This window comes from Cupressus sempervirens, chromosome 5 (genome assembly GCF_028749045.1).
Source record: "Cupressus sempervirens isolate cs-2001-9-10 chromosome 5, ASM2874904v1, whole genome shotgun sequence".
Taxonomy (NCBI): Eukaryota; Viridiplantae; Streptophyta; class Pinopsida; order Cupressales; family Cupressaceae; genus Cupressus; species Cupressus sempervirens.
The window spans coordinates 198,965,065-199,037,153 of NC_143122.1; the positions used below are offsets into that span (position 1 = coordinate 198,965,065).

At 35.4% G+C, this 72,089-nt stretch overlaps 2 protein-coding genes and 1 pseudogene across 2 annotated transcripts; all 3 read right to left on the minus strand.

The window, feature by feature from the left end:
* Window positions 1–8,122: 8,122 nt before the first annotated feature.
* Window positions 8,123–15,502, minus strand: LOC149555080 (uncharacterized; annotated as a pseudogene).
* A 133-nt stretch (window positions 15,503–15,635) lies between these two features.
* On the minus strand, window positions 15,636–52,115 carry LOC149555081 (putative 12-oxophytodienoate reductase 11). Its single transcript, XM_089829174.1, has 4 exons — window positions 52,046–52,115; window positions 23,005–23,184; window positions 22,492–22,922; window positions 15,636–15,761 (listed from the first exon to the last, which is right to left on the minus strand). The coding sequence occupies exons 1-4, from the start codon at window positions 52,113–52,115 to the stop codon at window positions 15,636–15,638; spliced, it is 807 nt and encodes a 268-aa protein (XP_089685300.1).
* An 8-nt stretch (window positions 52,116–52,123) lies between these two features.
* On the minus strand, window positions 52,124–53,095 carry LOC149555082 (uncharacterized). Its single transcript, XM_089829175.1, has one exon. The coding sequence runs from the start codon at window positions 53,093–53,095 to the stop codon at window positions 52,124–52,126; it is 972 nt and encodes a 323-aa protein (XP_089685301.1).
* Between the last annotated feature and the right edge of the window lie 18,994 nt (window positions 53,096–72,089).

Genomic DNA, 72,089 nt, shown 5'->3' on the forward strand with positions numbered 1-72,089 from the left:
TGGCTCAGTGAAACCTTTGGATTGTCATTTTCCCAATTCTACCCAATGATGATTATTCTCTCATGGAATGTAAGGGGGTTGAATAGCATCCCTAGAAAAAAGACTATTCATAACTTGGTGGTTGATCATAGTCCTGATGTTTTTTGTATCCAAGAGACTAAGCTCTCTGTGGAGTCTATGGTCCAACATGCCTCTAGTATTTGGTCTCGTGGCCAATGCTAGTGTGTTGGGGCAATAGGTAGTGCTGGTGGTTTAGCTATATTTTGGGATCCTCAAAAAATTTCTCCTCTTGGCTGGACGTCTTCTCGCTAAGCTCTCTCTATGGTAGCTTCTGCTCTAGACTCAGGAGAGGTAATCATGGTTACTAATGTGTATGCACCTGTTGATCTTGTGGGAAAGGAGGAACTTTGGGAACATATTCAATATGTTAGAAATTGTCATCCTTATCATCCTTGGGTGTTAGCAAGGGACTTCAATTTAGTTTTAAGTATGGAGGAGAAGCATGGTGGTTTGGCTAGATTGGGGCCTTCTTCTACTCATCTTCGGCAGCACATATCTCTTTTGCATCTCTCTGATGTTAAGCCTTCTAATGGTCTCTATACCTGGAATAATTGTAGGATTGGTGTTGCTGCTATCTCAGAACATCTGAATAGATTTCTTGTTTCTTGCTTTTGGGTTAGTGGCACCCTTACTATCTCTTCAAAAATCCTTGATTGGAGGGGTTCAGATCATTGGCCAATCAAATTTTCCTCTATAGGGGCTTATGTTTTGAAGCATCCTCCTTTTAAGTTCCAGTTGATGTGGCTTTGTGACTCCTCTCTTTATGATTTTGTTTTTTGTTGGTGGAAAGATGGTGCTCTTGCATATGGTACTGCAATGTTCTCATTTTCTAAAAGGCTTCAATATGTTAAAAGGCAGCTCAAGATATGGAATAGGGAATGCTTTGGGAACCTTCACTTTATGAAGAGGCTTGCTCAAGAAGATCTTGATGTCATCACAAGGGAGATTAGAGATCGAGGTTTCTCAGAGGATCTTGGCAAGGCTGAATCCCTTGCTTCTAGAGCTCTAGAAGAATCGGAACTTCAAGAGGAAATTTTTTGGAAGCAAAAGGCTAGAGTCGATTGGCTCCAGGAAGGTGATCGAAACAATGCCTTTTTCCATAAAATAGTGCAATCTCACCGGAATCAGAGCACTATCTCTTCTTTGGTTAATTCTCAAGGTATCCAACTGAATTCCTTGCCATCTTTGTTCCAAGAGGCTATTTGGTACTTCTCTACCCTCTTCTCTGAGGACTCTCCTCCTGCTGATAATGAAGAAAATATTATTTTGTCCTGTATTCCTTCCCTTATCACTCAGGAAATGAATGATTATCTCATGCATCCTATCTCTTTGGAAGAGCTGGAGGAGGTGGTCTTTGGCATGCCTAAGGGGAAGGCTCTTGGTCCTGATGGCTTTCCAGTTGAATTATTTCAAGAATTTTGGGACATCATTAATCATGATTTGTTGGAGGTGGTTAAAGAATCCTATGCTAGCAAGCAGATGCTTTGAGCTTTGAACTCTACATTCTTGACTCTTATTCCTAAGAGAGAGGGTGCTAATCAATTGGAGTTTTTTAGACCAATTGCCTTATGTAATGTGGTTTAAAAAGTTATTACTAAGTTGATTTTTGAGAGAATGAAAAGGTGGCTTCCCATTATTATCTTAGAAGAACAAGGTGGCTTTGTTGCTGGCAGACAAATTTTGGATGGGGTGGTTATTGCTACTGAGGCTATTCACTCTATGGCTACTTCAAGGGAGAGAGCCATGTCTATTAAGCTGGACATGGCTAAGGCCTACGATAGAGTTAAATGGAGCTTCCTAAGGAGTATTCCTGTTTCTTTTGGATTTAGCTCTGACTGGGTGAGTTGGATTATGAGTTGTGTTACTTCTACCTCTTTTTCTGTTCTTATTAATGGTCAACCTTCTCAACTATTTGGTGGTTCTAGAGGCCTCCGCCAAGGTGACCCTCTCTCCCCATATCTATTCATCATCATGGCTGAAGGCTTGGGCAGATTCATTAAGCATCAGGTGTCCCAAAATTCTATTCAAGGGTGGCAGTGGGGTAATGGCTTACCTTCTCTTTCCCATCTTCAATTTGTTGATGATTCTGCTCTTGTCGGTCTTGCTAGGATCAAGGAAGCTGAAGCCTTTCGACATTCTTTGGACATTTATTTGGCAGCTTCAGGCCAGAAAGTTAATGAGCACAAATCTTCCATTTACTTTTTTAACACTCCTGATTCTATTCAGCACAGGATTGTTGGTATCCTATGGTTTCATATAGGATCACTTCCTTTGACTTATCTTGGCATTCCTATTGCTATTTCCAGGCAGCCATGTCTCTTCTGGCAAAATTTGATTACCAAGCTTTAGGATAAGGTAAATCATTGGACTCATAGATGGCTTTCTACTGCTACTCGGGTTACTCTTCTTCAAGCTGTTATCCAAGCTCTTCCTACTTATAGAAGCATGGTTCACGCTGCACCTATTTACTTTCTCAAGGAGTTTGATGCTCTTTCTTGACAATTCCTTTGGAGTGGTAATTTGCATAGTACTAAATGGAGCTTGGTTAATTGGGCAACTGTTTGTAGGCCTAAAAAGGAGGGTGGTCTTGGTCTGCGATCTGCTCTATTGAGTAGTCAAGCTTTGGCTGCTAAAATTTATTGGCGATGGTGCTTTGGACAACATCAACTTTGGGCTCGTATTATCACTCATAAATATTTTCATGGTGTTGATACTTTCTCTATTTCTAGACTTCATCTTGAAGGTTGTGGCTCAATGGTTTGGCATACTTTAAAGACAGGTATGATGTTGGTGAAGAGGGGTCTGTTATGGATATGTAAAGGATGTTCTCAGGCTTTGTTTTGGTCTGATGCTTGGGATGGATTCCCTTCCATTTTATCCATATAACCTCATCTTCAGCCTCTTTGTGACTCTTTTCTTGTCGCTGGATGGGATAAAGTGGTACATTACAAGACTCCTTATCACCTGTTGTTGGTTACAGATGGAAGCATTCTTCTGATTGGCCTCCTGGAGGTACAGACATGGATCGTCAAGAGCTTTCTCAAATTCTGGCCCCTATAGAGTGTTCTTCTTTGCTTGGTCCAGATGTTTTGGCTTGGGCAGTACCTTTTCTGGTAAATATCATGTCTCTGCTCGGTATCAAGAGATAACTAGACAATTATTTGGGGATGCTGAAGTCCCTTGGTGGAAGCAAGTTTGCAATAAAGTTTCTTGGTCCAAATGCAATTTTTTCATGTGGCTAGTGGCTCACAACCATTGTCTTACCTGGGAAAATCTTTGTAAACGTGGATTTTAGGGCCCCTCTTATTGTGTTGTGTGTTGTAATGGAGAGGAGTCTGTCTCCCATCTGTTCTTCCATTGCTCCTATTCTACTCAGATATGGCACCTTTGGTGGAGTGCTTGGGGTTGCTCTTGTCGGCATGCTTCCTCTTTGCCTGAGTTCTGGACCCGCTTGGGTAGTGCTCCCTCCAAGTCTTCTTCTCTCCATGCTGTTTGGATTGTTGGCCCATCTTTCATGCTTTGGCATATCTGATTAGAGAGGAATCATTGCATATTCCAAGATGTTCAGCTTGGTGTTTTGCATCTTTGGTGGAAAATATCACATTCTCTTCAGGAAACTATTCTTGTGAAGTGTGAGCTTGATGGGGGTATGGATCCGGTTGATCTTGCTATCTGTAATCGCCTCAATTTTCATCCTCAGGATGGGGCTGCAGCTCATAGGTTTCCTTCTATGTCCAGGCAACTTCACCATCAGAGGAAGGGTTGGGTTAACTGAGATGGGCACTAGACTCCTCCTCCCTATGGAGTTCTAAAAATTAACACCGATGGTTCTTCCCGTGGGAATCTTGGTTCGACTGGTATTGGTGGAGTGGCTCGTTGTAGTTCTGGGGATGTTAAATTTTTCTTCTCACTTCATAAGGGTGATTATACTAACAATCTCATGGAAGCTCAGGCTATTTTATATGCTATGGAATGGTGTTTCTTGCGGGGATGGAATAAGATTATCTATGAGTCTGATTCCTAGGTGGTGGTGAACATGCTTTCTTCACAAGAGCTTGAGGATGTTAGTTGGCAACTAGCCACTATTGTTAAGCATATTCTTTTGTTCTCTTCCTCTTTTCAGTTCATTAGGTTCACGTATATTCCTCGTGAATTGAATAGAACTGCTGGTTGTTTAGCCAAATGGGCTTCTAGTCATGATCCGAGTTGGAATATTAGGAATAGGAGGCAACTATCCTTTGAGATGGTGCAAGAATTTGATGATCTTGTTGCTCAGGATCGAGCTCCTTGTTGAGCTCTCCTTGTTGTATTCCTTTCTGTCTTAATAAATTTTTACCCCTCTTTTTGCTCAAAACATTACCCTTAGGGCCAATCATCTAGTCTATAGAATTTCTCTCTACTTTCCTAATCACCTCCAATCTATTAATCTTCCTTTAGGCTATTTGCGTTTGAAAAAAAAGCCTCCTAGGTACTACTTTCAATCTATTGTAACAAGAGGACATCTCCATAGAATGGAGGGTTATCATGTCAAAATTAATTATGCCATCTTATTTTTCAAAACTGGACTTGGCGAGGGTTCTCTAGACACTTGGTGATCATTTCGATAGCTTGAATATCTCATCGGGGGTGGGGGGGGGGGGGGGGTGTTGGTGCGTTGTATAAGCTATGGAAAGGAGAGTAAATTTTTTGGACTAATTGTTAGTCCAATAATTTTCAATGGTAGAGGATCCTTTCTTCGATTCATCCAAAATATCCAAGGTTTCATATTTGTTCTTAGGGTTTTCATCTTTTTTGTTCTTGGATTTATGGGGAGGTGGAGACCTCCCTAGAACCAGGGGAATTATTAGGAGTAGTAGGAGTGTGATATTGTCTCATTGTGGAGGAAATGTCCTTGAAAATATGCTTGTTAATCTTAGGGGAAAGGTGAGGAGAGGAATGAAGGGTCATGAACTCATAGAGTCTAATTAAAGGCCCTTAATGTTTTGGCAGGGATCTTTTTACTTTAATGTTTGATCATTTCTTCAAGGCTTTAGTATAACTATCTTCTTTAGTTGTAGCTGTATTAAATAATCAGTTATCTTATCAAAGTATAACTAATCAAGTACCCATTGTAGTTTCTTCTCATAACTCAACCTTTCCTTTAGTTACTATTATTATGTCCAACTCCTAAAATCCTCTTTGTTAATAATCTAGATAAGGCACTCAAATCAGATAGAAAAATCTCTTACTAATAAGGTTTGACATCAATAAAAAGGTACCAATTGTTCTAATTAAAGTTTCCAACAATTACAGAAAATGGACCCCATAAAGAGTAATAATGGCCATATCATTAATGTGCAATTTGAGTGCTATCATGATCGATTGCATTGTATGTCTTGATTGAGATAAACAAAGGGTCATCTCAAATTCTAATCCCTTTCATAAATTTCCCCATTCTCGCCAACCTATCAGTGGCATGATTGCCTTCTCGATATGTGTGTTGAAATGACACCTCTGCCAAGTTTCTTAACAATTGTTTAATTTTAACAATAACATCTATGTCATCCCCCCCTATTCCCGTGACATCTTTTAAAAAGTTGATAATGTTCAAAGTATCTCCTTTGATGATTGCCTTTATCATATTTTGCCTAGTCAATAGTAAGTCCCTGTGGTAAAGGGCTAAGAGTTTGGCCATATAAGCTAAACCCCCAAGTTGATCAAGTAAGTTGCTAGTTTTTTGAGTTCCTCAAAAGGCCACCCCCATTAGCACAACCTAATTTTTTCATAAAGGAACCATCAAACTTCATCTTGATCAAATCTAGGTCGATCGGGAGGCGGGGGGGGAGGGTTGCAATAGTTATTCCTTTTTCTTAATGTGGGTTTTCTATGTTTTCTAGATATTACTACAAATATGTATTAAATTTAATAAATTAATATTACTAAATATTTGAAAACAAAATAGTATCTAGTGAAAGTAGGCAAGTAATTTTGTTATTCAAGAATGTTTTTGCCCAACAAAGTATGAACTCATCTATAGTTACTAAGGGAACTAGTTGATAACCCATTTAACAATTATTTTTCCTTTTTGGTTAAAAATTTAGAATAGGTTTAATGTGATTTTATTTACCATTTAACCTTATAAAAAATGTAAATTTTATTAAATAAAAAATTCAAAATCTACCAGGTAATTTGAATATTCATGTATTTTCCATGGTACTTTTTCAAATGATAACTACAACTACCTCTACGAATTAAAATAAAGGAAAACATTGTACATATGTTTGCAATGTATATTACCACTAGTATAAAGGTCTAAAGTAGTTGTACTTGATCTAAACCCTTTGATAATTATAATGGTAATAGTATATTTGGATATAATCATCGATTATTACAATCATGCTACATTTTTTTGTGAACGTCTTCTATAGACACCTCTCAAAAGTCATTCTAAAATATTATAGAAGTCTAAATATTAGGAGGCATTCCACACTCTTCTTGTAGGCCTTGAACAAATCTCATTTGTTGATGAGACACCTTTTACCTTACTAAAAGATAATACTTTTTCTTTGAAGGCAAGACAAATTTATAACATTATGAAATTACAACTTTTGGATCTAACATATTATACTTGATGAATTTTCTCCTATGAATTGACAATGTGGATAATTTACCATTTTGTAATGATATTTTAGATTATATTAAATATTACAAGATTGAATAGTTTAGTGAAACAAAGGATTATACTATTGGCTCTTTTTTATCACATATTCATCTTATATTTCTCCTAATGAGAAATAGTAAAGACTCGTACATTTATCCTATTGATATAACATAGTAGAACAATTATCATCTTATAAATATAGTTATTTGAGATTCTCATTTATCAAACATGACATCTATATGTAGAGTCTTACATTATATATTTCAAAGATACATTAAAGTTTTCAAACTACAATTTTATTGTATCCATTAGAACCTTAGTATCTTTCTTTGTGAATTATACTTTATCCTATCCTAGTTTCACCTCTTAAATTAATCCAACACAAGGATAGAAAATTAAATTTTAAAACATAGATTTTGGTTTGAGTATCCTACTCATCTACACTATATCTAAATTAAACTTTTACAATTATGAAAAGATCGATAGAGATCAGCAATCATTTTAGTACACGAGTGTCATAGTGAAGGTAATAGAGTGTTGTAGGGGTTCACAAAGACACAAATCCATCACTCGGATATTACACATACCAAAAACTCTTTTATAATGACTACCCATAAGACACAAATAAGTATTATCTTTATTGTACACCAAAATGTGCTATTTTGAAGATTTGGGATATATTATGTATTAAAAATGTTTATGCATATATGATGATGCTTGATAGATGAGATAGGCCATTGAAAATTCTTAATTTAAATACTATAATGGTTGAATTTATCAATTTGAAAAATATGATGTTATTAAACATTTTAGAGAAGGCAATCCATTATATACAACAAATTATTAATGTAAAAAAATATGATCTTATTAAACATTTTACAGAAGACAATCAATTATATACAACAAATGGTGGTTTAATGTACACATATAAAATTATAGATCAATGACTAGCAATAGTTATCATACATTGCTCTTATTACAAAGACATTACAGAACACAAAAATGTGTACTAAATTGAGAAACCTTAACAAAGCATGTCTTAAGTTTGATCCCACCTTTCAAACATGAATTTCGTAGTTGATCATGTAATACGACAGCAGCTAAAATGATATCTCTTACAGATTCTTTTTTTGAAATTAAATTGAATTCACAGCGATATAGAGCAACATCATAAAATAATCTAGTATATGTATATGTAAGCATTGAAATAATTGCAAATGCAACTGTAAAAGAAAACATTAGTGATTATCAAAGACAATGTGAGGAAAATTGTGAGTGTGTTCTATTTTTTCTATATTGCAGAAGAGGTTGAATCCTCGTATCTATGTCGATACACATGTGTTACATACATTTTGGAGGCCCCAGACTATTTAAAAGGCCAATCTGGCTACCTGGTTAATAATTTGTTGGGAATTGAGTAAGTCAGTGAGAAGAAAGCTTGTTCAAGAGTGCAACTCTGGCAGAGATGAGAGAATTGAATAGCTTGTTGATTTTGTGTTCGAGGAGGGAAAGAGAAGTCTCTAATTCATTGAGAGCCAAGGTGGAAGGAGAGAGATGCAATTTGGAGTTGGAGTTGAGAAGATTGTTGAGATTTTCCAGTACAATATCTGCTACCTCTAACTCGTGCAGGGACCTTGATGACCTCTTTCTAATCTCAAATGCCTCCTTGAGCTTGTGATGGAGACAAGTGAAATGGGCAGGAAGAGGAAGAGACGGGGAAGAGCAGTCTCTAATTCATTGAGAGCCAAGCTGGAAGGAGAGAGGTCCAATTTGGAGTTGGAGTTGAGAAGATTGTTGAGATTTGCCAATGCAATATTCACTGCCTCTAACTCGTGTAGGGACCTTGATGACCTCTTTCTCATCTCAAATGCCTCCTTGAGCTTGTGATGGAGACAAGTGAAAAGGGTAGGAAGAGGAAGAGACAACATCCTCATGTGGGATGTCTTGAAGGAAAGAGCAGCGGCGAGGGTAGAGCAGATCACGATGTTGATGGCCTTTGCATGGTTGACGTTGATTGCGAATCCTTCCACTCCTGCTTTATCTTCAATGGTTAGTTTCTTTGCCATTCACCTCAGAATGGACATGCATTTGTCTAGCTGGGTGTGTGTGTCCTTCTTCTTACTCAACCAAAAGGAGAGGGCGGTTTAGGCCCTTTCAAGTGCATAGGAAGAGGGGGAGGGAGAGAGAGCAGGGCCAAGGCCGTGAAGGGCTGCCTGCACAGAGGCATGCTACTTCCAAATATCTACAATGCTATCCCTCAACAAGTTGCACACCTCAAACAGATGGAGTATCTGTTGGAATATAAATTGTAGTTGGTCATTTCTCCATGGAGCCAAATGCCCACCTACCACTCTTGATGGATTGCAGAATAGTCATAAACATTTATCACAGGTAGGTGAGTTTTCAAATTTAGAAATGAGGGGGAAAACATTTTGCAAGTAAGACATAAGGAATGTTTGATTCATTAATTCATGAGACATCAGAGTGAAGGAAAAGAAGAGCAGATCACAGAGTTGTAGAAAGAAGAGAAGTGATCAGCAGATCTAGTCGTCAGAGTGCAAAGAAAAGGAAGTTCATTTCATGCTTGCAGTTGCATGTGTTTCTTCTCTGGTCATTCTATAAGTTTATTATTTGTTCGATTCAACTTGTTGAAGTAGTGATTGCTCCAAGCATTGTAGTATGCAGCTATTAGAGCTATAATTTGAAGTTTTTTTAGTTTGAAGTTTAGGGTTATTTTAGAGTTTTTCTGGTTCAAGCCGAATGCTCCTTGATTTTGTAATGGTTTAATCAAGTTGAATAGTAAAGCAAACATGCATACTTGAATCCACTACTCTTCCCTTTTTTTATTGCATTTGATAATTTTATTGTTGAGTATTTCAAGCTTTGGGTATCTAGTTTTAATGGTGAAAATATTCACGTCATAAGTCTGCACTCGGTATTGTCTTTGGTAGAAGTCATTCTCTGCAGTGGCTACCGAGTTCACTCGGTGCCTTCTTCTACGAAGTTCCACTCTCTTGTGGCTACTGAGCTGCTCTTCTACTGAGCTCACTCAATAGCCTATGGCTACCGAGTTTCTCTTTTACTAAGCTCACTCGACATCCTTTGGCTACCGAGTTGTTTTTCCTTTCATTTATCGAGATCACTCAGTAAACTCTCCTCCCACTGGTTTCTTTGGCTACCGAGAAAATACTCTCACTCGGTAATAGTTGTTGTCGAGCAACTTTTAGGGTTGTGCAAGCAAATTTTAGGGTTGTTGGTGATTGAAATTTCATATTTCTCACATGGTATCAGAGCTTTGAGGCCCCACATCCACAGTGAGTTAGGGCATTTATTTTTTTGGGATATTTATCATGGTAGGAGATGCAAGAAAGATATGGCAGCAGCCACCACCCTTCAATGGACAAAATTATGTTACATGGTCAAAGAAAATGAAGACCATAATGGTTGCAAATGACTTGTGGGAGTTTGTAGTTAATGGATTCAATGATGTGGCTGATCCAACTTAGTATGCTGCTCTCACAAATGCACAAAAGACTCATTTGAAAGAGTTAAGGAGGAAGGATGCTAAGGCATTAAGTCTGATTGAGGCAACAATGATAGAGATAGTATTCTCAAAAATTGTACTAGCAAATTATGCAAAGGAAGCTTGGGATATTCTTGAGGCGAACTTCAAGGGGACTGATAAAGTCTGTACAGTAAAGCTACAAAATATAAGGAGGGAGTTTGAGAACCTTCAGATGAAGGAAAATGAATCAGTTGCAGATTTCAGTACAAGGACCTACAATGTGATTAACCAACTGAAATCAAATGGAGAAGACTATCAAGAGAAGAGGATAGTGGAAAAAATGTTGAGGAGTTTACCTCATAAATATGACAATTTGGTCATGACCATAGAAGAGGCAAAAGACCTCACTGTTTTGATAATGGATGAGTTGATGGGTACACTTCAAACCCATGAGCATAGGATCAACAGATCTACATCTTCTTCTTTCCAAGAGAAAGCATTCAAGGCTCGGTCAAATCTAAGAGGAAGGGGGAGAGGAAGGAATGGCTCAAGCAGAAACTCCAGAGGCAGAGGCCGAGGTAATGGGGGACAAAAAAAATGTTGTAGCATAAAGCTTAGGAAGAGCAGATGGAGCAAGTAGCTCACAAAATACTTCAAGAGGAGGTAAGAAAAATTAAAAATCAAATAAGAGTAATGTAGAATGCTACTACTATCATAAATATGGACATTATGCAAATGAATGCTAGAAGAAGCAAAATGATTAGTCAGAATAAGCAAATGTGGCTGATGTGAACATGGGAAGTAGAAACAATGCCACTGCCTTCATCATGTGTAATGTTGGTGAAGAAGGAAGCCTTGAGGTTTGGTACCTTGATAGTGGATGTAGCAACCACATGAGTGGTAATGAAACCTTGTTTTCATTCATTGACAGGAGTTTCAAATTTGAGATTAAAATGGGTAACAATGGAACCCTACCAGTTGTGGGCAAAGGATCTATTATGGTCTGCACCAAGAAAGGTGAGAAGAAGGAAATACAAAATGTGTATTTTGCCCCTAGTATGAAGCACAATCTAATGAGCATTGGTCAGCTCATTCAAAATGGATACAAAATGTTGATGGAGAATGATAGGTGTATCATTCAAGAAAAAGATGGGAGCAAGAACTTCCTTGCAACAGTTCAAATGACAAAGAACATAATGTTTCCCTTGAGGTTAGAGACATGTTTCTCATCTCAAGTTGGTGCTGCACCTCCCACACAATCAGCTCTAAGGAGTGTGATTGAAGACCCCTCATGGCTATGGCACCTTAAGTATGGTCATTTTCGCTATACTGGTTTAAATTTATTATCAAATAAAAGAATGGTAGAAGGTTTGCCATGTATAGGAAATTCGTGTGACAAGTGTGAGGCTTGTATTTTGGGTAAGCAACATAGGCTTCCCTTTAATTCTGAAAATTATAGGAGGGCTAGATATCCATTAGAGTTAGTGCATACTGACCTAGTCGGTCCTATGCAAGTTACTTTCATTGGAGGGAGTACTTATTTTATGACATTTATAGATGATTTTAGTCATAGGACATGGGTGTATTTCTTAAAGAATAAATTTGAAGCATTTGATAAATTTGTAGAATTTAAAGCCCAAGCTGAAAGAGAATGTGGACACTATATCAAGGTCCTCAGATTGGATAGAGGAGTGGAGTATACCTCCAATTTTTTTATAAATTTTTGCAAGAAACATGGCATAAAGAAAGAGCTCACAGCTAGCTATACACCACAACAGAATGGAGTGGCTGAAAGAAAGAATAGGACCATTGTTGAAATGGCAAGGAGCATGATGAAAGAGAAAAGTCTCCCAACAGAATTTTGGGGAGAGGCTGTGGCAACAACAGTTTACCTAATTAATAAGTGTCCTACAAAGGCAATCTATGATAGAATTCCAATGGAAGCATGGTCATGAGGAAGATGTATAGTTGAACACCTAAGGGTGTTTGGATGTGTTGCATATGCACATGTGCCTAAAGAGAAAAGGCAGAAATTGGATGACAAAGGTGTGAAGTGCATCTTCATAGGGTACATCTCAGAATCAAAGGCATACAGATTGTATGACCCATTGAACAACAAGATGACTCTTTCAAGAGATGTGAAATTTCTTGAAAATTAATCTTGGTATGGTCAAACTGATGAGTCACTGAGCACTTCAAGTAAAGTGCCAATTATAAGTGAAGAGGATGTTGATGAACAGCAAGAAGAAGGAGTAGATAGAAGAAAAGGCAAGCAGCCTCAGTCATTACCGAGCTCCTCTAGGCATGACCGAGGGTCAGTGCCAAGCAGTAGCAGTAAAAATTTTGATCCCACACTCTCTTCTATATTACCAAGAAAGACCAAGAGTCTTAGGGAGATATACCAAGATGAAAGGTATGAAGATTATGATGAGAGTGTAAATTTTGCATTATTTTCTCATAGTGATCCAATATATTTTGAAGAAGCTATTATAGAGAAGAAATGGTGTAAGGCCATGGATGAGGAAATAGATGCTATAGAAAGAAATGAGACATGGGAGCTAACTAAATTGCCTCCCACAAAAAATGTGATTGGAGTGAGATGGGTCTATAAGACCAAATGCAATGTTGAAGGCAAGATTGATAGGCATAAGGCAACGCTGGTAGTAAAGGGCTACAAACAACAGTATGGTAGAGATTATGATGAGACATATGCCCCGGTTGCCAAAATGGAAACTGTGTGTGCTGTCATAGCAATTGCAACTTAACACAACTGGAAGGTATTTTAAATGGATGTGAAGTCCACCTTCCTAAATGGTTTATTGAAAGAAGAAGTATATGTGGAGCAGTCACTTGGTTATGAAGTTGTAGGTCAAGAAAATAAAGTATATAGATTGAAGAGAGCTCTTTATGGGCTCAAGCACGCTCCAAGGGCATGGTATAGTAGGACTGACTCATATTTGATGAGCAATGGCTTTAGCAAAAGAAATGGTGAGCCCACTCTTTACATCAAGGCAGTAGATGGTAATGTATTGATTGTTGTCTTGTATGTAGATGACTTAATTTTTATTGGAAATGACAAGGCTTTAATTGGCGAGTTTAAAGAGGTCATGAAAATTGAATTTGAGATGATAGATCTAGGTCTCTTGCGATACTTTCTAGGCATAGAAGTAAAACAAATACATGGTGGCATCTTCATCTCTCAAGAAAAATATGCAAGGCAGATCTTGGAGAGATTTAAAATGCAGAACAGTAAGGAAGCCCCAGCACCAATAGTAGTAGGCCTGAAGTTGAGCAAGGAAGACTCTAGCAAGAGAGTGGATCCAACATTATACAAGAGTATGGTTGGAAGTTTAATGTACTTAACTGCAACTCGGCTAGACCTAATGCATGCAGTAAGTTTGATTTCTAAATTTATGGAAACACCAAAGGATTCCCATTGGCAAGTGGGAAAGAGGATCTTGAGGTATGTGAAAGGTACTAAGGGATTTGAGATTTTGTATACTACAGCAAATGAATTCAAATTGGTTGGTTACATGGATAGTGATTGAGTTGGAAGTTTAGATGATAGGAAGAGCACTTTCGGATATATATTCCATATAGGATCCGGTGAAATTTCATGGGCATCCAAGAAGCAACCTATTGTTACTCAATCTACAGCAGAGGCTGAATATATAGCAGCAAATGCAATAGCATGTCAAGCTATTTGGTTAAGGAAGATCTTGACAGATTTGAATGAAAGGCAAGAGGATGGAACCACAATTTAGTGTGACAACATTTCATCTATTGCATTGTCCAAGAATCTAGTCTTCCATGGGAGAAACAAGCATATTGAAATTAGATATCACTTCATTAGAGAGTTGGTGGAGAATGAGGATATCAAAATGAAATTTTGTAAGTTTGAGCAGTAGCTAGCAGACATTTTTACCAAGCCATTAGGAATTGGACCTTTTGTACACCTAAGAGAGTGTCTTGGTGCAGTTGATCTAGATCAGTAGTGATCCTTGTTTGTTTGGCTCAGGATAAAGAGGGAGTTTTGGAATATTAATTGCAGTTGGTCATTTCTCCTTGGAGCCAAATGCCCACCTACCACCCCTAACAGATTGCATAACAGTCATAAACATTTATCACAGGTAGGTGAGTTTTCAAATTCAAAAGGGGGAAAACATTTTGCAAGTAAGACAAAAGGAATGTTTGATTCATTAATTCATGAGACATCAGATTGAAGGAAAAGAAGAGTAGATTAGAGAGTTGCAGAAAGAAGAGAAGTGATCAATAGATCTAGTTGTCAGAGTGCAGAGAAAAAGAAGTTTATTTCATGCTTGCAGTTGCATGTGTTTCTTCTCTGGTTATTCTATAAGTTTATTATTTGTTTTATTTGACTTGTTGAAGTAGTGATTGCTCTCCAAGCATTGTAGTATGCAGCCATTAGAGCTATAAGTTTGAAATTTTTTCAGTTTGAAGTTTAGGGTTTTTCTGGTTGAAGTCAAATGCTCCCAAATTTTGTAATGCTTTAATCAAGTTGAATAGTAAAGCAAATAGGCATACTTGAATCCATTACTCTTCCCTTTGTTTATTGCATTTGATAAGTTTATTGTTGAGTATTTCAAGCTTTGGGTCTCTTGTTTTAATGGTGAAAATATTCACGTCATAAATCTGCACTCGGTATTGTCTTTGGTAGAAGTCATTCTTTGCAGTGGCTACCGAGTTCACTCGATGCCTTCTTCTACCAAGTTCCACTCTCCTGTGGCTATCGAATTGCTCTTCTACCGAGCTCACTCGGTATCCTATGGCTACCGAGTCTTTCCTTTACCGAGCTCACTCGACATCCTTTGGCTACCGAGTTGTTTTTCCTTTCATTTACCGAGATCACTCGGTAAACTCTCTTGCCACTTGGTTTCTTTGGCTATCGAGCAAATACTGTCACTCAGTAATAGTTGTTGCCGAGCAACTTTTAGGGTTGTGAAAGCAAATTTTAGGGTTGTCGGTGATTGAAATTTCATATTTTTCACAGTATCTCATCCAGATGTGCATTCATCCAGATTGGAATAGCAACTCACCAACACCTCCAATGCTTGGGTGAGCCAATCCATTCTGAAACATGAGGAAGAAGAAGAACAGGACTCCTCCAATCTTTCAAACTCCTCTGTAAGAATTGGATGCCCAGTATGCAGTTGCAGGGTGGAGGGCATGCTCTTTGACCGGCTATGGAAATGACGCTTGCGAGGAGAGCGCATGGCCATGGCCGCCCCAAGAGAGGAGAGACGAGACAGAGAAGGCATTGTAATGGAGATGCTCATTCTCATGTGCTTTGTTTCCTTTGATTATAGAAGATGACTCTGATTGTGGTGTTGTTCTGCCTGGGTATTAACATGATCTATACAATTCACCATGACAGGTAGACACAAGGAGAGAATCTTGGCCACAAGCATCTTATCTCTCAAAAAGTGGGTATGATAAAAGCATCTCCTGTCCCCTGCCACGGTTCGCTTCCTCTGCTTGCCCACGCTTTCCATGTGCCGTAGCTTTCAATCTACCAAGGTGCCCGTCCCGTTGTTTCTAACCCTAGAAACATCACAGCTACATATCATGTGGCCAACCATTTTAGGTTACAAAATTTAAGTTTAATCAACATTTTAAATTGCAATCGCCTGCAATTTTCAGATAACATCTTTCCTGTCGAAACGTGCATAAGCTGTTTGTTTAATTGATCGTGTTGGAATCAACTGGTCCATCAAAACTTTAGGGCGCACGGGGATATATTTATATTTCTTATCGAGGGAGATCGGCCTTGTGGCAAGGCTTTAGATTGTGCCAATCATGAAGTCTGTCTCCTTCGAGTATTTATTTCTTCGCATCTTATCTTTCTCCAAGAATAGAACCCTTAAGCTTGTGCTTTTCTGTCTACGGTGTTAAAAATTCCTGCCTGGAAACAGAAATCATCATCAACAAGGTTGAACAAATCTATTTTAATTAATAATAGTAAACTATTCTATTTGCGAAAAAAGGATCGAATGAATGCTGTGCAAATACAATAGTAAACTTAGTCTACATTTGAAGAATGCTCAAACTGTTACAAATATGCCCACTCAAACTGTTATAAATATACATACAATTCGTAAGACGACCCTATCTAACATGTTTTTGTTGGACTCATCGAAGATTTTGTTTGATTTAGCTAGATCTTTTATCTAAGATGGGTAGATTCACTGTCAATGTTTTAATCAAAGGGTCAAACTTATTCCCTTGTTATGAATTTAGGTTTGAATTTTGGTACTGCCCAATCCAAGGAGCTACATATCACACATAGGATGGACAGCCGAGCTAAGTTCATTGCAATTTATTTCATGCTCGCAATCCTTACATTGGGGCAAATGGGAAGACCATTTTATTAGATCTTATTACGTCCTCTCTACCTTTTTCTTAAGTCATACTTTTTCCGGGTATCGAGTTATAGGACTAGCTATATATACCTCCTTATATTAAACTATATTTTTAATCTATATTAAACTCCTTATATTAAATTTTTAAAAATATTTTGAAGCATAATTTTATACTAACTTTACAACTCTAATTAAAAATTAATTAACAATTTTATAGTAACCTTATCAAAATAAAAAATAAAAAGTAAATATTTTTCCTATTGCGCCGCGACTGCCACTAGCTATATATACCTCTATATATATTACGCTGAGATTAATCGTTCTCGAGGCGCCTATTTTTATTTAATCCCAAAGTTATTTTAATCGAAGTTGGGATTAATGAAAATAAAAATAGGCGCCTCGAGAACGATTAATCTCAGCGTAATATATATAGAGGTATATATAGCTAGTGGCAGTCGCGGCGCAATAGGAAAAATATTTACTTTTTATTTTTTATTTTGATAAGGTTACTATAAAATTGTTAATTAATTTTTAATTAGAGTTGTAAAGTTAGTATAAAATTATGCTTCAAAATATTTTTAAAAATTTAATATAAGGAGTTTAATATAGATTAAAAATATATTTTTTATTTTTGGGATATTGTAATGTAAAATGTTATAGTCATACATAGATATATGGTTAGGGACAAAGTTACCATTATAGTTAATGTTAACCTTAGGGATAGAATTAGGGTTAGGGTTAGCATTAGAGTTAGGGTTGGAGTTAGGGTTAGGGTTTGAGCTATGGTTAAGGTTAGGGATAGAGTTATGGTTATGGTTATTGCTAGAGTTATGGTTATGGTTTAGATTAGAGTTATGTTTATGCTTAAGGTTAGGGTTAATGTTATGGTCATGGTTAAGGTTAGGGTTAGAGTTATGGTTATGATTAGGGTTAGTGTTAGGGTTATAGTAAGGCTAACGTTAGGGTTACGGTTAAGGTTTGAGTCAAGGTTAAGGTTAGAGTTTAAAGGGTTAGGGTTTGAGTTAGGATCAAAATTAAGGTTAGGGTTAAGGTTAGAGTCCAATTATGGTAGAGTCAAATCCAAAGTTAGAGTTATGCTCATGGTTAAGGCTAGGGTTAGACTTATGCTTATAGTTAGGGTTAGGGATAGGGTTAGAATCCAATTATGGTAGAGTTAGAATTAGGGTTAGAGTTAGGGGTAGAGTTATGCTTATGGTTAATGTTAGGTTTAGAGTAATGCTCATGGTTAAGGTTAGGGTTAGAGTCATCATTATGGTTATGGTTAGGGTTATAGTGGGGATAGGGTTAGGGATAGGGTTTGAGTCAAATATATCTTTTAATTTAATATAAGGAATTTAATTTAGATAATTTTTTTTTTTTTTTGGGATATTGTAATGTAAAATGTTATAGTCATATGTAGATATATGGTTAGGGACAAAGTTAACATTATAGTTAATGTTAACCTTAGGGATAGAATTAGGGTTAGGGTTAGCATTAGGGTTAGGGTTGGAGTTAGGGTTAGGGTTTGAGCTATGGTTAAGGTCAAGGATAGAATTATGGTTATGGTTATCATTAGAGTTATGGTTAAGGTTCAGATTAGAGTTATGTTTATGGTTAAGGTTAGGGTTAGAGTTATGGCCATGGTTAAGGTTAGGGTTAGAGTTATGGTTATGGTTATGATTAGGGTTAGGGTTATAGTAAGGCCAGGGTTAGGGTTAGGGTTAAGGTTTGAATCAAGGTTAAGTTTAGAGTTAGGGTTAGGGTTTGAGTTAGGATCAAAATTAAGGTTAGGGTTAGGGTTAGTGTCCAATTATGGTAGAGTTAGATCTAGAGTTAGAGTTATGCTCATGGTTAAGGCTAGGGTTATGCTCATGGTTAAGGCTAGAGTTAGAGGAAGGGTTATATTTAGAAGTTTTCTTATGGTCACAGTTATATTTAGGAGGGGAGTAAGGGTTGGGATTTTAGATTATATTTATTATTATATAAGGTGCCCTATATAATAATATGTATATTCCCATGCTCATGGATAAGGTTAGGGAAAGAAGTAGGACCATGGTTATTAGTGTTACATTTAGAATTTCATTTAGGAGGGCATTATGTGCTATTTTTTCCCCCTATTCAACCCATCACTGATGTCTGATCTGAGAGACCTTAAATGGGATAGGTTCTTTGCAGAGGGTTAACATCGCTAAATTTGGCGGCTAACATTTTGTGTTGGCTCGATTTCTTCATTGACCACACTCGATCATTTTTTCTTGGTTGGGTTGATTCATGCTGCGAGATTCGATAACTCTTATTTCTTCGCGAGCTATCTTCCCATCTTCCCAACAGTGCAAGATGTTGCCATGCATTCCCATTCTAACTTTTCTTTATACGCTAGTGTCTTCGAAACACTCTAAAGCCTAGAATTGCACAAGATGCTGCCATGCATCTCCATTCTGATGCATCGTCATGCTACATTGTTTCTTCAATTCTCTGAAGCCCAAAATTGCATCATGCTACCACGCATTGCCTTTCCAACATTTCCTCACTCCACAATTCTTTCATGAGTCTTTGAGACCCAAAATTGTGCCACATGGAGGGGGTTCACACCTTTTGTGCTATCTTCTTCATTTGTTGAGAGGAATCTCTTCACTACATCTTAATCATCCAATGGAAATAAAGCCAATCTTGATCGACGAATGTGACTTAATCCTTCATTGGGAGGAGTTTCCTTGTTGCATCTCAGTCATCCTTTTTGAGGGGAGAATCTACATCGACGGTTGCAATTTAATCCTTCATTCGTGAGGATTCACGATGCATCTATGCCATCTATTTCGAGAGGAAGACCTTCATCGATGACCATCATTCATTTTTGGGGAAACCAAATTCCCCCTTGGGATCAACCTTGCATTTTTTGTGGGAGGTTAAGACATCATGTTATCTCTTTTCATAGTTTTTTGCTAGCAACATGAATGTCTTTCCTCTTCTTTCCATGAGTCTCCATTCTAGCGCCTCCTTATGCTGCATTGTTTCTGCAATGCTCTAAAGCCCAAAATTGCGTCATGCTACTACATGTCACCTTTCTGACATTTCCTCACTCTGTAGTGCTTTCGCGAGGCTCCAAGACCCAGAATTGTGCCATGTAGTGGGGGTCCCCACCTTTTGTGCTATGGTTACAATTTAGATTTTAGGGTTATGGTTAGAATCAAGGTCAATTCTAGAGTTTATAGAATATTTAGAGTTAAGATTAGGGATTAAATATACATGAGGGTTAGCATTGGATTGTATGATAATTAAAGTTAGGATTATAGTTAGATATATCATTTAGATTAGGTTTTAGTCAGGGTTTAATTAGACTTAAGATTAGGGTGAGGATCAAGGTGAAGTCTATATTAGGGTTCATATCATGGTAGGATTGAAACTAATGTTAGGGTTAACATTGAAATTATGATTAGGGGTAAGGTGAAGATTTATATTTGGTCATGATTGTGGTTTGTGCTAGGATTAGGGTCTAAGCTATTATTAATTTTATGATTGTACCTTTAGGGTTAGGGTTTTGTTTAAGTTTATGATTATGGTTACAACTATGGTTTATGGTTCAAGTTTAAAGTTGGGAATGTGATTAGGATCAGGGATTAGTAAATTTTTTAAGAGTTCGGTTATAGGTTTACACCATGGTTAGGACCTTGGGACTGGATTTAGAGTTTAATATCATGGTTATCCATATAGGTAGGTTTAGGATTTTGATCAATATTTTGGAGTTTGTTTTTACATTATGGTTAAGGGTTAGATTTTAGGGTTAGGACTATAACCAATATTAGTGTGTAGGTTTTTGGTTTAGATTATGGTTTGGACTAAGATTTTCGTTATGATTAGAGTTTAGAATATCAATAGGGATATGTTTTAGTGCTATAATTATAGTTTAATGTTGGATTATAGTTATATTGTACATCATTGTTGGGGCTAGGGCTAAGGTAGGGGTTGTTGTTAGGGTTAACTAAGGATGACAATTAGGATGGTTTATCTTTTCAAGTAGAAAAAAAAAATCATATTGATTCAAAAACAAAGAAATTATACTTCGAAAATATTTTTCTATGTCATAATAGATTCATTTATTTTAATTATTGTATTAGTTAATTAGTTTTTTGATGTTTCAAAGTAAACATGGCTTATTTTATTTAAATTTAAATAATATTATTGTTTTGAATTGAATTTAGCTTAATTGTTAATGATCATATTTATATTTCTAATATTAACTCCAATTTGATCAAAGACCAAATATATTTTTGGTATTTTTGTATACAAACTTGCTTAACACTTCCCTATTTCAAAGTTAATAAAATATCATTTCTATTGTCTTAGATTTGAGAGTAAGTATATTAAATAAGTAATAATAAATGAACATTATGATTAATATATTTCTAAAATAAAAATATATTACTTAAAAACTTGTTTACTTTAAATGAATAAAGTACTCATTTACTTGTAAATTTTAAAAATAGAAATTAATCTACATATATATAAAATATTTATTCTTTTTCCTATTTGCATACAAATTAATTAAAATCTAAACTTTAAACTACATAAATATTTTTAAAATATATATCCATCAATAAATAGTTTAGAATAAAGTCAAATCTAAAAATTAGACACATATAGAATCTTTTTAATTTCTATATACATGTTTTTCTAATTTATTTCTACAAACATGCAACTGATATTTCTATTATCCATTTTTTTCCATTTAAAAAAAATCTAGATGTAAATAGAATTTTTTTAGATGCATGAAATCTTTCTAATTTTTTCTACATACATATATTAACATTTCTATTTTATATTTTGTTTTTACATTATGGTTATTTCAATCAAAATATGTAGATGTAAATAGAATTCTTTTCAAAAAGATTTATTTAAATTTAAATAATATTATTGTTTTGAACTGAATTTAGCTTAATTGTTAATGATCATATTTATATTTCTAATATTAACTCCAATTTGATCAAAGACCAAATATATTTTTGGTATTTTTGTAAATGAACTTGCTTAACACTTCCCTATTTCAAAGTTAATAAAATATCATTTCTATTGTCTTAGATTTGAGAGTAAGTATATTAAATAAGTAATAATAAATGAACATTATGATTAATATATTTCTAAAATAAAAATATATTACTTAAAAACTTGTTTACTTTAAATGAATAAAGTACTCATTTACTTGTAAATTTTAAAAATAGAAATTAATCTACATATATATAAAATATTTATTCTTTTTTCCTATTTGCATACAAATTAATTAAAATCTAAACTTTAAACTACATAAATATTTTTAAAATATATTTCCATCAATAATTAATTTAGAATAAAGTAAAATCTAAAAATTAGACACATATAGAATCTTTTTAATTTCTAGATACATGTTTTTCTAATTTATTTCTACAAACATGCAACTGATATTTCTATTATCCATTTTTTTCCATTCTAAAAAAATCTAGATGTAAATAGAATTTTTTTAGATGCATGCAATCTTTCTAATTTTTTCTACATACATATATTAACATTTCTATTTTATATTTTGTTTTTACATTATGGTTATTTCAATCAAAATATCTAGATGTAAATAGAATTCTTTTCAAAAAATCTAGATGTATATAGAATTCTTTTAATTTTTTACATTCATAAAATCTTTCTAATTTTTTTCTACATACATAAAAGAATAATTTCTATTTTCTATTTTTTATTTTCTATTTTTAAAAAAAAGTGATCATAAAGATTGATAAAAAAATTGATTGCATATGCATTCTTTATTTTGTGCACTAAATGCACAAAATAAACTGTATAGATTAAAACTTCCCGTGCTGGGCATGAGAATATACAATAGAAATATCAGTTACCAAGAATAGTCGGCCATAAGCAATCAAATCTACCTTGCCACTGGAAATAGCTTCGTTACCATCATCCCGATCATAACCCCCTGTAGCCAAAAATGTTCCCTTGAATGCTGTTCTTATGGGAATCAGGCTCTTTTCACTCGCTATTGTCGTCTGCAAATTATCAATCTTGGGCTCAAAGAAATGAGCGTACAATATCTTATATTTATTCAGAGCCTCCGCCATGTGAAGTCCCAGTGCCTCTGGATTTGAGTCATACGCTTCTGCATGATCCGAAAATGGAGAAAGCCGAATTCCCACATGCTCTGCTCTGATTTCCTCCACCATTGCTTCCACAACTTCAAGTGCAAATCTGCAACGATTCTTCAATGTTTCGCCATAGCCATCTGTTCGATCATTCACGCTATCCTTCATGAACTGGTCCACAAGGTACCCATGCGCCCCATGGATCTCAACACCATCAAACCCTGTTTGTAAAAGGACTAATTATGTCAACAAAAGGAACATTCTCTTCTTCAAACCAAGATAGATCAGAATAAAAAAACATACCTGCATCTATTGCATTCCTGGCAGCATTTCGAAAATCAGCAACTATATTGGGAATTTCCTCTGTTTTCAGAGGCCAGGGAGGAAATAAATCTGCCACATCCTTTCGGTTCGGAAGAGGGATCTTTCCAAAGATTGGTTTGCTTGTGGAGGAAATTGGAGATTGGCCATTAGGCTGATAATCTACATTCCAATGCACCCATTAAATACACAATACACTGTTTGTTGTGGAGGAGAGCCAACCAAATTGAAATTAATTAAAATTGAAATCTAAATCAAAGTAGAATATTATAACTAATTTTGAATTTCAATTTACATCTACATCTAAATCTAAATGAAAATGTAAATAAAAAATAGAAATCTCACCTGCAAAAATGTTACTCCAAAACTTCAATTTACTCCTATTCAAAAACTCCAATCTAATCCTCCAATAACCTCCACCTCTTCCTTCCTGCAAAAATATAAAATGAAAATGAAATGAGGAGACTTGGTTTTATAACTTCTGAGAGGCTCCTCATATCCCCCAACAGATGTCTCTTCACATTCCACGAATTTGTTTCAAATTCCCCCACTCCCCGCAAAATATAAGCATGAATGTGCATGCAAAATTATATTTAACAAAAAAGAAAATCATATTGAGATTATTTCCCCCCTATTTTTTCGGGCCCTATTTTTTTGGGTCCTACTTTTTCGGGCCCTACTTTTTCGGGCCTATTATTTCGGCCTCCATTTGGCTTCCTATTATTTCGGCCAGCTATTATTTCGAAAATTCTTTTTTAATATTTAATTTGGAAGTTTGTAACTGCTCCCAATTCTTTTTTATTGACAAGGAATCTTGGCATATTCCCGTGCTGGGCATTTGTGCTGCCATTGTATAGAATGCCTCTCGGCGTAACTAGGACACATACCATTGATCTAGTTATATCCTCATCTAGTACAACATCCTAGTCTTCATAATGGGATTTGATTATAGACCGTAGCCACGATCTCATATTTCCATCTAAGAAAACTCAAGGTTCATAGAAAATTATCCTCTTCTCTCATGTGAGATATAAATCAACATATCTCTTGGATACATAATATGATGGTTTGATTAAACATGAACCTTTAGGTGCTTTGACTGTCTAATGATTACCTTCAACAGGATATTAGACCTCCCAATACATAGCTGTTTAATGCAAATTAATAGTTTATATCTGTAAAAATAAACAACAAAAGTGCATCCAAAAGGTGTTATAGCTGTTAAATCAGTTATCAAAATGATGAAATAGGGACACTAATATCAAGGTTTTATGCGAGTCTAAAAACCCTCCAATTTGGTTTCATGTGATTTTATATGTTTCTTTACACATCTTGGTATGCAAACCATATGGACACCATCAATATAATGTTTTAGATAAAAAAAATTTTGAATATGATATGGTTTCAAGCATTTATTTATTGGCAATTAATATTTTTTTGTATCATGGTTAACAATTTGTTGACTTATTTTTAATTCATATGCTGATATTTATATTTTAAAATTTGAACTAATTTGCCAAGGTTTGAATAATATAATGAAGAAAATAATTTGGGGTCGGAGCTCAGATCATCGTATAATCATATAAATACAATTAGACATGATTTTGATTTCTTATGCTTGACTTAATGTATAAGCCAAGATGCAATTACTCATCTAACCCATGTTGATGTGGTAGAACCAACATCATAACATTGCTCATTCTAGTTTCCCTAAATTGGTCATTGAATTTATCACCATCTCTCAAGTTGGTCATTTACAAAGAGAGTAACAACTCTCATTCCTCAAGTGTCTTAAGAAAGTTTTCTTCAATACTCTTCAACCTTGAACCTTGACACACATAATGACTACCAAGGTCTGTGGCATGGAACAAATTATTTATGAATAAATATTGGTGTCAAACATTTTAATATGTGAACAACCTCTTGATTCTCCAACATGGTTTTACAATGATCAAATTATCTAGCTCAAGTAAAATTTTCTTAAATAGGTGTTAGTGTTTCAATAGGTTTGTATACTTACAAAATTACTAAAAGAAAATACAAAATGTGATGACAGAGACAATGAATAACTTTTAGATGTTATGTGTCATGAGTGAAACTAACTAGCTTTTAGATATTATATGTCTCGGGAGTCCATAGGTTATTTAATAGTGAAAATGGTTAAAAGGTTCACCATTCTATTAAAAGTGAGAAAAGGTTCAGAAAAGATATCAAGATATTATATAATAGGTGAATAATAAAAGTAATGTTTTATATGTTGTAGGAAAAAAATATCTAACAAATAGTAGTCAACTTGTAAAATACAAAAAAATGTCTACCATTTATGAAGGATCTAACCATTTTAAAATACTTGACACTAATAATAAGTGAAATAAAAAACACAATAATCTTCTCCATTCAACAATCATTTATTACTCTCAAAACTATTTTGTTGCCACAATGAGAAGAAACACTAATTTAAGAACCTAAAACCCCCTTCAAAAAACTTTCACAAAATATATATGTTTGCCATTTTTGGCAATTTCTAAAACTCCTTAGAGGGATACAATTTTTTTAAAATTATGTAGAGATAACTTGGTTGACATTATCATTTAGTTTCTAAGAAACTATGTGAATACAAATAAAGGTAATAAAAAGGAAAAAAAAAAAAAGAACTAGAAAATCTTGTACAAAATAGTCAAAGATGATTTTGAGGCCCTATATAGCAGAATTATACCCCATAAATGTGTCAAGATTTGGTCTAGTTGAATTTTTTTTATGTACATCTTTTAGGAATCTAGTAGACACATTTTCCTTTAAAATCTTATCCCAAAAAAACATTGAAATCTAAAAGCTATGACTATCAAAAGTTTGTGCATAAAAGAAGTCTAAAAATGTTATTGATGTGTCAATTGATAGAGTGAAAAGTTTAATTTAATTTAATTTATTAAATTACCTTTACTCCCTTCTTAAGATTTTCCTTTATGAACTTGCATTTCTATTTATTAATTAATGAATAGTTATTAAATATCATTTTCCTCTTAGGGTTTCCCTTTTAGGCTTTTGATCTCCTTCATAAGGATTGATTAGTTGTAAATTTATTCATTCTATTTTGCATAAGTAAATACAATCTTCTTGTTTATTGAGAAACCCCCCGCCCCCTCTCTCTCTCTCTTCCTTGTCATAGGTTATTTGCATTGAGAATATCTAGGGATCTATGGATTTGTTCATTATAAAATCCAACATAGTATTAGAGCCTTGCCTGTAGCTACTTGTTCTTGTTTGAAGAGAAAGAAGAATGAGTGTTTGACATAATAGATCTCATTTTTTTGAGGTATTTTCTTGGAAAATAGGGGAGTCTCTAATTTTTGGAGCACTTTGAGGCCAAATAGATCTCATATTTGGATTAAAAAGGTGTAAAACCCCCATTTTCATATAAAATTTGTCAATTTTGGACAACGTAGACTAGAGATGATTCTTTTTTTTTTTGTATAACAAGGTCATACAACCTCTACACACACTTTGAGGTAGAAATATCTCCTTGAGCCCTATCTAGATTCTCTAGTATTTTCATCAGTATTTCTCAAAGGTATATGTGATTCTCAAATTGAAGCCTTTTTTCTCTCTTCTTATTTAAGCATTCCTTTTGCAAGCTAGGGTTCAATTTTTTGCATTATGGGGGAGGGCAAGGTGTTTTATTATTATTTTCTATTATAATATCAACATATCAAAAAACTTTAAAACTTCTTAAAACAATGGCCAAGATCTCTTCTTGTCTAGTACTTCTAAACCCCCACAACTATCACACATGGAAGTCTCATATACAACAACTTCTCCATTCAAAGGGTTTGTGGTCTTGTTAAGATACAATAAAGTCAATATTTCAAAGTCATTTTGAGACTTTATAGCACATGAATAAGATGGATGGAGCATGAGTCTAATTTCTTTGAGTTTTTCAAACAACTTACAATTTCATCTTTATGACTGTTCCACACCTCAAAAAATGTGGAACAAGTTCAATGACTTGTTTGGTACTAGAAATGACTTCAAAGCCCTTTAAATTAAGGTAGATCTTACCTCTCCTATACAAAATTTTTTGTCTTCCATTGAGGGCTTCTTGATGAATTCTAAAAAATAGAGATATTTATTATAGTGTTGTGGGAAAACCAAGACTAAAAATGAGTGCATTTACCTGATTCTATCTAAGATTCTTCGAAATTTTTAGCTTTTTGCTTCTACCTTCTATTCAACCAAAGATGCTTTAGGTAATAGATTTACCATGCCATCCTTTGAGGTTTTTTGTGATCATTTGACTCAAGAGAAAGCTAAGCTATCTTAGTTGTATTCTCTCATAGGATCACATACTTATGCATTGGTAGCTTAGCCATCTTCTAGGATGAAGGAGAAGAAATAGAAGTCACATCCTACAAAGTATCAAATCAATTCTATCCATCACCTTACATTAGGCCTACCTCCTCCTAAGTGAGACAAAGCAAAGCTAGAAATATTGAAGTGTGCTTATTGTAATAAGCCCAATCATGATAAGTCACATTACTATAAGAAGAAGTTAGATGGCTATGCCAAATAGGTTTCAGATTTGACAACTCTCCTTCAAAATCGTTGAGCAACATTGGTATTCCTCCTACTTCTCATAGATATTATTCATCATCCTTTATGATTCTAATGCTTGGAAAACCCTACTAGATAACTATGCCAATTTGTCTAGCCATATAAACTTTCATAAAAGAAAACTCTTTTTTTTTTAACACTTTGAAAGATATACAAATAATCATTTCTATAGAAAAATAATTCCAAATCCAACATCTCCTAAATATGTATCTCGGCCTCCCTTTGTCTACAGAAAATCCCAACCATTACTAATAGAATAATGTCATAGATGAATTTCAAAAGAAACTATTTGGATGGAAAGGAAAACTTCTAAGTTTTGGGGGTAAGCTCCTTCTTCTTAAAGCGTTCCTTCAAAGTATTCTGATGTACCTCCTATCTTTTTCCTAAATGGATGTGAAGGTGGCATATATCCTAGAAAAAATCAAAAAGAGATTTGTATGGTCTGGATTTGAAGAAACGAGGAGAATGACCCACATCAACTAGAATCGGGTTTTCAAACCCAAGGTGAATGGTGGCTTGTGTGTCAAAAATCTCAAAAGTATGAATAAAGATCTTTTCTCTAAGATAAGTTGGTTAACTCTAGGAGTTAAAGATTGGATGAAAATATTAAGAGATAAATACTTATCTTGTGAGCTTTCTTGTTCATATCTCAACAAGAACATGGTAGTTCTAATCTATGGAAAAACATTCTAAAAACTAGAAGCCCGAAGAGAAGAGTTAGTCAAACCCAAATAGGAAATGGTAGAAAAAGACTATTCTAGGAAGAAATTTGGTAGAATGAGGTACCTATTAAGGAGGTGGTGAATGGCCAGGGTCTAATTGATTTGTTAAATATTTATGTTGGGGAGATAGTGGCAAACTACTTAGAATGGGAGAATGGTAATGATAGATGCAAGGACCTTATTAACTTGTGGCATGTCCAACAGGAAGCCAGATGAATTAGACATGTCAAAAAAGAGGCAATTATCTCCCTTATGAATGTCTTCCCCGCTACTACTATCTTTAATCAAGACCTAGAGGATAAATCGTTATGGAGATGTAACAAAAATGACATCTTCTCTGTTAGTTTGGCCTACAAAGTGCTTGAATATTCTTTTTGTACTGATAATTTTAGGAAAAGCATGTGGACCTATAATCTACAACCAAATTAATTTTCTTTGGTGGGTTGTGGTTCATGGAAAAATCCTTACTCTCAACAATCTAACTAAACATGGGCTCTAGTTGGCTAACAGATGCACCCTATATGACAAGAATGATGAGTCTATTAATCATATTCTATCACATTACCAGTGCATGATTGAGACTTGGAATTTGGTGCTCAAGGAATGTCATCTTACCATGATTTTCCCAAAAAAAATTAAAAACACAATCTTTAGATGGAAGGTTTCACCCTTTTTCCACCCTATCTTGGCTAATAGTTGGGAAATTATTTCTCCTATGGTTAGCTAGTGTGTCTAGAAAAAAGTAAATAACTGAATCCTTAGAGACAAAAAGAGGGAAGTCTACTCCATTCTCTATATCATCAAAAATATCACCAGAGATAGTATGAATTATGCTCATTCCCCAAAAGCATTATGTTCCCCAACCTTCTTAATCTAAGGTTAAAACAAAACTAGAATATAAAACAAAGCTTGATTGATATCAATTGGCAAAAATCTTGGAAAAGGTAAAAATTCTACTAGATCCTGCCCGAGGAGGGATGGATGAAATGTAATGTGAATGGATTCTACAAAGTAAATATGGTTGAAGTTGGAGAAGGAGGAATTATCAGAGATTAGGAAGGTGATATTATCCTTGGCTATACCAAGTGGCTTGGTATAAGGTCCAATAACTATGCCAAGGCTATAGCTATGTGCTTTGGTATTAAAACTCTACAAGGCCTAAGAGAGGTAAAAGTTGAACTGGAGGGTGATTCATGTTGACCTCCTTTTAAATAAATTTAGGTGCCCATGGAGTATATCACCTATAATGGAAGATTTCAAAAGAAGACTCTCATCTTTTATAAATGTGCTAGTCAAAAATACCCTTAGAGAAGGGAACAAGCCATGGACTAAATGGCTATGTGGGGTTTAAACCATGAAGAATGGAAGATGGTGATTAGTATTGAGGAGAAACAAGAGTCAAATCAATTTTTTTTAAATTATTACAAAAAAAATAATGGTACATAGGAGAAGCTTTAGAAACACAAGGGATGACCAATAAACCTAGTCAGTTGAGTCCTAACCACATGGTAATTAAAGGTAACAATACTTTTGTAATGTCTTTGAATGTGATTTATAATTAGATCACATTAATGAGGAGTTAATACTCATGAAGATAAAATGGATGAGCCATTTTATTTTCATAATAAACTTATATCATGTGAATCTTAACCCATATCTATCATTTTTATTTCCCAAGAAGGTTAATTACTTCTCTGTCTAATATTTAAGGCACTGAGTTGGAAAGTACCCTACTCAACCAATCTGTGCTACATGTCAACTTGATTTACTATATTGATCTCATAAATGGCAAGAAAAGATCTAGGTGTGTGAGAAAGTAGGGAGCTAGGAATGAGAGAAACATTTGTTCAAGATATTTTTAAGTCCTAAGTATCATTATTTTCATCACCTTTACTTGGAAAAACATAAAGTTTCACACTATATTCTAAGTCTCTTTATAACATCCCTATACCTTAGGTTGTGGAGAAAGCATCCATGATGAGCAGGGTTGCAGATAGAGGTGCAGTCAAGCTTATTTTGTGTCCTAAGAAGGATAATTGGTTGTATGAGAAGGAAAACATCATGGGCGACCCTCTAAAATGTGTAGATCCTAGAAACATCAAACAATTGAAGCAGTAGAAGGATATATGGGGTTACTTTGTCAAGGATGGCTTACATTTGTATATCCTAACTATGAAAGGCTACACTATCACCCTCTTTACTAAGTTTTGAACATTGTGGAGCAAGGGTCAAGTGGAGATAGGGAGTATCAATTTTGTGGTGACATTAGAGCTGATTGGTGAAGTGACAGGCATAAATTATAGAAAATAGATTGAAGAAAATTTAAGTTGGTGAAGTGAAGTGATTAGTGTGGTGACACTAGATTATGGAAAATTTAAGCATAAATTCTTTGAAGGAATGGAAGAACCTATTAGAGTTAGTTAGAGCAGAAATGGGAATGATGGAATTTCCCTTCATAGTCCCCTTGGATCTATTTGTAACTAGTTAAATAAGTATTTCACTCTTGAAGTTCAGTATACAACCTACAATGGCTACCATTTCCCCTTGTTTAACATGTCGTGTCATTGGGAAAAAGTGAACATCCCTTTCTTCCTATATTCCTCTCTAGTTAACAACATTTTCCTAGGTGAAAACCCCCCCATCGACCAAGGGCTCATTTTTGTCCTCTACCATTATGTCTATGCTCACCATTCAGGGTTTGGTAGATGTCTCTTGCCCATTGTTAAACCCACTTCTTCTAAAGGGCCTAAGTCCTTGATGGTTATTGAAGAAATAAGGTTAGAAAGACCCCTCTAGAACCGCCCCAAATATTGTAAATCTCTCATTCCTCCAAGCACAAGAAGCCTATGATTTTCATGGAACAATCCCTTTTGGTTGAAGAGCCCAAAAAACATAAGACTGCTTCTACTAAGTCCACCCCTAAAAGTATCTCTAAAAAGGAGAATGGAAGATGATATTATTAGCATCAACAATAATGAAGTGGAGAAATTTTTTGGTTTTGAGGTGGAGGATAGAGCTATGGACTCCAAGAATCAGATTGGTAATACTATTTCTAAGGAAGGAAGATCTACAAGACTTGAAAACAAAAAGGGAAGAACTACAAGGAATAAAGCAAGGATGACTCTTATAATTCTCAAATGGAGGATAAGGCATAATAAATGAAAGTGGAGGAAACACCAGAGAAAGTGGGGGGGTGCTCCTTTGAAGATGTAGAGTTTGAAGCCAAAGTGGAGGATTTTGATGAGGAAAGCCATTCTCCCAAAGAAACCCTAGCCTATTCCAGGGTCTCCAAGTAGGTCTTTCTCTTTACCTATTAGGGTTTTTAGCTACTCTATTCTCCTTAGGATCCTATCTATGAGGGCCTAGTCCATTCAACTGGTGCACACCAATTAGGTAGAACAAACATTTCCTTACTACTTCCTTGACTTTCTTTGACCTTATTGCTTGCTCATCATTAACTCCACAACCAATCCCAACTTGATAACTAATACCCCAAGTGAAGGTATGATCATCTCAAAAGGCACAAGGATACTTTCCAAGACTTTCTACCACAATTGGAATTGAAACCTTAATTGAGTTCCAAGAAACACATAAACTTACACAAAGTTGCTTGCAAAAAGGGTACAGGAAATTAGACCTCCATTTGATGAAAATCTGGTTTAACTTGAAAAAGTCCTTAATAAGGGGGTAAACCAATCATGGATGCAGGCATTCTTTTCAGAGTACTAAAGAATTTTTGAGTTCTTAGGCTCTCAAAACATCTATATAGTATGACCTAAAATAGTGCCTAAAAATTAGGTTTTGCAAAGAAATTGAACCCTTGATGGTATCTAGAAAAGGTGCACATATGCCACTAAAATTCCTAATGAACTTCCTATAAAACTGAGATAGCCCATGAAAATTTCTTACCTCACTAGATATAGTAGGTGGTGACTAGTTGAGAATAACTAGTACCTTCTCTTGATCCATCTTCAAGGACCCCTTTAACACCACAAACCCCAAATACACAAGCCTTTTTTAAAGAAGTCACACTTCTCAAGATTGATTGCAAGCTTCTCCTCATGCAACCTCTACAATACTACTTCCACATGTTTGATTTTCTCATCCTTTATTTTGTTGAATATTAGTATATTATCTAGATACACAACCATAAACCTTATAGTGAAATCCTTAAGCACTTCATTCATGAGCCTCGTGAATGTTCTAGGAGTATTTGAGAGGTCAAAGAGTATTACAAGTCATTCATATAACCCATCTATTATCTTGAATGTTTTCTTCCATTCATCTCCCTCCTTAATCCTAATTTGGTGGTATCCACTCTTCAAGTCCAACTTGGTGAAATACATTTCTCCTCCAAGATAATCCATGAGATCCTCAATCTTAGGTATGGGAAACCTATACCTGATTGTGATCCTATTTATAGCCTCTAAGTCTCTACATAGTCTCCATTTTCCTCCCTTCTTGGATGCTAGTACAATAGGGACTACACATGGGCTTATACATTTTCTTGATCAAGCCTTGATCCAAAAGTTCTTGCTACTTCCAAGTTTTGATTTGGAGTAAGCTTATATGCTATTTTTTTTGGTAGGGATGCACTAGGAAAAAAATCTATTTGGTATCTTATCACCCTTCTTGGAGGTAAGGTGGTAGGAGTTCCATTCACTCACAATGTCTTTGTACTTTTCAAGTAATGGTTGCACCTCTATAGGAAATGGGTGTTTGACTGTCTTGTCTTCTCCCTTGGATTTCAATACAATTGGATAGCTTTGGCTCTCATCATCTTTGAGATCCTTGACAAATTATTTTCCACTACATAGGAGCACACTAGGCACCTTAGACTGTGATTCTTCTCCTTCTGACAAAGATTGGATTTTAAAAGTCCTGCCTCCTTTTTTGAATGATATGGAGTTTTCCTTCCCATCATTTATTGACTCTCTATCAAACTGCTAGGGCCTACATAATAGTAGATGGCAAGCACCCATGGGTAATATGTCACACAATAGCATATCCTTATACCATGCTATGTATAAATTAACCCAAGTCTATTCATGCACTAGTATACTTTGACCCTTGTTGATCGAGGTCACCTTATATGGGTTCACATGGAGTATCTTGGTCAACTTGAGCTTGTCGACGACCTCCTTTGATATTATGTTATCAGTAGATCCTGAATCCATCACTACTTTTTAGACCTTCCCAAGAATCTTGCATCTGATCCTAAACAAGGCCCTCCTATTCTTAGGTTCATTAGAAGCTAGTTTCTTGATCAATACTCTCCTAAACATGAGGTTTTCCCCTTTTTGTGATTCTATGTGATCCACTTCATTTTCCTTGCCACTAGAGTTATCCACTTGACCATGTGCCACTTATTTGTCATGGGTTGAAGAAGAAGGATGTTTAGGGCATCTATATGCTAGATGGCCTAATTAACCATAGTTATAACACTTCATGTTGGAAAAGTAAGAGTTACTTCTTCCTGATACTCTACCTTTGCTAAAACCTCCTTGGTTACCATCTCCTATACCATAACCTCCTCTAGGAATGTTTTCAGTGGGTTTCTTAGTGAGCTTTGTCTCACCTTGGTTCCTGTTCTCATTACCTCTACCTTGATATCCTCCTCTTTTTTCCCTTTGATTTCTTCTCCTGCATCTATCCTTGAAGTTAGAATCCCCCTTATTTCTAGTCTTCTCTTCCACCTGTAGGGCTAGTTGATGGCACCTTTGAATAGTAGTAAGTGTCCACAAGCTTATCTCCTCTTGGATATTCCACTTTAAACCACCCAAATACCTAGTTACTTTTTTTGGATCTTCTTCTTACTTCTTGGACCTGAGACATAACCTCTCAAACTACATTGTATAAGAGGCCACGTCCAAGTCTCTTTTATTCAGTCCTTGTCTCCTCTTGTGAAGATGAATTTTAAAATTCTCTGCTGAAAAATTCTCCTTTAGTTTGGTTACCATGAAATTCCAATTGGCTATACACTTCATGCCCATTCTAATCCTCTCATCTTCAACATATTTCCACCATGTCAATGTTGATCCATTGAGTCTTGACTTGGCTACTTTGATCTTTTATGCCTCTAACACCCCTTCACAGTGAAAGTGATTCTCCATCCTATCTAACCAATTCATTAGTGCATCTATGTCCATCCTCCCACTAAATTAGGGCAGACCTTCCAAAGCCTTACCTCCTAGGGATTTTATGGCTTTCAAGAAAGGCTCTTCATTCAAGATAGGGTCTAGCTCAAGGACAACTTATTCTTCTGTTATCTCCTTACCCCTAACATTTCTTTCTTCTTATTTTCTCTTGGCTATATTAGAAATACAATCCAACTTTATCTTCACCTCTTATAAGGCTTCTTCAAGGACTCTATTCTTCTCCTTTTTCTCATCAGCCTCTTTGGATAGGTCTACATTCGTCACCATGCTTGATGCACCCACTGATTCCCTCGTAGCTATAGACATACACTAACTTCCCAAGTCTTTAACTTTCTCTAATACCACTCTAGCGTAAAACCTAGTTTTTCTCCCACCCTAGCCTCTTCTAGGGTCTCCTTAGGTCTTTCTCTTGACCTATTAGGGTTGCTAGTTACCCTATTCTCCTTAGGGCCCTATCTATGAGGTCCTAGTCCATTCAATTGGTAAACACCAACTAGGTAGAACAAACATTTATTTACTACTTCATAGGCCTTCTTTGACCTTATTGCTTCCTCATCATTAACTCTAAAACCAACCCCAAATTCATAACTAACACCCCAAGTGAAGGTATGAGCATCTTAGAAGGCACTAGAATACTCTCCAATACTTGCTACCATAATTGGAACTAAAACCCCAATCGAGTTCCAAGAAACACATAAAGTTGCAAAAAATTTCTTACAAAAAGGTGACTAGCAATTAACCCTCCATTTGATGAAAAAATTGGTTGAAATTGAACAATTCCTTAATAAGGGGGTAAACCAATCATCATTTTAGACATCCTTTTAAGATTACGAAAGGATTATTGAGGTTTGAGGCTCTCAAAAAATTCATATAATATGACCTACAATAGTGCATAAAAATTAGGGTTTCCAAAGAACTTTACCCTCCATAAAAGCTTCACCAATGCCTCCCATTTGGTTGGGGCTTCAACACACATCCCTCTATCACATTCCAACCTTTTATTGAAGCATTCCATGCATTCAATCTCTCCTACCACCTCTGTATTCAACTATGATCCCTAGCCATGCATCTTTGGCTTCCTTAGGGCATCACCTCAAAAATACGTCTGTTGCTTCCTAGGGCCCCTCCTTCTTTGTACAATATATACAATGAGTCATATTTCTAATCCCAAGGACCCATATAATTTATACAATGGGAAGAAAAACTATGACTCCATTTTGCTTAGTGACCTAATTCAGAACAAAAGGCAAACAAGAAATATTTTTTTTTTAATCTAACCAACCAAAAACCTACAAAATAAAAAATTAATGTCCTAAAAAATCTTAAATTGTATTCCTAGAATACTTTAAACACTAAAAACCCAAGTTTAATCCATGAAAGTGCCAAAATACTTAGAAAGCATAAAATTATAACTAATTCTTGTCGTTCAGTCCGTACATACCAAACTGCTAAAACTTCCAACCCTTTCAAAAGGTTGAGGATGTCCATAAATACACATCTGAAGTTTAATCCTAACTAATTTAGACAATTTCCAAGCTCTAACTACAAAGTTTCTTGAATGCAAAAAATAATTGTCAATGTTGTCAATGACAACATTGACAAATTTTGAGCAACTTTACATCTTTTGGATTTTGGCCCTTAAACTTGTTCCAAAGGTTACCAAAATTTACCAAAAGCCTTAAATTGACTAAAAACATGAAAAGGGGACCTTAAAACACAAATTTGGCTACTCTACCTTCCAAAACAAAAAAATTCCCTATTTGACTTAATCATGCAACTAAGAGCAACTAAGGCCTGATAAGGCTTCCTAACCTTAACATACCTCAACTTAGGACTATGTTAGTACCATTATTATCCCAGTGGTGTGGCTAGCACCACTAAAAGAAAAAATAACCAAGTAGCCCTAGGTCTATCATGAGCCCTACCTAGGTCCCACTACACCAGAAATGAAAGTGGTGGTAGATCTTGGAATCTCTGGTAAAGAAGACTTCAATTCCTCTAATAAAAATGAGGTAGGAGAACAAGATGTCTCCCCTAAATTCATCTAGAGATAACTGGAAGACTGTGAATTTTTTTTTGCTAGTATTAATGACAAGATTGATCTGGTAACACTATTAAATTTAGATCTATTTTTTGATGTGTTCATGGTCAAAATTTTGACACATAAATATCAAAATTCAAGGTCATTAGAATTGCATCAAAAGTTTTATGCATTCTATGACTGTCAATTTATCGATGTGCCAATTCATAAAATATCACCCCCATCTATGTCACATGGTGGGATCAAATAACTAATTCAAAATGTCAAACTATTGATGCCAGCCAGAGATGATTTGACAAAAATTTTATATTATTGACAACAAACCATGTCAAACTATTGATGTCATCCAGATACCATCGATGTCAATTTGCATCAAAATATCAAGGAAATCTTGAGATGATTCGGCAAGCTTGTAATACCATCTATGAAATGTTGTATTGAAATATTAAAAAATGCTAGAGTTTTCATAAAGAAATGAAATAGTCTCATTATATATTAGTCTTATAATAGGCTAACTAGCACTTCCTCAAAAATAGGTGCTGGTATAGCCAATAATAGTTAATCAATTGAGAAATGTTATGGAATATGCATCAAAACTAATGTACAAGACATATGCAACATTTTTGGTGTAAAATTTGTGTGTGTTGATGACAATTACACTTTAGTTTCTATCTCCTATTTTTATTGAAATTCTTGTCTATCATGCCCTCTTTTCCACACCTAGTACAAATTTAGGCTTCTTCTTAGGTGATTGGATTTCCCAATTGGCACCATACCCATGTCATATATCATAATCTCTCAAAGACATTAATTTCATTCTTGTTTTCTTTCCCTATTGCATTCACATTTTCATTTCTTGGTAGGGCAATAGTATTCAACTAACTAGCTTCTATCTATTGAGGGGAGAAGACCAAGATTGGTCTAGTTATGACAGTGATTGTAAACTTGAGTTGGACATTTATGTAGAGATTTTTTGTTTACAAAATGATGAGAGGAAGTGATGGTAACATTGCATGGGAAATCCAACTGCTAGTTTTGATATATTCCATGGTAGCTTGCTTTACTACTTTGATGACCTCAGACTGGATATTATTTGTATACTTTGACAAAGTCATCTTTGGTACCACTTACTTTTCCTACATTATCTAGAGAGATGAAGATCATGACTGTACAAAAGAAATACTCGATGCATGTTGTTTCATTGATTGGGTATATGCTTTCATTAGTATTCCCTAGCCTGATCCTAGCCTAATTTGGCTTGATTCTAGCACCTTGCATTTGTTCAAAAATTTTGATTGCCTCGCTGTCCAACCTATGTAGAGCATAATCCATTATAAAACATTTGTTCTGATCATTTTTTTCAAAAAGCATATGGACATCTACCATACTATGCAACTACATTGGGCATACTTTCTAATAAGAGTGCTACCTATAGAGATATCCTACTCCAATCCCTGTTAATTATTTGAGAATGAAAATTTCTATCTGATTAACAATTGCTAGGTGTGTGCACATCCCTAACACACTGGTGAAATTTTTTTTATTCAAGTCAGTACATGACCACAAGTCTAAAATGTTTCAGAGATTCCTCACCATGTTGACTACATGCATATCCTACAACTATTGTAGTCAATGTTACCATATCAAGCTCTAGAATTTGATTGAATAGATTGTGTTCCCTCTCAATAGCATCATATTTTTCATACTGAGAGTACTTTCTAAAAGAATATTTGATTCATAGTCCATTTTAATGATGTAAGAGTGGACTTCCTTTTCTTATTAGATTCAACCCCTTTCAATTGCATTTACGAGAACATATTTTGGGCTTCAGTACTTTGTCCATTTTGATCATAACCTTCAATCAATGTTGACCACAAAAATTTATTTGATTCAAACATTCTGGAAAACAAGTTGAGGGCATTCTCCACATTTCTACATTTTGAATACATGGCAACAAATGCATACCACATTATGGTGATCCATGCAAAACCAAGATTAATAGCATTAGTATGGACCTTCTTCCCATGTTCTATCATTTCCAAATTTGCAGAAAAATCCTATAAAGCTCAAGGGTTTCCTCCCAATGTCAGTTCTGAGCATATACTAAAATTATTGTTGTCCATGAGACAACATTCTGTTCACATATTAATCAAACAATTGATGTGCATAATCAACAAACCCACATTTCACATACATATTTTTTTGTGTGTTTTCCATAGATATGACCATTGGAAAATCAATTTTAATGCTATAGAGGCACATCTAGAAAGCATATTTATAATTCTTGATTAAAGCATAGTTGGTTTTTCAAATATTAGCAGGTTTATTGAATTTTGAACTCTATTATTTCTTATGTTTAAAGTGATTGGAAGATAGTTTTATTAAGTGACACATAAATTTGATGATCTCAAAACATTAATGATATGATTGTACTTTGGAATCTCAAAAAATTTGAAGAAAAAGTGACTGGTGTGATCAAGTATTCCTCTCATTGTGCTCATATGACTTTCAGATCCTTTATATAATTAGTTTTTCAAGTGATAATCTAGATATGTAGTTTTATCACCTTGAAAAATAGTATTTGATCCTACTAACTGGGAGTAGTTGATTGTTCATTTTATTGTACCTAATCTGATGAAAATTCTACAAGAATTTTTAATCAACCCACCTAATCAGAAACTATACAAATTTAACTAGGTTATGGCTTGGGCATGTGCTATTCCCATTTATCATATGGTTGCAATGTTGGAATCAACATTTTTTATTCAAATGCAGGATATGGAGGAAGAGCAATGGTGTTGGCAAACTAAAAATTTAATAATGCAAAGTTTCCTTGAGGAGCTTGTGTATGCTCTTGGAAAACATGTCATCAAAAATGTTCATTGTGGCCTTTTTTACGTCTACATGTTTTTACATGAAGCCTTCACACACCTAGTGCTCACAAATGTCTACATAAGAATGTATGTGAACCTGCAATGCACTACTATGTGGTGAAATATGTAGAAAATCATATAATCCTTCACCACACAAAGTCTTTCACACAAAGTATTTCACTTGTTGTGCTCATTCATTAAGTTAAGCACCCAAGTTTGCATTTCAAATAATGAATTATCTATTCTGCGCTTAAGAACTAGTACAACAGCCTAGAACATTCATCCTTTAACATTCATTAACAATAGCACATAAACACATAACATTCAATAACATGTGAATTAAGGTATTTAAACATGCCTCAACCAATTATGATTTAATTTTTCATCACCTACCTGATTAATTTAGAATTTTGTTCTCACCCAAAATCATAAAATGTAAGAACAATTGTGCCAAAAAGAGGATAAAAAGATAATTATTGTGCAACAATTATGATTTTTAGCTCCTTTGGAAAAATCATTCTTACAATTTCTTGGCTCAATCTCCGATTGGTCAGTATGTGTTTTTAAAAATTTTTGTTGGACTGTAAGTTAGGAAAAAGAGAAATTTCAAAATTGAAAAAGATGTACATAAATGAAATTAATTTTTAAACTTCAATTTTATAAACTTGCAAAGATAACCATAGGATTATACTTGAAACTATTATGGTTTGTACTATTTGAAAATTCTAGTTACAAGTGAAAAATTTATATACCTTTGATTCAGAGAGTGCAAATAATGGAAATAAAGTATTGCAAAAGTACCAAGCTCCAATTCCCCCATGTGGATGGCACTATTAAGTAGAGAATAGTTACATACATGCATACATAAATACATACATACATACATGGATACATGGTTAAGTGCTACATAACTATGTCCAAGGTGTCTACACACTAGAGACATACTCCACCTACCAAGCTACCTACATATTTGTATCCATGAGATCAAGACCCTTGAACTACTCAATCTAATGAATATGTAGTTCTAGTTTCTAATTATTTTGATTTAGCTATATTCCTATAACTACTAGTGAGCTTTACTCATCTAATACAACTCTTCACCATCATACACCCACTCAGGTGAATCATGTAGTTTTCTATAGCTACAATCTTGTAATACTTTAGTGTAACCTTTCTGTTGTAGTTTATACTTAATGTAAAGTTAACCTATATACATCCTTTAACTCACTCCTTATATAGTTGTGTTTAAAATCTTGTGACAATAATAAATGGGTCTTAATAGACTAGTCAAGTTAATACTAGTTGGGAGCAACTGGTTATTTGTTTTATTATACCTAATATGATGGTAGTTCTACAAGAATTTGTGATCAAACCAACTAATAAACAACTACACCAATTGAACTAGGTTATGGCTTGTCACTTAGCACTGGTTGAGTGAGTTTTATTGTTTTATTATTTGGATGTTGGAATATGTATGCAGCTTCAACAATTTTTCTGTTATGCTAATATGTAATAAGCACCTTAAAAAAGATCTCTTTGTATATATAAAGACTACAAGTTGTAAAATTTTTGATGTATTGAATCTGCATTTGCTTTGCCATTTCTTAAGTTATAAGAGTGCTTCATGGTTGGGAACCACTTCAACATCCTTTGCATGGTTTAGACGTAATGTCATTTTGAGAATGAGAATAACTTCAATGAAGAGTTGAGTGTAAGGAGTTACTACATTGAACGTATGCTACAAATTCTTGGGATCCAAGTGACCCTAAACCTATACTACATTTTCTGGAGACATGCAAGTAGTTACTACTGGCCTAATTACTTCATAAAATTCTAGATCATATAGTAATCAAATTGGAGGAAATCATTGATAAATGAAACATATAATGAAGAGGAAACTTGAAAACTTTAATATTGAAATACAAAAATGAAAGCTATTGAGGATCAAAGACCTATGCTAGAGTTACAACACAATGTGAAGTTGATTTTAGATATTAAAAATAAATAAAAAAATACGACATAAATCATTCCCAATTTTATATTTACAACTCAAATGATCTCCCATGGCCTGAGCTAAAACCTTCATTACTACATCCAAAATTAAGGAATAAAATATTATTATGTCCCCAAGAAAGAATTGAAATACATTTTTTTCAGATTCCACTTAGTACATATTTAGAATGAACATAGATATTTGCAATAATGAAGAAACATATAATCCTCTTATACATAATCAAAATTATGTTAGAGATGAAATCAAGAGATTGGGAAAAATAGGAGGTTCTCAACTAGATATTCTAGCCATCTTGGGTGATTTGGCAAGAGGTTCTACAAGGGAATGAGCCTGATGAGTTAACATATAATGCCTTATAATAGTTAAGTTCTACCTAACTATGTCCAAGGTGTATGCACAGTGGAGGCATACAATACTATGTGTAATACCATGTTGCAACCATTGTGTTGTAGTTTATAGTTAATGTAAGGTTAACCTATATACATCCTAGCTCACTCCTTATATAGTTATGTTTAAAATCTTGTGACAATACTTGTGACAATGCTACCTATTAAGTGAGTTTTATTATTTTTTTGATTTGCCAAGATCTCTCTATTTATATGCATACATACATACATACATACATATACACATATATACATATACATATATATACATGTACATGCATACATACATACACAATGATCACAAGGGCACAAAAAAAAATCCTAGATGTTGACTAATCTCAATAACCCACAAGATCTCTCTCCATATATACATACATACATATATACACATACACACATATATACATTTATCTTCATATGCAATTTTATCACCTTGGAAGGAATTAGAAGGCATTTAATTAGAAATATGGAAAAGTTCAAAAAATTGACAAAAAGTTGTCATGCAACAAATATTGTTGCTGAGCAACTTTTTTTGTAAATTTGGAAGGTCAACAGTTAGATTTTCATTTTGATTGAACAAGTAGGAATGAATATGTAAGGTCAAGATATATATCCTACAAATGAATTTTCTTCAACCTAGGAAAGGGTTGGAGTTGATATTTATGGATTTGAATCAATAAGAAATAAATTTTGGTTGGAAAATATGTCTAGACAACAAGTACAATTTTAAGATCTCCTTGCAATTTTACAGTAGGTACATGCCTATATTATGAAAACTTGTGTTTTTCTTCCTAGAAAAGGTTCTAATTAGTTTGAGGTGTGTAATTTAAGCTTGAAGTACTTTTGATTTATTTTGTGTCTACTAGTTACCCTAATATGTGTTTAGGGTTTTAATTAAAATGGAGTCTCCTTCCTAATCCCCATCATGAAAAACCCTAATTTTTGTTGTGTATAAGGGGTATAGGATGGAGATAAATATTTTACTTTTTTTTTCAGAATACCCACCTTCTTGGAGTACCTAGTTTGAGGGCAAGTAAGTAGAGTTAGTGCAAGAGATGAAGCCACCTAAGATGTCTTAAGATGGTAGCTTTCAAAGACATATAATTCCCTATAGTCAAAATTCTTATGAAAGGATGAATTGAAAAACCCTATTAGTTACAATGATAGATTCCTTATATAACAATTAGAAATAAAACATGTAAAATTGGCCTTCTTAGATCTCTTGTAAGTGTTGTCTTACTTGGCCAATAAACATTTTGACATTCTCCTCTTTTTGTGACCACCCATACACATATTTTAGGTCCTTTTAATATCTTCAACAATGTGATGAACAAAATCATGACCTTTATGCCTTGAGTCCACAATATATATCTTAGGTACACCACTATCAATTTGAGTATGAACATAGGAAGACTCAACCATTTCATTGAGTTCATGTGAAATGGATGCTACCTCATGCTCAAAACTATTTTTACAAAAATCATAATAAATGTCATACCTTGTTTACATGTTTTCAACACCTGTAATGGGATAGGCCATGATTGTAATTTGATCCATTTTTTAATCAATGTGAAGTCTAAATGGTGTACTATGTGCCTCCTCTTGATCCAAGGTTTTTCTTCTTCTTTAGGGATACAACATGATGATTGATTTTCATGAGTTGTAGTTCACAATTTGTGAACAAACGACCCTTTTCCTTTCTTTTTTCTTTCATAATTAATTCTTCACTTCTCCCAATGATTCATTACTATATTTAGATTTTTGTTTACTTTTTACATTTGATTTGATACCCAAAAGTTGTGTGAATGAAATCATGTCTTGTATCTTGTGAGGAAGGGAGTGATACTTATCACAACTAGCCACAATTTCTTTATTTTTTGGTAAGGTTACATGGATTAGCTATTTTCATAGATGGAGATGAAGTATTAGTATGACTAGTTTTCCTTTATTATCCTAGTATCTATTATCCTATATTTACTAGAAGATATAACTTTATAAACCATTTTATTTTTTTGGTTCATAGCATCACATTATCATCCTTCAATACTATTTTGTGGTTGAATTGTTTTATTTAGTGCATACTATGATTAATTTTATTTACATGGCTAGAATGTTTATAAATATTTGTACAACCATGACCAAGTCCTATAGAACATGGGACAAAACCATTAGCGAAACACCATACCATATCCCTACACATGTAACTAAACACATATAAAGACTAACAACTTAGCTAGATGATCTTCACATTACAATTAAGAAAGATCTCACAAAGTTGGAGGTGCAAGGATGATTCAATATTATTATTTAAGCACTAACATAAGAGGCAACTGGTTGACTCAGCTGATCCTAGATGAAGCCTCAAAGTCTTTTGCATAACTTCTATGATACCTCCTTTGCCTCATGGTCCCATACAATTATTGGCCACTTATTTTTCAATCATAAGGTATAACGTTGAATATTGTAAAATGAGAGAGAAATGATAATTTAGGAATTATAATTCATATTGTGGATGAATAGGGACATGCTAGAAATATGTAGCCAGTACTTAATTATTCCATCATTTTTAAACATTTCTCTCTAAATTTTACTTCCATAAATATAGGTGATTTGACATATTTACCTAAAATAAAAGTGTGTACAGATAAGTAGAGAGTCATAAATATCATGGGACCATTAGCATAAAGAAAAGACTCATTCATAATTTAAGCAACATCTTCTTCTTCTTTTTTCTTGCTAGCTAGGGCATTCACTTAGGTTGGTCACCAATGCCCTTGAATTAGCAAGAGCCTAGATTATTCCAAGGTTCAAAAGAGCATATTAACAAAGATAAAATTAATTATGATAGTGGTCAATCCCATAATGATCCCTGTTTATCACCCTAATTTGAGTCTTGAATCTCGAATCTTGTCGGCAAAGTTCCAAACATTCATATAGAGGGCTACATAGAAACCACTAAATACCAATGGAATCTAAGAGAAATTTAATAAGTGGTGAATCCAAAATAGTTAGAGAAAGTGACTCTGCTGATTCATGCTCAAAGATATTTGAAAATTTAAATTTTGTTAAATATTGCATGACGTGGGAGACATTCTTGATTGTGTTGGTTTTTTATTCAACATGGGTTTCACCATTTGAGTTAGCTTTTATTGATGCACCAAGTCGAACCCTACAATACCATATATGAAAGATATGGCTCAGGAAAAAAAAATAGTTCCATTATGCAAGATCAAAGCATTAAAACTATTACTTTGAACATATCTTCATCATGCCTTTGAAGCCTCCTGCCCTCACTTTTCCATGTCCATAAATGAAGTTTTAGTTTTCCTTTTTATTGTTTATATCTCTAACAATGTAAAAATTTGACACTAAACTTAACCAACATTAAAATTTTGACGTTATCAAGATCATATTTAAAAAATAATAATTGACAAGAAAAATTGACCTGCTATCAAAAATTTAGGTTGAAAATGCACTGCAAATGTACTATTGTAAATAATAAGTTCAATATGGCCATCATTGGACTTGAGCTAGGTGTGGTAATTTCCATGATTTGCAAGGTCCAAAAGGAAATGATGAGAAAGGTCATGTTCAGGGTGATAAATGAAAAGAGTAAATTAATAAAGAAAAGCCACACCAAAGAGGAAAAGTGTGATGGGATTAAGAGTGCCACACGGATCGAGAATTGAATGGATTAGATCAAGTACGTCAATAAAGACTAGGAGCACATCACCTAGACCTAGCTACCCTTTTTGTGTTTGGAACTTTTTAGTTCTCAGATAGTTATAGGTTTTTTAAACTTCATTTTTATGTTCTTGATGTTGTCAAGCTGGTCTGTCATTACTATTATCTTTATTAATCCCCACTTTTGTTGGGGTAGCAAGACCTTTTTTTTGTTCAGTAAGTTTAGTGGTTTACAGTTTATATTTATGATTATATTTTGATTTTTTTGGTTTAAAATTTTCAAAGAACATGGTGTGTTTTGATTTTTTTTTAATTATTCAAGTTCTAGGTGGAACTCTGACCGCTGGGGTCAAAGTTTGATTCTCTGTTGTTTGGCTGTAATGACCTAGAGTAGAGATGGTCTTTACTTTATGTTGTTATCTAGGTTTAGGACCCTCTTCCTTCCTTTTTAAATCAACACATATACAATTATTAAATTTTAAGTATTTTCTACTTCTATACATTATTCTAAAAGTTAAGGAATATTATGTTCATATCTTAAATACCCCATTATATAATGCTTAAGTGGATTTATTTACTTAATTAATGTGTTAATTTATGATCAAATCATATGTGGAGAGTTATATAAATAATTGGAAAACTATTTAAATTAGTTCATACTTCTATTCATTAATTGTCAACCTTAAGAAACTCTTGTTATTCTTAAACTTTTATTTAGTCATTTTGGTTTTATTCACTATTGGATTTGATATAAAATACTATATAAGAGTTTTTAGACTTCTCAATTTTTTTTGTAGATTGAGTTAGGTATTTAATGAAAGATGGATAAGTTCATTATTAATGTTTTTGATTGAAGAGGTTAGGAAAAGGGTTTTGAACCTATCAAACAAAAGGAACATAGATCATTTCTACTTTGCTCCATTACAACCAAGCCGTAAAAAAGACAATCTTTAACACAAACTATTAAAGAATTACCACCAAATAAAATTTAATAAAAAACTAGATTTATAAATACTAATGCTAGAGTCTAACTTAGCAATCAAAATGTAGTTGATAATCACAAAAAATAATTGAGTTGTAGAGTATTGTAGATTAACATAAGTTAGTTAAAACATAACAATATTAAAACTATGTCACAAAATTACAAGAAAGATCACAATAAATGGCCTAAGGCTTAAATTTCTCCCTATCTATGAATTTAGAGTTATGGTACCAATTTTATCAGTCAACTAAAATTATCAGGGCCATATAAGTGTCACTTGGTCACACTAAAATTGGAACAATTTAACAATTTAAGTTTTTTAGGCGCAGTGTTTCATTTTGAGTTGAACAAGTACAAAAGGTAGTCAAGTTCCATGATATAGAAATAATAGAACAATACAGTATAGTTGTAAAAAGTCACAATAGAAGGTCATTTATGAGTAGAATTATTCTATGAAAAACTCTTATATTCATTAGATATTGAGATGTGCGAATAGGAAGACCCAAGGTAAGAGTCATGATAGCTAATCTCAAGAAAAAAATATTTCAAAATGAAATCTTTATTCCAACATGATGGTATGTCAAATGGTTGAGAATCCAAGTAACAACTAGGAGGTAAAAATATCATATGCAAAAAAGAAATGATGTTCCCTAGTGCATAGAGTATCAAAGAAAACCCCATTTTTTTCATTTGTCTTTAAATATACTACCAGAAGTAGCGAACATGGTATCTAATAAATAGTTGTGATATACACCCATGTTCACATAATACAAGAAGATTTTCTCTTTCGACCTTAATAGATATGAATAATATCTATTGAAAATTCATGAAGTACCACATATTATTAAGAAATGAAGAACATGCATCATGATCTCAAGATAAACCCTTGTCATCTTCACAAAATCCATGATATTGTGAAGCTCAAAATAAACTAGGATAAAGATTTTTGGTTGCAAAACCATAACATGATGACCATTTTTTAATAGAAAGTGACACTAATTATCTAAAAAATAATAGCAAACATAAGTTTATAGAAGAAACATCTCAAATAAATTATCGTTGAATGGTAACATCCATTTACAAAATTCACATAGTTAAAAAAAAAAAAAAACTAAATTTCAAAGGAAAATGCAACATCTATAATTCTACACTTATAGTCTCATACAAACAAAATGCAGATAAATAAGCCTATGTGAGAAAAGGAAAATCACTTATAAACTCAAAACCCTTATCAAGTTATATCAAGGAATATAAGATAAGTTTATAGAAGAAATCATAGGATACCTATTGATGGATTGAGTCATACAACAATAATTTACACAAATTCTTCCTTGAAAAAGGAATTAAAATTATAAGGACTTCCATGAGTGTCACATTGAAGGAAATGGAGATCAACTTCCATGTTCAGGGAGTACACACATTGGAGCAACACTAAGAGTTCACATTGACACAAATCCATCACTAGAACATCACTTGTACCAAAAACTCTTTTACAGTGACCACCCATACGATGATGATAAGTATTATTTTTATTACATGAAATAATGTGTCTTATTTTTTTGATTTTTGGTATATCATGGAGGAACAAATATTTAGGCATATATGGTCATGCTTGTGTTTATAATTTTCTCAAGTAAATGTCACTTAATTATTTATTAAAAAATAATGTCTCATGATATAATTTGATTGAATGTAAAAACTATCTAAGGGAATTATTACAATGAACATGTTTGTGAAATTAATAAAATTTTGTGATAAAAAAAACTCGTTAAGACGTCTTAATTTAAATACTACAATAGTTGAATTTATTCATGTGAAAAAATATGATCATATTAAACATTCTATAGAAGGTGACCATATAGAAAAAAGGTTATGTAATGTACATAAAATATCAGAGATCAATGTGATCTAGATAAGGTTCTATTGACTAAATTAAATCTTGACCTAACTAATATGGTAAATGGTTTAAAGAACTCTATGATACAAAAATCTATAGTTTAATAATGTACAGAAAAAAGTTAAAAAAAGTTCAAGGTAGCCTAATATGTGACATAAAATAAACATTATATTTTATGTAGAAAGGAAATATAACTATCTAACATAACATAGTTTAATAAGAAAATTGACAAAACATGATTGAGAAAGAAAAATAAACATATATCATAACATCTATTTATGTAAATACTAAAAATAGGTTATAGTGAATATAAAAATAGGATACTTAAGATGAATTTAATAATTTATTATTTATCCTACACAAGGAAAATCAAAATTTACATTGACTTATGTTGAAAAGCTTAGGTTTTGGTCCATTAACCACTATCTATCATCTTTTTGTACAAAGTAATGTAATGAGATATAAGTATTAACTAAAAAATTGCATCCTCAATTTAAAATGTTAGTAAAAAAGTATAAGAGTTGCTAATGTCAGATTTATTCACCTTGTGAATGACTTCAAATATGTTAGTAAAAAAATATAAGAGTTGCTAATGTCAGATTTATTCACCTTGTGAATGACTACAAATAGTTATCATATATTATTATTTTTATGAATAAATTATGGGACATCCATGCCTGCACTAACTTTTGAGATATTATCAAAGCATGTCTTAATTATGATCCCATATTTTAAATATAAATATCATAGTTGATCTCAAATTATGGCATAAAGTTATATCAATCATGAATATATTTTTAAAATATAACCAAATTCAGATCGACATAGAGGTATATCATAACACTAGAGAGTATGAGGCTTCATTACTTGGCCTCTAGGACTTAATAAAAGGAAGGGAATAAAATTGTTGAAGGTCAAATGAGATTCTGATATGATCATGAGATAAGTTAGTAATATTAGATCACTAAGTATTATTAGTAACTATTCAAGATGATGGGTGCCAATGATATAGGTTCTATTTCAATAGTAATTTTCTCACCGTGATGATTGTCAAAGACCTTATAAAATTATTGTCATATTTTAGGTGCAAAATAGAAGACAATCAAATTAAGGAAAATGTCAAGCAACAACCTTAGGTTTTATGATTATTTCTATTGGTTGGAACTTTAATATATGGTTGAGGTGAAAATAATCAATTGACTAAGGCTCATAATTTCTAACTTAATCTTTCATTAAACACAGAGAAAATTATAACTACACACTATTTTAATTTTAACACTTGTGGAGATAAATAAGGCATTAATGTATGAAGATTTGGATAAACAAAAAATACACTCTAAATTTTTAACATGGATGCATGATTCATTTATGAGAGAAAAGAATTTAGAGAGAGAAGAATTCATACATGTAGGTGTTTTGGACTAATTGGGTATTTCAGGACTAAATTCATCTAATGGTTGCTTTAAATATAGAGACCTCAATATTATTATGGTGGCTCAAAAGATGTTTTGATATCAAATTCGTTAATAATCTAATGACCATGCTAGATAATGTGAGGCTCTTGAAGAAAATATCTTTGATGATTAAGATTATAAAGTATCCTTATATATTAAGAGGGAGTCCAACAATTCATTAGAGGAAACCTTGGACAAATAGAAGGAGAAGATAAAACATACACTTCATTCAAAATTTTCTTGATCTTGGTTGTATTTTTCAAAGGGAGTAGACCATGTCGATATAGATTCTCTAGTGATTAGGAAATTTAGAAATTAAAGGACTATGATTCATGGGATAAAGTTTTATGTATGTATGCAAGAAGGCCTTATGCTATTAGGATACCTATCAAACTAGAAAAAAATTATTCAAAGCATGATATTATTGTCCTTATGCCCCTTGCATGCTCCATTATTTTCCTATTCATGTAGCATAAGGCATGATATTATTTGAGGAAATATCATGTATACTTGGAAGTGGAAATCACCAAAAATGGAAATAGAATTTGCCTCCTCAATACAAGATAAAAATTTAAATGGATCATCCCATAGGAGATGAGAAACGAAAGAAATTCCTTAGTCATACCAAGATGATGACAACATTCTCATGAATAAAGACCATATTCAAAAATTACAAGTCTCTCTCCTATTAGGTTATATATATTTTCATCTTTACAAAACAAAAAGGAGATTGATCTCTTGAAAAAGAGGGGAACGAGCCAAATTTCCATAAGATATATCATCTAAGGATTGAAACCCTTTTCTCCTATCAAAGTTCCTTCTAAGAGAACTAGACGTATTGAAATCATATTTGTATATTTTTCATCATAAAGAATACTATTGTTGTTAAAAGTTGTAACTATATATCCTATAGTTATGAATAAGATTAATCATTCAGTTGGCCCTTGGTTTATTGTATGATTTAGTTCACTTTTTGTAGTCTATGTGCCAATTAGCTTAATTTTATCTTTTAAAATTCCTACCTAGGCTACTTCTCTATTCTTGTAGTAATCATCACATTCTTTACTTTATGTTGTCATAGTAATAATTAATGAGCATATTGGTTCCTAGTATAGTTGGTCTAAACATGCCTTGTTATTTCACTTCAAGATCACTTGTGATTCAAAATCTTGGAGTTCCTCAAAATTAGGTGATTCACCTTTCACAATTTCATCTTTTCCATTTTTTCCTCCACCCAAGCACAATGAGCCAACTTCTAAAATCCTAGAGCTTGTACACTAATACATTATCAGATCCCCACCACCAGTGCTACTTTTCATAAACTTGTTATGCCCCACAAGAGGCAACTTTAGGTTAAAGGTAAGTACTTTGGTCAGCACTTTTATTTTTATGGTATGCCCTATCGGACCTAACATTATGCTTCATAATGCAACCGCTGATTTAAGCATCTAGAACATCATTTTGCATTTTTTTTTTCTACTTTTGTAAATCCCTAGTCATGGATTCACCCTACAAAAATATGTCTTCTTTTGTCCCACACTCCAAAATACCTTTGTCACCTTAATATACCCTCAACTAGCCTTAAGTAGGATAAGCAGGCTCCAGTTCATAATGATGGAGTTTAAGTGATAGAGAAAAGAGATTGATAGTGTTAGAATTCTTAGATACTAGAAAGTGGGGTGAATTCATAGAAACATGTAATTTAAAACTTCAACCACTAATATGCTAAACTGAAATATTAACTGGACCAAATAATAAATCATATAAGCTAATATACTATTTTCTAATAATATTATATCGGATATCAAATATATTGAAGCTCTTGAATAGTTTAATGAAACAGAAAAGCATCCTCTTCATTCTTTTTGATCACATATTCATCTTATATTTTTCTTAATGAGAACTAGTAGTTATCGGAGAGCTTCACAAAGCATGTCTTAAGTTTGATCCCACCTTTCAAACATGGATATCTTAGTTGATCACATCATAGGGCAGTTAAAAACTATATCACTTATAGATAAATTTCTCATCACATAATAGGACAGCTAACATTATAGCACAAAGTATATATAACTATTAAAAATATTGCAAATGCAGCTGTGAAGAAGGCAGTAATGATTATCAAACACGATGAGAGGAAAATTGTGAGAGTGTTCTATTTTTCTGTATTGAAGAAGAGGTTGAATCCTCGTAACATATGTTACATGCACTTTTGGAGGCCCCAGACTGTTTAAAAGGCCAATCTGGCTGCCTCGTCAATAATTTGTTGGGCATTGAGTAAGTCACTGAGAAGAAAGCGCGTTCAAGAGCGCAACTCTGGCAGAGATGAGAGACTTGAAGAGCTTGTTGATTTTGTGTTCGAGGAGGGGAAAAGCAGTCTCCAATTCATTGAGAGCCAAGATGGAGGGAGAGAGGTGCAATTTGGAGTTGGAGTTGAGAAGATTGTTGAGATTCGCCAGTGCAATATCTGCTGCCTCTAACTCGTGCAGGGACCTTGATGACCTCTTTCTCCTCTCAAATGCCTCCTTGAGCTTGTGATGCAGACAAGTGAAATGGGAAGGAAGAGGAAGAGACGGCATCCTCATGTGGGATGTCTTGAAGGAAAGAGCAGCGACGAGGGTAGAGCAGATCACGATGGTGATGGCCTTTGCATGGTTGACGTCGATTGCTGCTCCTGATTTATCCTCAACGTTGACCTTCTCTGCCATTCGCCTCAGAATGGTCATGCATTTCTCCAGCTGGGCGTGTGTGTCCTTCTTATTACTCAACCAAACGGACAGGGCGGTTCGTGCCCTTTCAAGGGCATAGCCAGATGGGGAGGGCGAGAGAGCAGGGCCGAGGCCGCGAAGCGCTGCCTGCACACATGCGTGCTGCTTCCTGATTTCTGCAATGGTCTCCCTCAACAAGTTGCACACCTCAAGCAGATGGAGTATGTCATCCAGATGTGCGTTCATCCATTTGCTCCCCAACACGGCCTCCATCTTTGTATTTGACAGATTGGAATGGCAACTCACCAACACGTCCAATGCTTGGATGAGCCAATCAGTTCCGAAATATGAGGAAGAAGAAGAACAGGACTCCTCCAATCTTTCAAACTCCTCTGTGAGAATTGGGTGCCCAGTCTGCAGTTGCAGGGTGGAGGGCATGCTCTTTGACCGACTATGAAAATGATGCTTTCGAGGAGAGTGCATGGCCATGGCCACCCCAAGAGAGGAGAGACGAGACAGAGAAGGCATTGTAATGGAGATGCTCATTCTCTTGTGATTTGCTTCCTTTGATAATAGAAGATAACTCTAATTGTGGTAATGTTCTGCCTGGGTATTAACATGATTTATACAACTCACCATGACAGGTAGACACAATGAGAGAATCTCGGCCACAGGCATCTTATTTCTCAAAAAGTGCGTATGATAAAAAGCATCTCCTGTCCCCTGCTTCCTCTGGTTGCCCACGCTTTCCATGTGCCGTAGCTTCTAATCTACCGAGATGCCCGTCCCGTGGTTTCTAACCCTAGAAACATCACAGCTAGACATCATGTGGCCAACCAATTTATAAGGTCGCGATCATGTTTAAGTTTAATCGACATTTTTAATTGCAATCGCCTGCAATTTCCAGATAACATGTCGCCTGTCCAAACATGCATAAGCTGTTGTTTAATTGATCATCCATCTAAACTTTAGGTCACACGAGGGATATATTTATATTTCTTATCAAGGGAGATCGGCCTTGTGGCAAGGCTATAGATTGTGCCAATCATGAAGTCGCTCTCCTTGAACTCTTAATTTCTTCGCATCTTAGCTTGCTTTCAGGTATAGAACTCTTAATTTTGTTCTTTTCTGTCTACGGTGTTAAAAATTCCTGCCTGGAAACAAAAATCATCATCAACAAGGTTGATTAAATCCATTTTTGAATAAAATAATAGTAGAGATATATAATCTCATTAATTGATCTATCATATTTAACCTTAGAATCAAATATTAATAAAATAGTAGAGATATAATTAAGAAAATGAATAAGAATTTGTAATCATCTAATTAATGTAATAGTTACCATTAGAAATCCTTATACATTCAAGATATCAGAAGATTACCATTTTAGTATAAATTCTGGGAGTACCTATATTAATTAATGTTATATCTTTTAATGTATCTCACATATAGACATTTTATAGGTAGTTCTTATATATTTTTGGGTCAACTATCAAAAAATGCCTTCTTGAAACCATGCATTCTTGTGATCATCATAGATCATGAATTGAATCCCAATTAAATTTTAATACCTATTTTTGACATCATGAAAGTATTCTTATTCACAAGGTAAAAACAAACATAAATGAAATTTGTGCTTATTTAAAATCTCTTTGAGGCCCTGTATAACTATAAATTATGTATCTTCAATTTGGAACCCCTCTGAAATTTAAATGACAAAATTTGCTGATTAGAAATAATATAAAAGAGCAACAACTTTATTTTATTTTAGGGGATAGCAAACCATGTCTACATGATAGAAACCTAGAAAAGTTAATTATATTATTTTCTATAATTCTTTGTAAAATTGTCTATGATGACTAGATTATATTGTGAGTTAGAATTTTTAATAATTTTAAATTAAAATATAACTAAGGTAAAAATCATATTCCTTGACCTAAAACAATCATAAGTTTTCATAGGAATATATAGAGGAGATGTATAACTCAGCAGAAAATGAGGATAAAACATTGATAAATTTTACTTGCCATTGAAAAAGATACCATTCTAAATTTTCATTGAAAATTTTGCCTCACTTTTTATCCCTCTATATTTACATGCTTTCACATCTCCCAATTAAATGGATTGAAGACATCAATATGCATGTGTCATCCTTGGAAATGCTATAGAGTTGATTCATGCCTTCAAATATCATGGGTTTGATTAGATTAATGCATTTCTAGTACATATCAACAAGAATTTGTACAATATACTTTTACCTCACAAATTAGTATTATGTAAATAGACACATGGAAAAATTACATGGATATAAAATAACTATGTGAAAAACTAATGAGGATAACTTACTATGTTATAGAACACAATAACTACTAATGTCTAAGTATAATTATGGTTTTGTAAAATTGGAATAATAGGCCTTCAAAAATTGGAAAGTCATATCCTTTGGGATTGTAAATGATCACTCCATATCCTTCCTTGGGCACCAAACATGTTCTTTCCATAATGAAGGATAATCAAAGTACTTATTGAAATGACAACCCATTTCAAAATTAGTTTTGTCTAACCAACCACAAGGGTTAGTGCCAATACAACCCCGCCACCCACATGCAATAAATTAAAAAATGCCATCATAAAAATAAATGTTTATCTTTTTGCACTAGCAATAAAATCATACTTCATTTCCCATCCCTACCAATTTATGACACCATGCTATGAACCACATGTTTACCTTCATGGTATACATGTTGGATAGTGGCAGAAACAACTCTATTTAGAAAAATATGAGCATCTCTAATTGTCGCCCTAGCATGCCATCTCATCCTTCTTTCCCCTTTAATACCCACAATGACAAGGATATAATCACCCAAAACCACTAATTTTGAAATGCCCAAATTAATAACAGTTTCCAAACCCCAAAGTAGACCCATAGCCTTCACATCATTTCTTAAATCTTACCACACTCACCCGCATACACCCTTACACAATTTCACTAATAATCACAAATGACACCCCCTATAGCCATAGTACCATTCCTCCCAAATTCATTGAACTTCATTTTCAACCAATTTTTTTTTCAAGGGAGGGGGCAAGGCTTTACATCCATTTCATAGTCTTCCTCAAAAGAGCTTTTGTTGGTCTTAAATAGTTTTGACATTTGCGTGTCAACACACTTAATCACTTTTTGTATTGAAGCCGAGTACACTATGTATGCTAAGTCACTGTGTGTGCCAAGCTAGTATTTCAATAGGTGCCGAGCAGTATATAAGTGCCAAGTCACAGTTGATGTCGAGCAAGTTAGAATGCTTCATATGTCGAGTGAGCCAGAATCATATATGTGCCAAGCGAGACAAAGTGTAATAGGTGCCAAGCAATCCAGGATAGTATATGTGATGAGCACTAGCAGTCTAGTATGTGCTGAGTAACACAGAATCAACATATGAGTTTGTGCCCTCACAAACTCATATGTAAACCATTTTTGGAGCCAACATAGAGAGATTTCAAAAGAGGAAAAGGATAAAAATGAATCGTTTACATTCCCTATGCAATCAGCATGTAGCCAATTAGAAAAATGGAGAAGGCATGCAACCAATAAGAAAAATGCAAGGAATGAGTGGGAAACTTGAGATTCAATATGGATTGTAGATCCATACCTAACCCTAAGTCTTTAAAAATTTTAAAAGGAGGTTGAATACTCCACTACATTGGTGGTAGAGAATAGTGTATGGAGAGACTATTATAACAAAATTTAGTGTGAAGAAGGAAAGACTTAGAGGAACAGAGAAGCAATTACACATCCAATTGATCAAAATAGCACAAGGGTTAAGAACAAAGATTAGATCAAGCAAGGGTCACATTAGAGATTAGATCAAGTGCCTGAATCCAACAATTGGAGATTACATACTATCAAGTTCATTGTTCTAATACTCTCTTGCCACTGTATTAGAAGTTAGGAATCCTATATTGATAGGTTGGCTTAATAGCTAGGTAGGAGAATCTTTGGGGAAGGTGATTGAAAATACTATGTAATAGGTGGGTTTAATAGCATATTGTAAATCCTTTAATAGGGTAATGTTGTCACTTAGGTTTGCACCCTTGTCCAAGGCCTATGCATGAGAACAACCTAGTGAAACATGGAAACAACCTCCAAGCTGTAGGACTTGAACTGTGAGGTTGAGTCTTCGGAGAAGGTCAGCTTCCTCTTACTATTAGCATGAACCTAACTACTCTTGGAGAGGAAAAGGGAGAAGGAGAGCATGAAAGAAAATCTACCCAGTTCTAATCTAAGGAGGTGATGCACCAAAATAGAGTGTTCGAACCAATCTCTGCCCATACATGCGCTACTAAACTAGAATGAAACTAAGGATATACACATCCAAACTTGCTTTAATCAAATAACTACATACAGATTAGAAAACCAAGATGAACGACACAAGGAAGAAGTTCACTTATATATCATTCACAGGCTAGCAGAGATACAGTCATGCAGATTACAGATTTCCACAAAACAATGGCACAGGTAGAGAATTCTTGCACTTTAATACCAATGGCTGAAGGAGATAAGTGGAGAATTAGAAAGTTCAGAGGCACAGAGGAATTTACACTAGAATTGCATAGCAATAATAGAGGAAAATCAGAGAGAAGGTCCTCCACTCAAAATTTACAGAATTTGCCTTTATAGGTTCGGCATAACTGAGATTTTTTCTGCTGAAGTGACTTCGCAACAACCTGCCATTAAGACCTGTGGAGAACAATCATGGGGATCTGAAGAAAATATGATCTTCTTTTGCAAAAAGTGTTCTGAGAGGAAAAAAAAATGGTGCCATAACTATGCTCTGACTAGGTAGATGGATCGATTGAGATGGTGGGGTGTTCCTTTTCATTTCACATTCATTTTGGGTAGGTCAGGATCGATCATGAAGATCAGATCGCACAACAAAGTAGATACCTTCATTTTTTGGTTCATGAATCAGTAGGGCTAGCAAGTCAACGTATCCTTGGCACCAAAATGAGCCACATGGACCAATAGTATTTTATCCTTTTTCCACCCTGCTAAGTCTTCCTGTGTTGACCACCCTTTATCAAACTAACTATGCCACCCTCGAACTGTTATCATTAACTGTGATGATCACACAAACCTGACCGTGACACTAACTGCCAGTCGCTAACCATCAACCTTGGCCGGGCCAGCAAGACACGTGTCAGCAAGGTGCTATGTGACCATGGTAAAGATTGCACAACTTCACCATAGTGAGATGGCGCCTTTCGTTGATCTGACTTAATCTGACGATTGTGAAGACTCGTTATACTTCGCACTTTGCTCCTCTGCTTCTAGGCCCATGAAACACTGTCAGCACACTGGCATCACCCCTAAGATTTATGAGATAACACGGCCCCACCTGACATGTGTCACTGAGGCACTATGTCACCATGGTAAAGACCACGCAACTTCAGCATAGCGAGATGGCGCCTATTGTTGATCTGAACTGATCTGACGGTGAGCAAGATAGATCATCCCCCTTAGTGCATCAATGAATAGGAACTAGCCATGTACTAATTGACTGATGAATCCTCACTGACATCTGATGGAGCACATCTGAGACTCACCAGACATGTGGCAAAAGGGAGCTATTTCGCCATCATATCCGTTGTGCAACTTTCAAAAAGTGACATAACACCAACCGTCGATCTACGTCGATCCAAGCATGAAGAAAGCTGTGTGAAACATCAAAAAATGGTAGGTCCAACCCTATCGATGTCAAGGTCCACCGAGTTAGCGATGCATCAAAACTTCAATGCGACCACCCCTCCACATAACCCATGGTTCCACCATGTCTTTGGCTGGCCGGGCGCTATGTTGCTATCAAAAAACCCATGAGTTTTTCGATGGCGACATGGCGCCCCACCGACATTTCTCGTCTCCGGCTCGTGAAACTGACCGCCTGTCGTGAAACTTTTCTGACCTGCCAAAGAACCTTGGATGACCTGTGAACTAGACCCACCAGACACGTGTTGATAGGGCACTATGTCGCCATCATATTCACTGTGCAACTTTCAATGGCAAGATAGCGCCAACTGTCGATCTTCCTTAGATCTAACGATCGTGAACCTACGGGCTGCAGAAACCAAGTTATAAGGCTTGATCGCTTAGGCATTAAAATAATATTATCTCTGGGAATTAGCCATTGAATGGGATGGACGTTTGAAATTTGAATCTTGGCGGGGCGAACAAATGATAACATTTTTGGCGACTCACAGGGGACACAAGCCTGCTATGTGTATGACCAGTGGCCTCATGTATCCATTGGGCTATGGAGTCAAAAAATGGGTCTGTACATACTATGAAACCCTAACCCTACCTATGAGAGGTCAAAACATGAAACCCTAAAAAAATTTGCAACTGCAACTGGAAACAAAAACAAAACTTCCTCTGCAACCTGAGACACCTCAAAATCCGCTACCTCACAGGAAGACGGTTGTGCCCATGCACTTCTTGAAAAGCAGGAAACAATAGAAGGAAACTAAATTGCCTATATACAAGAACTCGACACTCATCAAAAGCAAGCTTTAAGATAAATCCCATTGACTAGAATGGGCAAAACTTCACCATTGGGCCTGCTCAGCTGGAATGCATTAGCCTGTTTGCAACTGGCAATCAGATAGGGGCCACTCCATAATGCATCAAATTTGGAATCTCTTCCTAGTTTTGCTCTGTCTGCATCCCACTTTATAACTAAATCTCCTTCTCTGAAGGTTCTGACCCTAGCCTTCTTGTCAAAATTCCTCTTCGTCTGCTGTTGATGTATCTGTAGGGTTTGCATAGCTTTATTTCTCTTCTCTTCTAGTTCAATTAGCTCTGCCATTCTTACTAACATGGCACTATCTTCAATCAATTCCAGCTGATGGGCCAACTCCAAGGATGGGAATTCCAATGAAATTGGGAGTCTAGCCTCCCTACCATATACCAGCACAAAAGGTGAATTTCCAACAGATCTCTTGGCTATTATCCTATCAGCCCATAGAGCAGTTCTTAATTTCTTATGCCAGGCCCTCTAATTGTCCTCTATTGTCCTCTTCATGATTCTGATCATATTCTTGTTGGAAGACTCAACCAAACCATTACCCTTGGGATAGTAATTTGATGATGTGCTTAGGTAGATATTGTGGTTCATTGCCCATGCACAAATCTGGGTCCCAACAAAAGACTTAGCATTTTCTGAGATGATAGTAGAAGGAACACCAAACTTAGATACAATCCCTTCAAGGAACTCAACAACTGATGGTTCTGTGGCATCCTTCAAGGCAACTACCTCTGTCCACCTAGTGAAATAATTAGTAACAGCCAAAATCCATTTATGACCTGTACTAGATGGAGGATTAATGGGGCCTATTAAATCCAACCCCCACTGAGTAAAGGGCTGATCCACCTAAATAGGACAAAGGGGGAGAGCTGCAAGCCTCTGTTTGCTTGAGAAGAAAGCACACTTCTCACACTTTCTCACATATCTATAACAATCGTGAAACAAGGATGGCCAGTAATTAGCAGCCCTCATGATCTTCATGGCAGTTGTTCTTGCAGATAAATGACCACCATTAGGGCCATAATGAAGTTCCTTAATCATCCTCTCAGCCTGATCCTCTTCAATGCATCTCAACAGGGTCCCATTAAAATCCCTCCTGAATAGGATACCATCAATTACAACATAGGGAATGGACTATAGTCTATATTGTCTTCTTTTAGCTCTGTCCAATCCCTGAGGGTATCCATTCCCTGATAAGAAGCTCTTTATATCATTTATCCAGCTCCTTGGACCATTAACATTTCCTTCCTCCTACTGCTCTGTTAGTACCATAGCAACCTCTTCATCAGAATCCTGACCTGATAACATTTCTTTGCACAACCATTTCCCTCTTACCAGCTTGGTAATCTGAATATCAACATCATACTCTATTACCTTAGTGATCCATCCAGCTCTCTTTTCACTGATATCTTTGCTTAACAGGAAGTCTTTTACACTGGCATGGGGCACCAACAAATGGATCCTATTATGGGATAAGAGGTGCTTGAATTTCTTCAAGGCTCTGATGACCGCAAGGGTCTGCTTCTCAACAAAGTTGTACCTATTTTCATATTCCTTAAGCCCTTCACTGAAGAAAGCTATGGGCTGCTCCTCATCCTTGTCATTTGTTTGAGTCAAAATAGCAGAGATACTTGACTCACCACCTAAAGTGTAGAGGATGAAATCTTTCTCAAAATTTGGGTTCATGAGAGTTGGGGCTGAGGCTATGGCTACCTTGATCTCTTCAAAACTCTCCTTCCCTTCCTTGGTCCATGAGAATACCATGCCTTTCTTAAGCATAGCTATAAGAGGTTTCACCATGGTAGCAAGATTAGAAATAAACCTTCTTACAAAATTTATCCTACCAAGGAAACTTTGCCGCCCCTTCTTGTGTTTAGGAATAGGAAGGGCAAGTATTTCCTTCGCTCTTTCCAGATCAATGGTCAGCCCATCCTTAGATACAATGTGTCCCAATAATTTTCCTTGGCTTGTAGCAAAGACACACTTGGATGGGTTAAGAGAGACCCCAAACTCTCTACATCTTAGAAATACCTGTCTTAGATGATCAAAATGATCTTCTACATTTTTTGAATATACAATTATATAATCAAGGTATACTAAGACAAACTTGTCAATTAATTTTTTAAAGGCCATCTCCATTGCCTTTTGAAATGTGGCACCTGCATTTGTTAGCCCAAATGGCATCTTGCAATAAGCATAAGTACCCTATTTAGTAGTAAATGTTGTCTTATGTCTGTCAGATTCTTTAACTAGCACTTGATTATAACCAGAGAATCCATCAAGAAAAGAGAATCTCTTTGAACCACTGACCTTGGACAGAATCTGCTCCATGGAAGGGAGAGGATGGTGATCTTTAAGGGAAGCCTGATTAAGATCCCTAAAGTCCACACAGAGTCTGATTTCTCCATTCTTCTTCCTAATAGGGACTAGGTTGCCTACCCATGATGAGTGTTTGATGGGAAAAATTATATTAGCCTCAATCAACTTGGATAGCTCCTTTCTCATTAGAGGTTCAATCTTAGGATTCACTGGCCTTTGTTTTTCTCTTACTGGTTTGGCCTTATCAATTAAATCTATGGTATGCTGAAACAAACTAGGGTCAAACCCTTTTAAGTCATCATATGTCCATGCAAATACATCATTAAATTCTTGACATAGATGAATGAAGTTTTCTTGCTCAGTTTCAGAACATACCTTCCCCATATTCAGAGATTTTCCATCAACAATTATAATTGGGGCATGATCATCCTTTTCTGCAGCTAGATTCATTCCTTTGCCTCTTGTTTGATCATCAAGATTAAAGACACTCTCCAAGGTAATGAGACCCTTGGGCAACTTGTTAGAACTGAGATGAATGATCTGATCACCATACTGATCTTATAGTCTTGAATGGTTTCTATCTGAGAATTCTACCTCATTCTGCAAGAAACTCATAATTTTCTCATCAGAATCAAACATCTGCCAATGAGTGTTGTTGACAGGGATGGCAGGCCTCACTACCACCTTTATTTGTTGCTTCTTCTTCTCCTCAAGATTCCCTGGTACATCATAAGATGCACCTATTGCTGCAAGTCTATTAGCATGTTTATTTTCTTTCCTTGGAATGCTCTGAATATTAAATGCGTTGAAGCCCTCAAGCAAATCCCAGACTCTATGTTTTTAAGACTTGAGTAGGCCATTTTTGGTGATGTTCTAGTTTCTCACCTGATTGACTACCAACTCACTATCTCCATATACTTTCAAGGCTTGAATTCCTCTCTTTTGGGCAAGTAGGAGGCCTTGAATCAAGGATTCATACTCGGCCACATTATTGGTGCAACTGAATTGGAGCCTAAAGGAGAAGTAGTATCTTATTTGTGTAGGAGAGATTAACATAATACCAGCCCCTGATCCATTTCTATTCCTTGAGCCATCAAAGTACATACTCCATGTTCCATTTATACCAGCACTAGTCCCAACAAGATTAGGAACTTGAGCATCTTTTTATATTATGCAATATGTACTAAGGCCTATCTCAAGAGTCTCTGACATAGGCTCAAACTGATATGCATTTTCCCACTCATCCAAGAAGAAATCAAGAATTGCTGCTATGGAAGCAACAGGCTCATTTACTATGTCATTTTCGTTCATTTCTAAAATAGAACAATTCATATTGATGAAGTTGGGGGTGTAGGATTCAGTGTGATGAAGGGCTTGAGGTTCTGCTCTGATTAAAGCATTGGCTCCATATCTGGTCTTAAAAGACATATATGACCAATCAGTGGATATGAATCCACCAATTTGAGCAGTGAAGTCTCTTGAAAGATAGATAGCAAAGTAGGGTTTAACTTCAGCAACAGATATGTCTTGAATCATAGTGCAATGAGGGCATGCATGTAGGGCCATCTCCACTTTCCTAAGGATACCTACAATTCTGACAGTATTACCATTCAACTGTAACACATCCCTAACAATGGGCTCATACTTCATTCCTAAAACGTTAGCAACACACCTAGGCATCACTGAGCTACTAGCCCCTAAATCTATCATGCAATTGTGGACTAATTTTCCCCCTATAATCAGAGAAACATAGAATGGAGGAGGTCTAACCTTTTTATTTGTCTCCACATCCCCTACTGGTTGTACTAGACTTGTGGCACTCTCCATGGTAGATGGCTGATCCTTGGGTTCAATCTTCTCTAATTCTTGTTGCAACATCCTCTTCTGCATTGGTATGGTAGCAATAGCATCCCACATAGAAATGTTCACATTCGTCTTCTTCATTTTCTCTACCACACTAAATGGGGCATTAGGAACTTGGGTAGAAACTTTGGGAGCCACGCTTATAAGGGGTTGAGATGGGGCAACATAAGGATCACTTGCATCTTTCCTTCTAGAATCTTGCCTTTGCTGCTATGAAGTACTTGTTCGTTCATTTGCTGCTTGCTCATGAGATGTTGTATTTGAAGTTGAGGCCTGATTAGGAGGAGGAGGGACAACATCTTCCATAGCTCTTTTTTTGCTTCTACTGTTATGTGCGATGGAATCCTGGTTTGCATTACAATGCTCCCCAATCCGATGATTCATGAAAGAGCAATCATCATGCCCTTGAATATATGAGGCCTCCTTGTATGATTGCTTTGCTGCAGGTTCTTGGACAGTTAGGGCCAAATAAGATTCTACCTTCTGGCACATGCAATAGGCATAAGAATAGTTGCAGGAAGGACAGAAATCTTGATCTTGGGCCAAGTTATTTTTAGGGACTATAGCTCTGTCCTGATTTGAGCTTGAAGCAGAAGCATGACTATTTTGCCTACCCTGATCAAAAGAGCTATTCCACTAATTAGGAGGCCTACCACTATTTGGAGCTTGATATTGCAATTGGAGAGGCTTGCCACCTTGAGCTTGGTGCCTCTCTAAGGCCACCACCTTGTTACTCATTTTTTTTACTATAGAAAAACTATCCTCTAATCTCTTTCCTTGGTCTTTCAACTCCCTCCCTTGCTCTTGCAATTTTTTATCCAAGGTCTTCTCTCTCTTATCTGTATTCAACACTAGACCTTGGAGCATCTTTTTGAGTTCATCTATCCCATTTGAGGATGTGGAAGCTTGAGGGACTGGAGGAAGGGCTTGTGATATAGAAGTTGTAGGAAGAGGGGCCATTGTTGGTTGGTCGTTGGGAACATCAGGAAAGAAAGGCATAGGGGGCCTTGGAGCCAACTTTCCTCCTTGTATTAGGATGTTCTCAGCTTTTATGGCTATCTCATAGGCATTAGGCAAGGTATCTCCTCCCATAGTTTGGATTGTAGTGGCAATATCACTGTTAAAAGCTCTAAGGTAATGCAAGAAGGCATTACCAGGGGTAGGTTTCACTATAGTAGCTATTCTATCCCATGTCTTTAGAAATTATAGTTAAAATCAGTCATACACTCATGGGGGGCTCTTTTAATAGTAGTCAACTACTCTAAAAGTGATAGATAGTCACTTCTATCCTCAAAATGTTTGCATAATCCTGCTCCTAGTCCATCCCAATCAGTTATAGAACTATGAGCTAAGCCTCTATGCCACTGTAATGCTTTTCCTTTTAAAGATGAGGCTAGAAGTCTGATAGCAACATCATCCTCTGTAATACCATGAATATTACATACATTTTCTACTTCTTGGATATGCTCTAAAGGGGAGATGGAAGTTTCACTAGTAAAATCAGGTATACTTTTGAGTGCAGATACTGGTATATCATGTCTTTGGGCTAACAATAGAGGACTTCCACCATTAAAGGTGGCAAAAGCATGAAATCTTGGTTGTGCCATGTAAACAAGTGTTCTATTGATGAGTGTTGATGGCAATCTAGGCTGAGTTCGAACAATAGGAGGAGTAGAGACAGCTCTTATAGGTATATTGACTGTTATTACACCCCTAACTGGTGATAATGAAATTCTAGTCCTCCTTCTAGGATTTGAAAGAGAAAGCTCTTGATATTGAAATTTACCTCTAGAAGACACCCTTGTTTCAGCTCTAGGCATGAATTTCTGCAACCTTGGCCTGGAACCAGATTTGTTGAAGCTCAAAGTCACCAAGTACTTTGAAGAATCAACCTCTTGAAGGCTTAAACACCGAAGCTAGTACTATCTCTTCAGTATTAATCTTGAAACTCTTTCTTCTTTGACACCAGTAGACTTTATATCTTTAATATGTTGTCCCATTGGGTGTGCCAAAAACTGTTGTCACTTAGGTTTGCACCCTTGTCCAAGGCCTATGCGCGAGGACAACCTAGTGAAACATGGAAACAACCTCCAAGCTGTGGGACTTGAACTGCAAGGTTGAGTCTCCGGAGAAGGCAGGCTTCCTCTTACTATTAGGATGCACCTAACTACTCTTGGAGAGGAAAAGGGAGAAGGAGAGCATGAAAGCAAATCTACCTAGTTCTAATCTAAGGAGGTGATGCACCAAAATAGAGTGTTTGGACCAATCTCTGCCCATACATGTGCTACTGAACCAGAATGAAACTAAGGATATACACATCCAGACTTTCTTTAATCAAATAACCGCATATAGATCAGAAAACCAAGACTAAACGACACAAGGAAGAAGTTCACTTATATATCATTCATAGGCCAGCAAAGATATAGTCATGCAGATTACAAATTTCCACAAAAGAATTGCATAGGTAGAGAATTCTTGCACTTTAATACCAATGGTTGAAGGAGATAAGTGGAGAATCAGACAGTTCAGAGGCACGGGGGAATTTACACTAGAATTACATCGCAATAACAGAGGAAAATTAGAGAGAAGGTCCTCCACTCAAAATTTACAGAATCTACCTTTATAGTTTCGGCATAACTGAGATTTTTTCTTGCTGAAGTGACTTCGTAACAACTTGCCATTAAGACTTGTGGAGAACAATAATGGGGATCTAAAGAAAATCTGATGTTCTTTTGTAAAAAGTGTTCTGAGAGGACAAAAAAAATGGTGCCATAACTACGCTCTGACCAGGTAGATGGATTGACTAAGACGGTGGGGTGTTCCTTATCATTCCGCATTCATTCTGGGTAGGTTAGCATCGATCATGAAGAACAGATCGCACAACAAAGTAGATCACCTACATTTTTTGGTTCATGAATCAATAGGGCTAGCAAGTCAACATATCCTTGGCACCAAAATGAGCCATGTGGACCAATAGTCTTTTATCCTTTTGCCACCCTGCTAAGTCTTCCTGTGTTGACCATGCTTTATCGAACTAATCACACCACCCTCAAACTGTTATCATTAACTGTGATGATCACACAAACCTGACCGTGACACTAACTGCCAACCGCTAACCGTCAACCTTGGCCAAGCCAGCAAGACATGTGTTAGCAAGGCGCTATGTCACCATGGTAACGATCGTGCAACTTCACCATAGCGAGATGACACCTTCCGTCAATCTGACTTAATTTGACGATTGTGAAGACTCGTCGTACTTCACACTTTGCTCCTCTGCTTTTGGGCCTGTGAAACACTGTCAGCACACCTGGCATCACCCCTGAGGTTTATGAGATAACACGACACCACCTGACACGTGTCACTAAGGCACTATGTCGCCATGGTAAAGATCACACATATCAACATAGCGAGATGTCGCCTATCGTTGATCTAAACTGATCTGACGGTGAGCAACATAGATCATCCCCCTCAGGGCATCAATGAATAGGAACTAGCCACGTACCAACTGACTGATGAATCCTTTCTGACATCTGGCAGAGCACATCTGAGACTCACCAGACACGTGGTAGGAGGGTACTATGTTGCCATCATATCCATCCTGCAACTTTCAAAAAGTGACATAGTGCCAACAGTCGATCTGCGTCGATCCAAGGGTGAAGAAATCTGTGTGAAACATCAGAAAATGGTGGGTCCAACCTTGCCGACATCAAGGTCCACCGAGCTGGCGATGTGTCGAAACTTCAATGTGACCACCCCTCCACATCACCCACGGTTCCACCATGTCTTTGGCCAGCCGAGCGCTATGTTGCTATCGAAAAACTCGTGAGTTTTTCGATTGCGACATGGTGCCCCATCGGCATTTCTCATCTCCGACCCGTGAAAATGAATGCCTGCCGTGAAACTTTTTTGACCGGCCAAAGAACCTTGGATGACCTGCAAACTGGACCCACTGAACACACGTCAACAGGGCGCTATGTCGCCATTATATTCACCATGCAACTTTCAATGGCGAGATAGTGCCAATCGTGGATCTGCCTTAGATCTGATGATCGTGAACTTGCGGGCCGCAGAAACCAAGTTATAAGGCTCGATCGCTTAGGCATTAAAATAATATTATCTCTGGGAATTAGCTGTTGAATAGGTTGGACGTTTGAAATTTGAATCTTGGCGGGGCGAACAAATGATAACAGGTAACACTTCATGTAAAGTGTTTGTAAATACTCTAACCAGGTCACTATTGATACAATGTAAAGCCTTTAATAGGCTAGGCCTTTCACAGGGTAGACCATCAGGAGTGATCAAATAATTATTTCTGTAGTAACTTTTGTGGGTATCATCCCCACCCTAATTTTACCTTCTTAGTCTTGGAGTCTGGGTTAACAAATCTAGTGTTATGTGTTATTGCATGTGTTTACTTTATGTTCATTTATATGTTTACATGCATGCTATTTACTTTTCAGTTATGTGATTTAAAGGATTGAAAAAGGTTAAAAGTGTGGTACTTCTGATTCACACCCCTCCCCCTTCCCTTTCAAAAGCACTCTTCTCATTTTGAATATTACAGCAATTGGTATCAAAGTTATTGGTTCTCACAAGGAGAATTCTAACAGCTTAGAGAAAAGGTCTAAAGATTGAAGTCTTCAAACTTGGGAAGATCATACACAATCAGGTGATTGATGTGCACCTAGCTCTACACAAAGTGGAAGAAGGTAGAGAAGAATTGAGAAAGTCCTTAAAGAGAAGGAAAGAGATAGCCATAGCTAAAAATGACATACACTACAAGAAGATTGATACCACACAAGTGTTTTAGACTCCAAGGAATTTGATGCAACAATAGTAGAAATAATGGAGAAAAACATAGCACAAGTTGAAGAAATCAGATTACTCAAGCTTGAACAAGAATCACAAGCTATAATGCTTTGTGAAGTGACTAACCAAAAGAAGAGAGCTATTGAAGAAAAAGACATGATAGAAGATGACAAGAGAAATCTTACCAATAGATTGGAGGAGAAGACAATTGAATTTGAAAAGATTTCAAACTTGCAGCTAGACACCTTGAGCTAAAATAATGAATGCTCATCATGAGCTAAACATGGAGGACATTGAGATCTCCACCTTGAAGATCTAGCATGAAAAATTTTAGAATGAAATGAAGAGAGAGAGAGAGAGAGAGAGAGAGAGAGAGAGAGAGAGAGAGAGAGAGAGAGAGAGAGAGAGAGCTACAACAAACCCAATGAGGCCATCAAGTATTTTGAGCAATTATTGAAAACACCAAGGGCTAGTAATGACACTTTAGGACTTGGTTACACTAGTACTGAACATGGAGAATCATCCAAGACTATAGAAGAAAAGAGTAAAAAAGGTAAGAACACTAAACCTACTTGTCATATTTATGGCAAAAAGGGACATACCTCTAATGTGTGCAAGAGCAAGAAAAATCATCAGCATGACAAGCCCACAAATGTAAGTTTCCATCACAAGTGCAAAAAACAAGGATATCAAGCACATGAATGTAGAACCAAAACTATGAGGACACCAGGATTTGAAGGTCAGTGCTACAATTGAAAAAAATATAGACAGAGCATTTGAATGCAGATCAAAGCCTATGTGGACACCTAATAAGCCTACAAGAGGAACCAATCGTGCACATCATTACAACTAGGATTACAATACTAAGTATAGTTGTCACTATTGTCAAGAGTATGGAAACATTCCTAAAAATTGCATAAGGACACATTTTAGAGGAAGTTACAATAGATGGTTAAGTCAAACTACATATTTTAGTTGCTTGAAGACTAGTCATATTAGCATGAATTGCCCAACAAAGAAAAAAACACCCAAGATAGAAGTCAACAAAGGAAAAGAGAAGGTTGATGTTGAACAAATAAGAGGAAAAATGAACAAGACTTGGAAGAAGAAAGGTGAGTGCAACACATCAAATGGAGAGATCACTTCACCCAACTAAGCAAAAGAAAGATGTATGGGACTGATATACAAAGTCAAATCATACATCAGTTCCAAAGAATAAAGAAGTATTGCAAACAAGAAATTTGCATGACAAAAGATGCCAAGAAAAATTTTGAAGAAGCTGGTGAGTTACTCTTAGATGCCGAGTGAAGCTCCAATGTATGTCGAGTTTCCAATAGCTGTTGAACTAATAGTTGAAGCTGTCTGAAGTAAAAGTCTAGTGGAGGCCGAGTAAATGAAATACAATGGGAGCTAAATTATACTGAAACCTTCAAGTGTCAAGTTTATAGTTGTATGCACAAAGCATTTAATGCTAGGTCTTTGACAGGTATAAGGTTGATTTTCATTCATTTTCATGCCATTCAAACATAGAGAAAAGTCAAGAGGAGCAAAGAAGCGATCAAGCAACAACCTAACAGCCATTTGCATGGATCTCAACAGCAATTCAGGATGAACTCATCAATTTAAAGTTATTTATCAAGTGCCGAGCTATGCAAAGTTATAGTTTTTAATACATTAAAACCTTAGTTAGTAAAATGGACTCTAGTTCAAGAAATCCCAAGGCAAGGAAGATCATGAGATCCAACTAGTTAGCAATGAATAAAACAACCTGAATTTAGGCCAATTCCTGAAGTTGCCTATAAAAACAACTCGGTTGGTGCATTATCTATTATCCAACCTAAGGTTGTCATGGTTCAAGACATAAGAAAGTGCTACCATTGCTAAATTGGTGCCATAGGTGATCTATAAATCTTTCATGCCTATGATAAGCTATGTGACAATAGGTATTGAAGGAAAAGTTTCAAATTGTTGAGAAGAAGGGTCTAATCAAAACCCTAGTTTTCCCCATGGTGTTTAAGACATAATGGATTCACATTTTCTAGAGTGGAATTCATGATGGATATTTATGGCTAGAGATAGAACCTATCAAGATTACAAAGAAGACTATGCATAGGGTTACTAGTCTCCCAACCCTAGATCAGCCAAACACCTTGAGAAGTGATAGAAAAGAGGTCTTTGAAAAGAATACTGGAGCAAAATAGAACAACAGGGGAATGACCATTGACATTGTAACTGAACCCCTACTCGACTTTGCTGTGAGGATAATTTCACATAAATTTTACCAATCCAACAGACTAAATAGTGTACCCTACATAGCTGTTGATGTGGCTTAAAAGTTAGTGAAGAAAGATCATACCTATGATCTGGAAGAACTCATGTTGCAGCAAATTAATGAGAACCTAGGAGTGATAAGGAGATCAAAAGGTGCTCAATGTAAATTTGGCTTAGTTCTCATGTGCATATTCTTTTATGTGATGGAAGAATTCCCTTCAATTGAGAAGGTAAACTAGAATTCCAAAAAATCTATAGTCACACAAATTAATGAATTCATTGGTCAGATGAGAGACAACTATGAAGCCTATATGACTAGCTATTTTGAAGACTTTAAGAAGTCTATGAAGCAAAGAATGAGAATACTAGTTTCACTGGTAGAGAAACATGTCAATGACATATGTTTCTTGGTTGACATTGACTACACCTATATCCAAGTAGCAATACCAAGAGTGAGATGGCTAAGGCCATTGGATATGAGCTTGATATAGATGAAGCCTCAGTAGTAATCACAACATTGCTTACAGAAGAGATAGACAAGAATGCTCCTCACTTTGGGACATATGATGTTATTAAGTCCAAAGTTGAGACTAAGTTGAAAACTAATTCAGTTATAAAAAAGAAAGATAAAATGGTAAGACAGATAAAGAAGACATTTGGGGCAAACATTGAAGGTGAAGCAGGTGAAGAAGAAGAAGAAGAGAAAGGGCAAGGGCCAGATGAGTTGACACAAGGCCAAGGAGAAGACAAGGAAGAAGCTGTCAAGGGAGAAGAAGTTGAGGAAGCACCAACACCTGCCAAGAAAAAGAAAAGAAAGGCAAAAACATAGCCAATAGCTCAACCCAAGACCAAAAAGGTCACAAAATCAGCTCCAACCAAACTAGCTCCAACTAAGCCAGTAGCAACAAGGGCCACTACAAGGCCAACCACTAAAAAGGCCAAAGAGGTATTAAAGGAAAAGAAGAAAGCTATTTCACAGCTAGCTGAAGAGCCCAAGAAGAGAAGAAGGTATGTGGCTCAGCCAGATATAGATGATGAAGAAAGGACAGAATCAAAGGACATTAGCCAGTTTAAAGTGGTAAGTCATCCTCCAAAATCTGCAATTGACAAACTTTGTAATAAGATTAAAAATGAAAATTTAAATGATTTAAAGTCTCTAAATTTCAATAACCTTAGTAGGGAAGAGAAGAACAAAGTAGAGGAATCTGTGTATGCCATGATGGTAGAATTTCAAAACACACCTCTACAACTTGACAATATCATGCCAAAGGAACTATATGAGATAGTTGAGAATAAGTGGCATTATCATCTAAAGATGGAAAGGGAGATTAGAGAATCTACCCTATCTCAAGTGAAGCCTAATATGACAAAGGCTCAAATAACCAAGGCAAACAAGAAACATAGTGGGAAATTTGCACCCAACTATAGAGCCTTTTGCATCCTTCAAAACAAAATTGAGGATGTTGTAAATAAATCCACATAGATATGGAAAACAATATATAAAATTACTAATGATAAAGTAGAGGAAACCAATAAGGTAGGAACTAGTGCCAAACAACAGGTAGAGGAAAAGAAGGAAGAAGAAAAGAAAGAGGAGGAAAAGAAAGGTGAGGAAGATAAATGAGAAGAAGAGAATAAGGAGAAAGAAAAGGAGAAATCAGCAAAGGAAGAAGAAACTATGGCAACAGCTCACCAACAGC

What these genes read in the sequence shown, in the direction of transcription:
- LOC149555081 (XM_089829174.1), bottom strand. Translation starts at nt 52,115, where the DNA reads ATGCCCAACAAATTATTGACGAGGCAGCCAGATTGGCCTTTTAAACAG. An exon ending in TGGGGCCTCCAAAAGTGCAT is followed by an intron (nt 23,185 to 52,045) that starts GTAACATATGTT and finishes ATTGGAATGTAG; the next exon opens with ATTATCAGCCTAATGGCCAA. An exon ending in AAGCTATTTCCAGTGGCAAG is followed by an intron (nt 15,762 to 22,491) that starts GTAGATTTGATT and finishes TTCTAGGGTTAG; the next exon opens with AAACAACGGGACGGGCACCT.
- LOC149555082 (XM_089829175.1), bottom strand. Translation starts at nt 53,095, where the DNA reads ATGAGCATCTCCATTACAATGCCTTCTCTGTCTCGTCTCTCCTCTCTT.